Raw genomic sequence first — 72,089 nt, 5'->3', positions numbered from 1 at the left:
GATTTAAAAAATAGTCCCCAAACAGCACATGATGCAAAGAAAAAAAAAGGTGCACCAAGGTCGCTGGATGGCTAAGCTAAACGACCCAAGTGGCCGACACAAACACATGGCCCATCTAGGAGTGGCACTGCAGTGTCAGACAGGATGGCAGATTTAAAAAATAGTCCCCAAACAGCACATGATGCAAAGAAAAAAAGAGGTGCAATGAGGTAGCTGTGTGACTAAGCTAAGCGACCGACACAAACACCTGGCCCATCTAGGAGTGGCACTGCAGTTTTCTAGCGAGAGGATGAGTGCTTCTATCCTCGTGTGAATCTGAACCACTAGCCATGAACATAGACACTCCGTGTCATAAATGGCATATTGGCAAGTTTACGCTTCTCATCAGACGCTTTTGATTTTTGGGTCATTTTACTGAACTTTTGTAGTATACTTGACAACACAGAGGTAGAGCAATGGACTACTGTACCGTACTGCTATATATATACTGGTGGTCACAGCAACATTCTGCACTGTCCCCTCCTACTATATACTGCGCACAACTAAAATGCAGCACAGGTATGGATGCATAGTATACTTGACGACACAGAGGTAGAGCAGTGGACTACTGTACTGTACTGCTATATATATATACTGGTGGTCACAGCAACATTCTGCACTGTCCCCTCCTACTATATACTGCGCACAACTAAAATGCAGCACAGGTATGGATGCATAGTATACTTGACGACACAGAGGTAGAGCAGTGGACTACTGTACCGTACTGCTATATATATATACTGGTGGTCACAGCAACATTCTGCACTGTCCCCTCCTACTATATACTGCGCACAACTAAAATGCAGCACAGGTATGGATGCATAGTATACTTGACGACACAGAGGTAGAGCAGTGGACTACTGTACCGTACTGCTATATATATATATATATATATATATATATATATATATACTGGTGGTCACAGCAACATTCTGCACTGTCCCCTCCTACTATATACTGCACACAACTAAAATGCAGCACAGGTATGGATGCATAGTATACTTGACGACACAGAGGTAGAGCAGTGGACTACTGTACCGTACTGCTATATATATACTGGTGGTCACAGCAACATTCTGCACTGTCCTCCTACTATATACTACAATGCAGCACAGATATGGAGTGTTTTTCAGGCAGAGAACGTAGATATTTTCAGCACACTGAGCACAGATATTTGCAAGCACACTGAGCACAGATATTTGCAGCACACTGAGCAGATATTTGCAGCACACTGAACACAGAAACTGAGAGAACGCAGCCACATCCTCTTGCTATCATCTCCAAAGCACGAGTGAAAATGGTGGCGACGCGCGGCTCCTTATATAGAATACGAATCTTGCGAGAATCCGACAGCGGGATGATGACATTCGGGTGCGCTCGGGTTAACCGAGCAAGGCAGGAAGATTCGAGTCTGCCTCGGAACCGTGTAAAATGGGTGAAGTTCGGGGGGGTTCGGATCCCGAGGTACCGAACCCGCTCATCACTAGTTATAAGTGATAATGTCAAATATTACCTTAAAACATAAAGCTATACACTATTACCGTGGAGCCGCTATGGCCGCTAGACTTATTACACACACTACGGACTAAGTACGCTATTTGCGTACTGAGTACCGTATGGATACGCACTTAGCATAACAGACGCTGTGCCGTGGGCACGACGCACGAGCGGCATGTACGCACAAGGATTCACACTTCGTACTAAGCACGCTATTAGCGCACTGAGTATCGTATTGATACGCTATTAGCGTAACAGACGCTGTACCGTGGGCGCGACGCACGAGCGGCACGTATGCACACAGAGTGATATACAGTAAACCTTTAAGTAATGAAACAGTGTAAGGATGTGCTTATACTTTAAACCTTAGCAGCCTAGGACTGCAACGATGTAATACCTTAAAACTTTAACAATGCTTATACACCTTATAGCGATTTAGACGCTAAGAAAGCCCTTTGCAGGAAAGTGAAAACACAACTCCGGTTTGTGTAAACCACTGGTCTCTAACACCGCAGTGGATTATTCAAAGAAAAGGGGTAAACAGATACAAGTTATACACTACAGACTAACAAGGAAATCTAAACAGAATAATAGAGAATAATGGCTACAGAGAATATACATACGTGGGGAATCGTTCGCAAGCGCGTCCTGGACCAGTCCTCAGCTATCAGGGAGAAAGCCTTCAGAATCTTGTGTCCTGGCCAGGCAACAGTGGTCTTTTTATACACAACATACATTCACAATACAATGGTCACTGTAATCTCATTGTTCATTGGACACAGGGATGTGTCCTTACATTACAGCAAAGGTCATAGGTGGATTTGAATAGGTAGGCGATGTCCTTCCCCAACTGCTCTGGTGGGAGGTATCCTCTGGATTCCCGCCACATGTGTAATTTACAGCAAATACAGTTAATGTTCATATTCTACTGTTGTACATAACTATACGCAGGAGCAAGCGATCTTTTCCTAACTGACACCGGAATGTTACCCTTAAAATACCCTACATGTGGATACTAGACATCACCTACCAACCTTTGTCTGACCCTTCCTATCATGCAAAGACGAATCTCTCCGTCCAGGAACTGTTTAAACTAACAATACTCGCTGTCATGGTCTAGGGGAACTACATCTACAAAATGCACTCTTAAATATGCTATGTTCGAGTTGCACGCTACACGCTCACAAACTCCGCCGTAAATACACATATCATGCGCACGAGTCGCCGGAGCGTCTCTTACGCAACTTGCAGATATGTGTACGCACGGGGGACCGGTTGCACGAGCAGCGTGCATGTGCATGAGGGGTTAGTACAAGGGATATGTATAACAATATTTTTCGACTTTGACAGTCGACCCTTTGACAGTCAACAATAACTGCCACTATCTAAACAATTAAGCAGAAAAATATACAATACATATGAAATACCTATAAATGATTGGGTGGAGGGAGGAGAGGAGTAGGCGGGAAATGTATGGCCTAGTGGGATAGTAAAAGCATGTATGTATGAACTTCATGTCTGGGGGGCATGTATCATCGTGCCGTACATGTTCTAGATAAGCTTCGAGGTATTGCGAAGTATACATTAAATCCTTCTTATCCCGTATTAAGGGTCTGTAAGTGGGCCAACAAACACTACCGACCTCTATTCGGTTCCAACAAATGGGGTGCACATTTAGTTGATGATACATGGAGGGGGAGAAACATGTGAATGCTAGTATATGTATCTGTATCACCTGTCGACTATGTGTGTCACTACCTGAAGGTTGTAGAGATAAGGATAAGAAACATGCCACAAATACATTCATATGATAATGTGTGCAATTGTCCTTGGGTGTCTGTTGAAGTCTTGTCCGGATAGGTGTATCCTTGCTGTGGGTGATAATCAAAGTCTTTCAAGTGTCCATAAAAAGTCTTTAAAGTCTCTAAAGTGTCTATCAAAGTCTGTAGAAATGTCCATCAAAGTCTGTAGAAATGTCCATCGAAGTCTGTAGTCTTCTTCCGAATGGATGTCTTTTTGCTTGGGAGAAAAACAAAGGAGAAATGGGTGAAAGAAACGGACCGCGGAATCACGTCTTATCACAACATTGTCTCAATTGATGGGTCATAAATTAAATCAGTTTGGGTAACAATGCCCTCGCTCCTCAAACTCATCACTTTGGTACTGCGCTTGCGCTGCATTAAAATCCGAACACATCTAAATATCAAACCAATCATTATGACAACTCCCAGGATACAAAGGAGAAACTTTCCTACATTCACGATAACATTTTGAGCCCATTCTCCTAAACCTGAGAACCAATTGCGTGGGTTCAACCATGAAACCCAGCCGGTCAGTTCATTACTCACAGCAGTTAGGGTAAGGTTGTGTCTCCTTCGGAACTCCCATTTCAACTGCAGGATATCGTCCATCTTTTGATCTATGATCTCGGTTGGGTCATCAGTGCTCTTTGTAATATACGTGTAGCACTTCACACCATACTGAGTTGCTAGGGTGACACAATACCCACCTGTCACCGCTGTGATGTAATTGAGAACCATCCCGTGCTGGATCAGTTCCGTTTTGTAAGCTTGCAATTCCCTCCCAGTATACCTGAAGGTGTCATCATACATCTCGGTGATATTGTCTATCAGGTTCGCTAGCGCATTAATATACCTAAAATGTATAATTCCTCTGGCGGTATGGGTGATATCTAACGCGAGTAGGAATTGAATCCCGGTGGATTCGTGGATCAAATCAGAGGCTGCGTGCTCTGTCCTATCTATAAGGTGTCTCAACGATGTGTTCGTAGTGAGTGTGAGTGTAAGGAGCTTGAGCATTGCGGTGAACGTCTTTCATCTTATTATGGGTAATGGTCATTACTTCTGGCAACACTCTTCCAATGTAACACAATCCCTCTGAGTTTGGGGCAAGCCACTTATACGCCTTCCTCCCGCATATGAAATATGCATCATCGGGGAGAACATATGGGACAGAATATGACATCACCATATTGCAAACCTTCCAGGTGAAAAATCCTACCCCTAACTCTCTCATCTGTTCAGTACACGTATAACGTATATGCGCACAGTACCCTGGAGATACTTCTCCAACCCGCATGGTCCTACTTCCTAGAGTGTACCTGTACCGAAAATATCTCCCACCGTCGGCTATTTGGCATATAAGTTCAGGGTCTACGGGCATTCTATCGGCTCTGTATGAAAATGCCATGGTTTGGTTATTCCATGTCATTTCCCGGCTTTCGGGGATTGGAAATGTTGAAACATATTAAGGACCTATCCACATGATATTGGTGGAGCTTCAAACTAGGAGGCCTAGAAATATTACATTTCTTGTCCACCGGTCTCCCACCCCTTAATTCAAGTAACTCATCTAGTGTTAAAGGGTACGGTACTAGTCCTGATTTGCTCTGACCTTGAGGTACCTGTGAGCACACCCAGCATTCCGTTTGGTTTAAAACCTTACCCACTAATGAGTGATAGTCACTCAATGGATGACGGTCCATGTTGATATTAAGGCAGGACTGACATCTCTGGATGCACCCGTCCTCAACTATGTTTTCACAATTTCTACAGATACAATTTTCTTCAGCCAATAACCCTTCACAATCTCTCCTAGTGTCATGACTACCAGATCGTTTTCTGATACTCGCCTTTGCTCGGTGAATGTGTTGCTCTTGGAATTCTACTAATCCGTCCTTGTCATCAGAACCCATTCCAGATCCTTTCTCGACCTCTCTGGTACTCTCACCGAAATAGACTGTTCTGGTCAACAACAGGGTCAACAGGAAAACCCGGAACGCAGTCTCTTGGGGTAAGTCCATCTTGCAGGAGGAGAAAGAAAGAGTGGTAATGGGAGGTAAAGAAAATAATAGAAGGGAAAGAAAACTGGTACGATAACCGCCTCTAGTCTTGTTGTTCTTCTTGCTCAGATGCCGTCTCAACAGTGCTGCCTCTCAGTCTTCCCGAAACGGACACTCCAGTGATACGATGTTCTCTCCGAGTCAGCGACCTTTCTGTAGGGAGCATAAATCTTGCATTACCATGTGTTTAACTGTTGTATGAAATACCATCCGTAGAACATGGAAAAACAAAAAGAGAGAGAGAATAGAAAAAAATTGTCAGGTTTCCGTTCACCATCAGGCTGTCACACCAACATGTCTATCGTATCTCTGCACAGTCTTCCCCCATCAGTATTTCCACTCTCCACCCTCTGTGCATGGCCAGGCACAATGACGCTGGTGAGATATACTGGGGTTGGGCAGACCTCTGAAAAGACCGAGTAGACATGTGACGTTTGAGCTGTAGTTCTGCTGGTGAGCGTCAGAGATGAAAAAAAAAGAAACTTTAAAGATAAATTACAGAATTTACCTGGCCGCCCCTGTATCTACAAGGAATGATCTACCAACTACATCAACTGTGACCTCAGGTTTACTACCTAGGCTAACAATCAACTTCACTGGCTGCAGACTACGGGTGTGGCCCAAAATTTTCCTATGTGATCCCTGATCCCAATTCTGTGTGTTATATTGTGGGTCATGTTCTGGTCTAGGGGGTCGATATATCTTATGTGTGCTTTTATATCTGCAACTCCGTGCAAGATGTCCTTCCCTCTGGCAGTTTTTACCACATACGACTTACCATCAGGGGTCTGGGGTTTAGGCTGATGTGGCTTCGTTGTCTGGGCTTTTATACTTACTGTCATCAGCTTATCCCCCTGTGACTCCCTGTGTTTAATGATGTTCCGATCGTGCTTAATAGCGGACTCTCTTAAGGCAGCCACCGAGATACCTCTCCAGTTAGGTTGAGTGGTTTGTACCCTGGTTCTCAACGTTTCTTTTAAACCTTCCATTAATACGGACACAGCTACCTCTCTATGATATACATTTTCCTTTATGTCTTCGATCCCAGTAACTCTAGCCATTTCCTGCAGTGCTCGGTGGAAATAGTCAGAAGCAATTTCGCCTTCTTTTTGTCTAATGGAGAAGATTTTATTCCACTTGACAACAGTAGGGAAATATACTCCTAATTGCAGATTGATTTGTCATACATTCTCCTGAGTGTACTCCTCAGTGAGAGGTACTTCTGCATCTAATTTACAATCAGTAATAAATTTTGCAGGGTCAATATTGGAAGGTAGACATACTCGTAGCACTGTTCGCCAATCTTTGTTTGTGGGTTCGGTGGCATTACCTAATTCTTTAATAAACCTCTGGCATGCAACTAGATCTTTTCTGGGATCGGGAAATTCAGACATAATTGTCCTCAATTCTGCCCGGGACCAGGGACAATGCATAGCAATGTCCTTGACGGGAGTGACTCCCTGAGCGTCAGTCCTCCCATTGGGGACTGCGATCACCCTGATCTTTTGTTGAGTATTTCTGTATTTCTATTTTTAAGTGTCTGTTATTCTGGATCCCACAAATGTGTTTTTAATTGTGTTATATTTTGAACTTTTGGTGAGGTTCTTCCTGTGGTGAACTAGTTTATAGGCTGCTTTTGTGTATTGCGCCAGTTACCAGGGATTCACAAATCATTATTTATCCACCCTGACAGGATTTAGTTCAATTACACCCTCTTGTGTTGACTCTACAATGTGAGGTGCAATTGTCTGTGCATAATGTACAATACCGCACTTACCTGTGGACACAACCTCACCTGACCCTCCGCTAGGGGGCTTTACTACTGCTCTTACCGATTGGGCCGTGCCCACCTGGGTGTCCTGTATGGTGGCTGCTAGAGTGAGTGCCGACATCATGCTGGGTTCACTTTCTTGCTTGTAATCCTGAGGGAAGTTTAAAATGGGGTGCAACTTGCACGGGTTAGAATTTATACATTTATTAAGTTTATTCTTATCGTCATTAATACATTTATTAAGTTTACTCTTATCGTCATTAATACATTTATTAAGTGCACTCTTATCGTCATATATCAGTATGCCATTCTCTGTAGCCATTATCTCTCCTGTAATGTACGGTGGTGGTGCGGTTGCTATCAGTTTCCTGATAGGGTTAGAACCAGCTGTGTAAGCTAGTTCCCTCTGTATATCACTCTCTCGTTGCCATAAATGTAAACAGTTTGTGTGTCTGATCCTCTGTTTTTGGGATTTTATCAGACAGATCCTAAGCCTTAGATTATGCAATACCTCTGAGTCAAAACTACCTATCCCAGGAAATGGTGCTTTATCCCCCACAGTCATTCGTGTCCATTCATCACAAAAGGTCTCAGTGTGGGGACCATACTTCCCCCACATTACTAACCGAGCTGACCCCCTGGGTCTGAAATCTGCAGTCTGAACCCTGACTGCTGAACGTCCCTGTGTTCTGCACTTGGCTTCCATTGTGGACCTTTTTAACACGGGAAAACTCCTAAAATGCACCAAACACAGTAGTCTACGGTGGAAATCCTTAAAGCTCTTCCACTGAACTTCTTCTGCTCCGAGTACCACGGATCCGCCTTATTTAGCAGACACGCGTAGCCGTTGCAGGCCTTACCTCTAGAGATTTTCCTGAGAGACCAGCGAAAATTCCCTAAACCTTTTCTTTACACAAATCACGCTTGCATGTGCTTCCTATAACGCGTATGATGACGAGATTTACGCACAAATATGCAAAACCTCGTATCATGTTGCGTCACGTGTTGCCCATACAACCGTGCGGTCCAATCGTACCGCTTATAGACACTTGCTATCTATAAGTGGTAGGATCACTGGAGTCTCCCTACTGTGCTCCAAAACAGCCGGAGCGTAATACCACAAAAACTCTATCACACTCCGTCGCACGTGTACACCTGGACCGTGCTCACCACGTTTTCACCTAGACCGTGCTTCACCAAGTTTCACCAAGATCACCAAGACCACCAAGCGGGGTTCAATATATTCACACCCTATTCAGCCCACACTGACATTCTATAGTTTTCTGATCAGAAAAATCCTTTCCTGTTAACTGATAGCTTTCCCCAGAGGCAATACAGAAAAAAAAAGTTTTGTTTTTTTTAAACTAAATATTGGACAATGATCAATTTGTGCTATTATCGCTTGGCTACCGTCTCGCCTAAACTGAAACAATGCTATTGTGTGATTTGTATTAAGTGGGCGTACCTGTACGCACGTTGCGTAAAATACGCCACGTGTGTAGGCCTTTACGTTGCGTACTCAGTCTCGAACGTTTTTCCGAAACACGTGTACAATGGCCGTATACGTCCGCATTAATACAAATACCACACTTCTATAAATGTAAACGATATTTAACTATAATCGCTTACCAAACACCACACAGTATCTCCTGTATAAACCTTTATAACTAGGCCAGGCTGCGTGTGTGTTTTACACGTACTCCCTTAAATATTACTCTAGATTTTTTTACTAAATAGCAACAAATTTCTCAGCACGGGTCAAAATGGATCTAATAATCAATGCTAATGGCAACAAGCGAATAGATATGCAGAATACACAAATAAAATACAGGTGTGTGCGTGTGTTACGTGTGTTGCGTGCGCAGTTGGCACTAAACAGAAATTTAACAGATTTAAAAACAATAGCTTTACGTTCTTACCTTTCGGATCCCACCAGCATCCCTACAAACCATGCGGAGCAGACGCTTATCTAATCAGCACCAGTGTATCCCCGACCATGAGAAGGCTAACAGGGGATACCTTTATACCTTCCCGCCCTTTGATGATAGATAAAGTCTGCCTTGTCCTGCTAGGCTGCGGATATGAGGAGGACCGGACGATGCCCTCAATTGATAATGTCAAATATTACCTTAAAACATAAAGCTATACACTATTACCGTGGAGCTGCTATGGCCGCTAGACTTATTACACACACTACGGACTAAGTACGCTATTTGCGTACTGAGTACCGTATGGATACGCACTTAGCGTAACAGACACTGTGCCGTGGGTGCGACGCACGAGCGGCACGTACGCACATGGATTCACGCTTCGTACTAAGCATGCTATTAGCGCACTGAGTACCGTATTCATACGCTATTAGCGTAACAGACGCTGTGCCGTGGGCGCGATGCAGGAGCGGCACGTACGCACACAGAGTGATATACAGTAAACCTTTAAGTAATGAAACAGTGTAAGGATGTGCTTATACTTTAAACCTTAGCAGCCTAGTACTGCAACGATGTAATACCTTAAAACTTTAACAATGCTTATACACCTTATAGCGATTAAGACGCTAAGAAAGCCCTTTGCAGGAAAGTGAAAACACAACACTGGTTTGTGTAAACCACTGGGCTCTAACACCGCAGTGGATTATTCAAAGAAAAGGGGTAAACAGATACAAGTTATACACTACAGACTAACAAGGAAATCTAAACAGAATAATAGAGAATAATGGCTACAGAGAATATACATACGTGGGGAATCGTTCGCAAGCGCGTCCTGGACCAGTCCTCAGCTATCAGGGAGAAAGCCTTCAGAGTCTTGTGTCCTGGCCAGGCAACAGTGGTCTTTTTATACACAACATACATTCACAATACAATGGTCACTGTAATCTCTGTCACTGACCTGATTTGGGAGTGTTGTGGACTCGGGGCTTCTTCCGATGACCGGGAAGAGGAACCGCTACTGGGTCGCAGTAGAGATGGCCGGATGTAGGTCTTCCTCATGCAGGATTAAGACGGCAGGCAGGAAGCACGGAAGAATTCTTGAAGGTTTCCTGAAAGACAAGACTTGTAGAAATACTGAATACTGAGGTACTGAGGTGTTGGAGGCACTGTGGTGTTGGAGGCACTGTGATGTTGGAGGCACTGAGGTGCTGGTAGTACAGGTACTGAGACACACAGGTGCCGGGAGCACAGTGAGACTGAATGCTGAGGCACTGAAGTGCTGGAGGCACGGAGGTGCTTGGAGGCACAGAGGTGCTTGGAGGCACGGAATGCTTGGAGGCACGGAGGTGCTTGGAGGCACGTAGGTGCTTGGAGGCACAGGGTGCTTGGAGGCACTGAGGTGCTTGGAGGCACAAGGTGCTTGGAGGCACGGAGGTGCTTGGAGGCACGAGGTGCTTGGAGGCACAGAGGTGCTTGGAGGCACGGAGGTGCTTGGAGACACAGGGTGCTTGGAGGCACGGAGGTGCTTGGAGGCACAGGGTGCTTGGAGGCACGGAGGTGCTTGGAGGCACGAAGGTGCTAGGAACGTGGGAGCTCTGGAATCACAGCTTCTGCGGGAGAAACGAAGATACTCAGGCACCGGATCTCTGCCCGGCGTCTGGTTTTGAATTCCCGCCCTTGCCTGATTGGCGGAGCAGGCAGGTGATGTCAGTCCTGCTCCGCCTCCTTGAACTCACTATGATGGCAGCGCCCTCGCTCCGGGAAGCCGCCGGAGGAACGCGCCGACCCGCCGCTGGAACCGGAGATCGCCGGGAGAAGAGAGGCGCCGGGCAGACCAGGTCACCCGCAGGGACAAGCGCGGCCGCCGCTGCCCGAGGTGAGTGACAGTACCCCCTCCTCCAGGAGTGGCCCCTGGACACTTTCCGGGCTTAGTTGGATGTCTGGAGTGGAAGATCCGAACCAGTCGAGGAGCCGTTACTTCAGTAGCCTTAATCCAACTTCTCTCCTCAGGACCATAACCCTTCCAGTCCACCAAGTACTGTAATTTTTTATGAAGATAACAAGAGTCAAGAATAGCTTTGATTTCAAACTCCGCTCCAGCTTCTGTCACTACAGACGTTGGCCTAGGGGATGCTGAGTGGAACCGATTCAGAATGAGGGGACGGAGTAGAGAAACATGAAAGGCGTTAGGTATTCGAAGGTGGGAAGGCAAACCCAGTTTACAGACCACAGGATTTAAGACTTGTAGCACAGGGTAAGGACCGATGAACCTTGGAGCGAACTTCATGGTGGGCACCTTCAACCGGAGATTACGTGTGGACAGCCATACCCTGTCCCCAACTTTATATTGAGGTGCGGCTCGCCGTTTCTTATCTGCGAAGAACTTGTACCGGACTGAAACCTTCTTAAGATTGGCATGAACCTTTCTCCAAATTTGTCCGAAGTGTCGTAGAGTGGACGTTACAGCTGGAACCTCTTCTATCGGAAGGCTTGGAAATTCTGGAACACGTGGATGGAACCCGTAGTTGACGAAGAATGGTGATTCCCCAGTGGAAGAATGAAACAAATGGTTATGGGCAAACTCCGCCTAAGGCAACAACTCCACCCAGTTGTCCTGTGAAGGGGAGAGATACAAACGAAGGAAAGTCTCTAGATCTTGATTGACTCGTTCCGTTTGACCATTTGTTTGGGGATGATAAGCGGACGAAAACTTAAGTTTAATTTGTAGAGTTGAACAGAGGGCTTTCCAAAACCTGCCGGTGAACTGTACTCCACGGTCAGAAACAATTTCTTGTGGCAACCCATGCAATCGAAAATGTTCTTGGATGAACAGTAGAGCCAGTTTCGGAGCTGTCGGGAGACCAGTCAAAGGCACGAAGTGTGCCATCTTCGAAAAACGGTCAACGATTACCCAAACGGTGTTGCAACCCTTGGAACAGGGCAAGTCAGTGATGAAGTCCATGGAAATGTAAGTCCAGGGTCTCACAGGGATAGGCAAAGGACGAAGTAACCCTGCAGGAGGCAGACGAGGAGATTTATGTTGTGTACATTGTGGACAAGAATTAACGCAATCTTGTACATCCTTCCTCATGGTGTTCCACCAGTAAGACCTTTGCAGAAACTTGTACATCTTCTGGGCACCGGGATGACCGGAAAACTTGGAGTTATGGACCCACTGTAGTATTCTTGGCCGGAATCTAGCTGGTACGGACATTCTTCCAGGAGGAGGAGCTGGAGTAGTTAAAGCAGCAGAGACAGAAACTGGATTTAGAATTAAACCCCGCTCAGGAGATTCATCCTCATCTGTGGAAGCTTGTGAACGGGAAAGCGCATCTGCTTTAATATTGAGAGTCCCGGCCCGGTACTTGATAACAAACGAGAATCGAGAAAAGAAAAGTGCCCATCTCGCTTGGCGAGGATTCAAGCATTGTGCGGATTTGATGTACAGCAAATTTTTGTGATCCGTGTAGATGGTAAACACATGTTTAGCCCCTTCCAAAAGATATCTCCACTCTTCCAAGGCGGATTTTATTGCCAAGAGTTCCTGGTCTCCAATAGTGTAATTTCGTTCGGCCGGAGAGAATTTACGAGAATGGAAGCCACACGGATGTAATTTCTTATCAGAGGAGTACTGAGAGAGAACAGCCCCAACCCCGACTGAAGATGCATCAACCTCTAGGAAGAAAGGTTCATCGAAATTTGGTTGTTGGAGAACTGGAGCCGTCATGAAAGCTAACTTTAAGTGGGAAAAAGCCTCAATGGCTTCCGGAGGCCACAAACTTGGATTAGAACCCCTTCTCGTCAGGGCAGTAATGGGCGCAACAATGGTGGAGAAACCCCTAATGAATTTCCTGTAGTAGTTCGCAAAGCCCAGAAACCTTTGTATTGCTTTCAACGAAAGAGGCTGAGTCCAGTCACGAATGGCAGACAGCTTTTCCGGATCCATGCGAAGCTCCGTCCCCGAGATGATATAACCGAGGAACGGAATTGATGTTACTTCAAAGGTACATTTGGAAAGCTTGGCATAGAGATGATTCTCTCGTAAACGGTGGAGCACCTCTTTGACTTGAGTCCTGTGTTCGACAAGATTCTTGGAAAAGATCAGTATGTCGTCCAAATATACCACAACACTCTGATATAACATGTCACGAAAGATTTCATTGACAAATCCCTGGAAAACAGCGGGAGCATTACTGAGACCGAACGGCATCACCAAGTATTCGTAATGCCCATCTCGGGTATTGAAGGCAGTCTTCCATTCATCCCCTTCTCGGATGCGTATAAGATTATAAGCTCCCCTCAAGTCGAGTTTGGAAAAAATGCGGGCACCACGAACCCTATCAAATAACTCTGTGATTAGTGGCAAGGGGTATTTATTCTTGATAGTAATATCGTTTAAGCCGCGGTAGTCGATGCATGGTCTCAACCCCCCGTCCTTTTTCTTCACGAAAAAGAAGCCCGCTCCAGCAGGGGAGGAAGAGGGGCGAATAAATCCCTTGAGCAGATTGGACTTAATATACTCCGACATAGCTTGAGTCTCGGGAAGTGACAGAGGATATGTGCGACCACGGGGTGGCGTCTTCCCTGGGACAAGGTCAATAGGGCAGTCCCAAGGCCTATGAGGTGGTAACAGATCAGCTGCTTGTTCCGAAAATACGTCCTTGTACCCTTGATACGCCTCCGGAATGTGCTCTTCATCCGTCTTGGAGGAGACACGGAGCGGGCAAACAGGAGTGAGACAATTAGTGTGACAAAAGGAACTCCAGGACAGAATTTGTGAAGACTTCCAGTCGATGTGGGGATTATGACTTTTTAGCCAAGGCATTCCAAGAACCAGATCATGGTGCATTTCTGGGATTACCAAGAGTTCCAGACCTTCCTGATGTAGAGCCCCGACCTGCAGCTTAACTGGCCCCGTGCGCCACATTATAAGACCTTTGGAAATTCTAGTCCCGTTGATAGCCGTCAGTGAAATTGGCCGCTCGATAGGCCGTAACTTTAAACCCAAGCTTTGGGCACAGAAGGAAGATACGAAGTTCCCCGCAGCCCCGGAATCCAACAGGGCTTCACAAGACTTGGAGACTGAATCGGAGACTAGAGTTACAGGAAGCAAACAGTCCGAAGTTGGAGAAGCTTTTGTCGTAACTCCCAGCTTGACTCCTCCGGAACAAGCTAGGCCTGCCCGTTTCCCGGACGGGATTTACAAGATTTAAGAAAATGATCTGCGGCTCCACAGTAAAGGCAGAGTTTACCCTCACGACGACGCTGTCGTTCTTCCGGAGACAGTCGGGATCGGTTAATTTGCATGGGCTCGTCCGAGCTAGGTGAGGCCACCGGTCTAGGAGTAGGATTCCGGAACCTGGAACGATCCGAACGGCTCCGTTCTCTTCCACGCTCCTGCATCCGAAGATCCACCTTGATGCAAATCAAATCTTCTAATGGATCCGGCAGATCTCTAGTAACCAGCTCATCTTTCAGCCGGTCGGAAAGACCGTTCCAGAAGGCAGCTCTCAGAGCATCATTATTCCAGCGTAGTTCGGAGGCAATGGTCTGGAAATGAACCACGTACTGACCCACGTAACGGGCGCCCTGTCGAACACGGAGCAAGTCGGAAGAAGCAGTGGTCATTCTGCCGGGTTCGTCGAAAATTCTTCGAAAGGACGTGATGAAGTTGGTATAGTTGGAAACCATGGGATCAGATCGTTCCCATAATGGAGACACCCAATCCAAGGCAGACCCTTCCAGCAGAGAAATAATATATGCTACCTTGGACCGGTCGGTAGGAAAGTTGTGTGCAAGTAGCTCGAAATGTACCTCGCATTGGTTTAAGAAACCGCGACAATTTTTAGGATTCCCATTATAGCGGGACGGAGTAGGCAGCTGAAGGCGTGGGGTGATACCGGCCGATGGTTGAACATTGCTGGCAACGGCAACTGGTGCGACTACTGGAACAGGTGCCGGAATTACAGAGGCTAGAGACGCCTGAATCTGATCCAGACGCCCGGACAACTGCTGGAGGTACTGCATCACCTGGCCTTGCGCCGCTTCCTGACTTTGTACTCGGGAAGCCAGATTCTGGATGGCACTTGAGTCCGTGTTCCGATTCCCCGGGTCCATCTGGCCTGAGTATACTGTCACTGACCTGATTTGGGAGTGTTGTGGACTCGGGGCTTCTTCCGATGACCGGGAAGAGGAACCGCTACTGGGTCGCAGTAGAGATGGCCGGATGTAGGTCTTCCTCATGCAGGATTAAGACGGCAGGCAGGAAGCACGGAAGAATTCTTGAAGGTTTCCTGAAAGACAAGACTTGTAGAAATACTGAATACTGAGGTACTGAGGTGTTGGAGGCACTGTGGTGTTGGAGGCACTGTGGTGTTGGAGGCACTGAGGTGCTGGTAGTACAGGTACTGAGACACACAGGTGCCGAGAGCACAGTGAGACTGAATGCTGAGGCACTGGAGGCACTGAAGTGCTGGAGGCACGGAGGTGCTTGGAGGCACAGAGGTGCTTGGAGGCACGGAATGCTTGGAGGCACGGAGGTGCTTGGAGGCACGAGGTGCTTGGAGACACGGAGGTGCTTGGAGGCACAGGGTGCTTGGAGGCACGGAGGTGCTTGGAGGCACGGAGGTGCTTGGAGGCACAGGGTGCTTGGAGGCACGGAGGTGCTTGGAGGCACGGAGGTGCTTGGAGGCACGGAGGTGCTAGGAACGTGGGAGCTCTGGAATCACAGCTTCTGCGGGAGAAACGAAGATACTCAGGCACCGGATCTCTGCCCGGCGTCTGGTTTTGAATTCCCCGCCCTTGCCTGATTGGCGGAGCAGGCAGGTGACGTCAGTCCTGCTCCGCCTCCTTGAACTCACTATGATGGCGGCGCCCTCGCTCCGGGAAGCCGCCGGAGGAACGCGCCGACCCGCCGCTGGAACCGGAGATCGCCGGGAGAAGAGAGGCGCCGGGCAGACCAGGTCACCCGCAGAGACAAGCGCGGCCGCCGCTGCCCGCGGTGAGTGACAATCTCATTGTTCAATGGACACAGGGATGTGTCCTTACATTACAGCAAAGGTCATAGGTGGATTTGAATAGGTAGGCGATGTCCTTCCCCAACTGCTCTGGTGGGAGGTATCCTCTGGATTCCCGCCGCATGTGTAATTTACAGCAAATACAGTTAATGTTCATATTCTACTGTTGTACATAACTATACGCAGGAGCAAGCGATCTTTTCCTAACTGACACCGGAATGTTACCCTTAAAATACCCTACAGGTGGATACTAGACATCACCTACCAACCTTTGTCTGACCCTTCCTATCATGCAAAGACGAATCTCTCCGTCCAGGAACTGTTTAAACTAACAATACTCGCTGTCATGGTCTAGGGGAACTACATCTACAAAATGCACTCTTTGGGTTAAATATGCTATGTTCGAGTTGCATGCTACACGCTCACAAACTCCGCCGTAAATACACATATCATGCGCACGAGTCGCCGGAGCGTCTCTTACGCAACTTGCGGATATGTGTACGCACGGGGGACCGGGTGCACGAGCAGCGTGCATGTGCATGAGGGGTTAGTACAAGGGATATGTATAACAATATTTTTCGACTTTGACATAAGTGTCCAGGTTACTCAGACTGGAGGTGTTTGATGTGTAGAGGAATTGGACTCACATTTGTTTTGAAAGCAGTCCTTCAGTGGTCCATATTGTAGGTTGATTGTTTTCCTTCGGTGTAACGTCATAATTATGTTTAAATTGTAGCTATCCTTTGAATTAATGGATGGACACAAGCCTTTTGGCACAAGCCTTCCAAAGGCTCTTTAAATAATGGGCCAAGCATGTGAATACACTGATTACACCCAAACTCTAATGGTCCCTCCCTCTGGTTCCTTTTCAATGTCAGTCAACCCCCGCCCTGTCCACATATCTTACCCTCATCTGTATGGGTTGGAGGGTTGGTCTATCTCCTTTAAAGTGCAGGCGCTGTGTTCTGAGTGGCAGACGCCTGTGCAGCGCGACATCTGACCTCACGTCACGCTGCGCAGTTCGTACAGCTTGCAGCAGGGGGAGCCGGGCAGCATCTGAGCCTCCTGAGGAGGCTCAACGCTGCACGGCATTGAAAAAACAAGGAGCTTCCTAATCCTGAAATCCCCGGGATTGAATCCCGGCCACTATAGGTAAAACGCATGCCTAACTGATCTTCCCTTCTAACTTAAATCTTTTTTTTATGTTATTCTATCCATTGGACCTGGATAACTAACCAGACCGCTCATGAGGCTGTATTTCAAGTAGTCAGGGTAGAAAGCCCCCCTCACTTTCTGGCATGGTCCATGATAGTCTTTTGCTGACTCGCCAGGACTTCAAGATGACAACCAGCATGTTCCCCCCCCCCCCCCCCCAGCGTTATTTCTCCCTACTACTCTTTCCCTTGCTCCCCTGGAAGGAAGGAAGGCAGTGGTTGTTTCGCAGGGTGAGGCTGGCACACACCGGAGATGCTTTGATCCAGTAGGTGGTCTTCTAGTAGAACACTGAATTTGCTTCTCCGTCCACAATTTGTTTTCTAATAAATTTCCCCCAAATCCCAGAGGGTCATTCGCTTTGCCCAAATCTCTGGAGCCGCTCATCACATGTGGAATGGTAGTTTCAGTATCAATTCATATGTGACAAGGGGTATCATTCAAGTCTGCGTGGCCATCGAAAAGAATGTAAGAGTCCTGTTTTTGACCTGAATTTTGATGATGTCCCATGCAGTAGGGAGAAATTCCTCCACTGAAATGGAGCACACTGTCTTTCCATGTCTCCGCCTCCCTAGTGTATTACCAGTTTCTTTGTATTACAACCATCTTGGGTTGGTCAATTTGTGTAGTGCCTTGTGCTGGCACAGGAGTGCATACAGGTTGTAAGAGACCACCCTAGAAGCAGTAATGCCAGTTCCATAGTAGGGATCAACCAGTTGTCATTTTCCAGCATTCGAATAATCCTACCTCACTCTCAGTAAGCCTCTACTTCTGGTTCTAGGCCTGTGCACGCTTCTCATTTGGTTATTGACAACAATCCTCTCATTCTCCAGTGCTCCATGGTCCTTGGCTCATGGTCTTGATGAATGGTGCTTTTCTATATATGTTCTAGAACTGAGGTAGATATTTAACACCCACCTGTATTGGACTGTGACCATAGAATGATATATTTATATAGGGTGTCATGGATCTGGTTCGGAGAGATTCCAGTCTCTAACCACAGTCAATAACTTGTCACCATGAACACTCACTTGAGCTTGTGTGAAAGTTTGAACAGAGGGGGTAATTCTGAGTTGATCGCAGCAGCAAGTTTGTTAGCAATTGGGCAAAACCATGTGCACTGCAGGGGGGGGGGCAGATATAACATTTGCAGAGAGAGTTAGATTTGGGTGGGTTATTTTGTTTCTGTGCAGGGTAAATACTGGCTGCTTTAGTTTTACACCGCAATTTAGATTTCAGTTTGAACACACCCCACCCAAATCTAACTCTCTCTGCACATGTTATATCTGTCCCCCCCTGCAGTGCACATGGGTGGTCATTCCGAGTTGTTCGCTCGCAAGCTGCTTTTAGCAGCTTTGCACACGCTAAGCCGCCGCCTACTGGGAGTGAATCTTAGCTTCTCAAAATTGCGAACGAAAGATTAGCAGAATTGCGAATAGACACTTCTTAGCAGTTTCTGAGTAGCTCGAAACTTACTCTGCCAGTGCGATCAGTTCAGTGCTTGTCGTTCCTGGTTTGACGTCACAAACACACCCAGCGTTCGCCCAGACACTCCTCCGTTTCTCCAGCCAGTCCCGCGTTTTTCCCAGAAACGGTAGCATTTTTTCACACACTCCCATAAAACGGCCAGTTTCCGCCCAGAAACACCCACTTCCTGTCAATCACATTACGATCACCAGAACGAAGAAAAAACCTCGTAATGCCGTGAGTAAAAAACCTAACTGCATAGTAAATTTACTTGGCGCAGTCGCACTGCGGACATTGCGCATGCGCATTAGAGACTAATCGCTCCGTTGCGAGAAAAAAATAACGAGCGAACTCGGAATGACCCCCATGGTTTTGCCCAACTGCTAACAAATTTGCTGCTGCGATCAACTCCGAATTAGGCCCAGAGTTAATAAAAAAATACAACCACTCCCCATTATCTCACACACTTGCTGTTCCAAATTCTACCTACAAAGGTATTTTCCCGGAGCTACTCACTCCACATAGGAAGTATTCCCTTTTAAATACAAGTAGAATTTAAGTCAGTCCCAGTTAGTCTTACCGAAAATAATAACCTCTAGTACAGATATGTGGCATTGGTTTATTGATGTCCACAGGCAAATGGATCTGATAAGAATCTCAGAGACCAAGCTTATTAAGTGGCATTTAATATGAGAAAATACAATGCTTAAAAGATACACAAAAACAATGAATGCAAAAAGGACATATTATTAGGCAAATAATGTATTATAAAACAAAAGGAATAATTACCAGAAATGTCTCACATTATCATAAGTGTCTAGGTGACACTAAAAGTATGGAACAATCTTGCAAACAATTCTGCTAACCTAGGGCCTAATTCAGACCCGATCACTGCAACGGCAGCGATCGCAGCCTGAAGCCCTATGTGGAGTGCGCACTGTGCGAAAGCATTTCACTGGTGCGATCACCTCTGCCTGATAGGCAGAGGCGGTTGTGGGGTGGGAGGGGGCATGCCAGCGGCGTTTTAATGCTATAACCAAAAACATGGCGGGTAGCCGCCTGCCTCCACAGCTAAGTAAGAAAGGAGAGTAAGAATGTGTGGAAGGCGAAACATACCATATTTTATACATTTAAATTAGGTTATTTGGTGTCAAATAGTATGGTCTTGGACATCAACCTGTACTACATGTAAATAGGAGGTCCATTAACAAACTGGTGCGAAATTAATAACATCATTGTAATGATAATGAAACCATTTATATCTATCTACTCATCTATCTCTATCTGTTTGTAGGAAGTTATTCAGAGATGTACGTAGCCATATCTGCATTAATCTCTGCACATGTTGAGGGCTGCCCAGCATGTGTAAGACGTCTCCCAATGTGTCCCCAATCTAATTGCGAACGTATCGGATCTAAGGTTGACCTCTGGCAATTTTTTTCGGAGTGGCTGCGTGTGACGTCCCGCAGCCCCCCGAAAATTAACTCGGCCCACCCCTTTTTTTGTGGCCCCGCACCGCAACACCGAGCCTCCGCCCCCGCAGCGGCCTCGCCTGTTAATCACATTGCGCTCACATCCATCGGGGATGCGATCCCAATGTGTATGGCTACGCACTGTGCGGCCACTGGCAAACTGCGCTGCGGGCCGCAATTGTGGTCGGGTCTGAATACCCCCCATAGTGAAGGATGTTCTGACCATATTACATTCCTCCACTGAGTGATCATCCATTTGTATCTAGCAAATAAAAGCATGGGAATTTTGTTCATATTTTTATCAAAACATTTAGGCGTGCAGCCTGTCATCAAGGGACCCTGATCTGTGCAAGTCCTTATGAAAGCATATATGCTTAGAACACCATCAGCCATAATTATAATCAACCAGGGCAATCCAGCGTCTCTTTATACATGACTATGATGACCATGCTGCATGTCATTTGTGAATGTATGAGCCACAGAATTTAATTTCCCCAGGTATTTCCTTTTTTTTTTCATCCACCGCCTCTAAATGCGTGCTTTCTGTCTCGGGTTTCTGTCACACTTTGCCCCTTTCCAGAACTGAGAATTTGCTATCTACTCAGTTGAATGTTGATAAGCTGGTCAGTACTGTCTAGTTATCAGCTCCCTATCAGATCTCTGTGGATCATTTCAGTATCTTGGCTTCATACCTGGCTTTCTCACCTTGTACTAACCCACAGGCAATAAGGATGATTGAAGGAGATAAGATAATTTTCTTCTGTCCTTGGCTTGCCGACCCAGATGCATTTATCCAAACCAGATAAAGTCAGTGGCCAATAAACATCTAAATTATTCACAAATATATTTTATTGGTTCTTATTCAATGTCATTAAATCTTCACAATATTATCATAATGGGCAGCACAATTGGTGCAGTGGTTAGCATTACTGCCTCGTAGTTCAAAGAGTTCATGAGCTCAATTCCAGAGCAAGACACTATCTGTGTGGAGTTAGTCAATTCTCCTGTACTTGCGTGTTTTTTTTTCCAGGTGCTCCAGTTTCCATCCACAAACATACTGATAGGTTAATTGGCTTCTGACAAATTATTTAACCTAATGTGTATGTGTGTTCATGTGGCAGGGAATATAGATTGTAAACTCAGTTATATAAGCTGATTGGCTGGTACTAGGGAGGTCAATCTCAGGCTTTTTTTTTTTCAATCCTGGGTATCTGGATTGAAAAAAGGTCAATCCCTTGATTGGGTTGAAGACCCGCCTAACCTGGCCCAGCCCACACAAATACCATTGTGGGTGGGAGCCGGGCTCGAGGGCTGTGAGGTGCGGCATGGACATCTGGCGTCAGATTTACTATCATGGGAAGGCTGTGGGCGGCAAGGTGTGGTCCGGGCCACGCGTGGCTGGTGTCAGACTGTGCAGAGTGACCTCTGACATCATGTGACACTGCGCAGTACACACTGCCGGTGGCAGGGAGAGCCGGGAGGAGGGAGTCAAGCAGCCTCTGAACCTCCTGAGGATGCTCAACGCTGCCCGGCATTAAAAAAAACAATGGGACAGGTAAATCCCAAAATCCCCTTGATTGAAAGAATTTTTTGGCCTAAATCCCGGGATCCCGCCGATCCTGATCCCGGGATTGGCTTCCCTAGTTGGTACTGTAGCTCTCCACTTCATAGTACAACTGCCCCAGAGTCACTTACATTCCCCCTGGCGTGCTCCCATATTGAATGCCTTGAACTGATGGCCTAGTCCTTCATGGTCAATGGAAAAAAACATTATTATTTCGGCCAATGGGCTCTGCTCTAAGCCTGTCCCCACTTTTGCTCTTGCAACCCCAATGTATTTCTGTAGGGCCATAAGTAATCTTGGGACCCTCAGGCTCCAGCAGCAGGTTCCCACTGTATTTGGTTCTTGACTGGTGGTATCTGTTGTGTACAGCATGTGCAGAAACTCCTCCAGGTAAGGCTTTGTGGGGAGATGTACCAAACCTTCTAAAGAGGGCAGGTGGCACCCAAACAGATCCTAGTGATCATGTTATAGAATGTACATGATAAAACCAAGGTGATGTGAGGGGAGGGAGGGGGGGGGGTGTAGTCTGTGTAAAGGAGGTGAACATACAGGCATCTTATCTGTTTTCTTTGTTTATTTCTAGGAGTACTAGTAACAATTATTTTTACTTGAATTACTGATACTGCTATGTGGTTGTTGCCAAAGCATTTACTGTAACTGGTTAATACCTTTTTTTCAAGTATAAAATCTATAAATAAATTAAACTAGAATCCTGATGGCATACATCCACATGACTCCTGCCAGAGTTGGACTGGCCCACAGGGGTACAGGGGAAATTCCCAGTGGGACCTGCTACCTTAGGGATCAGGTTCCAGACTGTGCACTTGAATTATACATATGTTACATTATACTGCACAGGACTATGGTGTATTTTCTACAGTGCATTGCTGTTATTAATCTGGCACATTATCATGCATGGACTACCAGTATATACTGTGGCGTAATTACAAATTTTGCAACTCCTTGCTCTCACCAAGGTACCTGCTCGTTGTCAGGGGATTTTCTCCCCATTCCCCCACCCCCACACCACGGGTCTGTGGTCCCGGCGGGGGCTGCTGTTCGCTCCTGACCCCTTCATGCTATTGGAAATGTTCCTCCCAAAATCAAAATGTCAGCCGCCTCCTCTAGCATCCTTGGTAACTGTTTCTTCTGAGGCAGCAGCCATTTTGGGAGGGACATCCCTCCCACGTGCTGCTCCTTAGGCCGGTGGCTCCTCTCTGCTGCAGTGACAGTTGTTCGCACAGTACCCCCAGCGCCTACAAGCCACCCAGCGCATCCAAGCCACCACGGGGTCTGCAGAGAATGTTGCTACGCCACTATATATAGAAAAAAAAGAGGAGTTTAAAGAAGCGCCTATGGATGGCGCTTCTTTAAACTCCTCTTTTTTCCTGTATAATATTGAGATTTAGCAAACTCAATTTAAGCAGCTGCAGTCCGGGGATTAGGTGTAATTTACTAGCAAATACCCACAAGTAACTGTGTAGTAGTTTTTGAAGTGTCTCCAAGTAATTTTACTAGCGCCCACACTTTCTTTCATATTTTCACTATATATAGATATAACAATTATCAAGGGGCCGAGACAATGCATTCTCTATTGGTTAGGCCAGCCCCTCTGGTGTCTGGCAGTGACATGCGGTGGGGTGAGGCAGGTGAGGGAGAGCCTTTCCTGTCATACTATCTTTTGAGCAGGAGTTTTGACTGTATAAAGTATATGAAAAATACAAAGAATTTGTTTAAAATATCTTCTTTGCATTATTTTTATAGCAAAAACTCTGGAGTAAAAAGTCTATGACAGGTGAGGCTCTGCCTCCCCTCCTATCTTTTCTGCACATCTCTGATCAAAAAATCACCAAATTTCCAGGACTATATACTGCTGCACCTGTGTATAATGCCCACATGTACCCTTGGGCTCATATATTGTGTGTAAATCTTGCTCTGGTGCTAGCCAGTGCCTCCTGAGCCATTTAGTTCACTGCACATCTCTCTGGCCACACCCATATGTATGGGCCCTACCACTGCATTCCCCCAGTGGGCCACTCATCCTATGACTTGACTCATGGACTGGTAATCAAAAGAATGGTTGCCTGAACCTAACTCACCCATACAACAGAAATGTTCATAAATAAAGTGGTGCATGAAAAGGGACAGATGTTAGTTAAACGTAACTTATCACTTAGAAATGGTTTGATTTTATTAAAGGTGAACATTTTCATAATTTTTTTTTTTCTTTTTGGTATTTGTTTATCATACTGATGCCACTAAATCATCTGCACTGCGCAGCTTCTGTTCCTTAAACCCCTGTTTTCAAATCTTCCTGTTCCCATCTTATGTGATGCCTCAATCACTTACTAAAACCAGGCAGCAGAATCATTTGAAACATCAATTCTAGAAAATGGCAGCTAAAGGGGCACCTGTATAATTAATCAGCAGGATTTTTTGTGTTTTACTTTTTTTTTTAAATCTATAGTACTAAAACAAACTATTAAAAAAGTTATGTCATTTTGCTACAGCCTTTGGTCTCTACCACTGTGATGGATACTCCCAAGACTTTGTCGTCTCCTGTTTCTGCTCCATCTATAGTTTTTCCAATGTTCCTTTCCCTTTAATCGTTTCTCATGCTACTCCTTTGCACCCATATATACACGCACACACACCCGTATACTCCTGACCCAATCTACTTCTCATGTTCCCTAAAACAGCTGTATCCATGTGGCTACCATGTCCTGCACAGACCAGGCTCCTTTTACTAAAACAAAACATTTGCTAAAGCTGGACATACATTAGGACGACCAGCATCCGAATCCATTCCTCATACGATTTCCCTACAATCCCCTGTGGAACCCATCGTAAATGATTTGTTTTTGATTTTTTGCATAAGATGAATCATACGATCTATCGTATGCCTCACCTAGCACGTGAACACTAAAAATAAAAAGTCATTTAAAAGGACACTGATCGTATGCACCATTGTAATATGTTGCATTTGATGCGACATTCGACCAACGGGGACGCACATCGCAACGTAAGCCCACCGAAAACACATACGATGTGCACACAATTCATCATATGACGCGTTGAAATCTTACATTCGTATCCGATATCTAATTTATGGCCAGCCTTAAGGGAGTGTACCTAGTGTAAATCTGCACTGAGCATGCTCTGAATATTGGAGCACACATTTTAATTGCATCTAAACATACCACCGTGGCAGCACCTACACGTGTGATATGACCTGGCCAGGTGAGGCACCCTAGGGTTCGGTCGTATCACATACGTTGGTGTCAGTTAAGTGGTTAAACATCTGGTTTAGAATAAACAGCTCCATAATATTTGCCTCAGTGACTACTTCTTACTGCTCACCGAGTCATACCAAACAGCTACTAGTGATTGACCTGTAGCACAGTATAGCTACTAGAATAAAAGTGTGAGGTGGTGTAACCGGGGCGCCCTCTTTCCGTGGTCGTGTGGGAAGACCAAAGCAATGGTCACCTTATTCAATAAAAAATGAACATAATATAGATATGCTGATATAAATTCCAATGAGTTTCGGTAAAATTCATACAAATTTAATACAATAAACATTCACATACATAAACAATTACTAAAAGCATACCATAAAGGTAAGCTAGGAGCCACAGGTGTTAAATGAGGCAGGGTGGTCAAAGATATACCCTGCTCTGGCTCCTAGGCTTACTGATGGGTCACTAACCCCTGGATAGGTGATGGTAAATATTCAAAACAGCTCAAATCGCAATTCAAAAATGTTGGAAAGCATACCGGAGAGGTAGCTAAGGAGCCGCAGGTGTTATAACAAGCAGGGTGGTCCAGACTTCACCCTGCTCTGGCTCCCAAGCTGACCACAGGTCGATGTCCAATAAATGAAAGGTTCGAGTTCTTGATGGATCCAATACCAACGCGTTTCGAGATCTGTAATCTCCTCCTCAGGGCTTGATCAAGCCCTGAGGAAGAGATTACAGATCTCGAAACGCGTTGGTATTGGATCCATCAAGAACTCGAACCTTTCATTTATTGGACATCGACCTGTGGTCAGCTTGGGAGCCAGAGCAGGGTGAAGTCTGGACCACCCTGCTTGTTATAACACCTGCGGTTCCTTAGCTACCTCTCCGGTATGCTTTCCAACATTTTTGAATTGCGATTTGAGCGGTTTTGAATATTTACCATCACCTATCCAGGGGTTAGTGACCCATCAGTAAGCCTAGGAGCCAGAGCAGGGTATATCTTTGACCACCCTGCCTCATTTAACACCTGTGGCTCCTAGCTTACCTTTATGGTATGCTTTTAGTAATTGTTTATGTATGTGAATGTTTATTGTATTAAATTTGTATGAATTTTACCGAAACTCATTGGAATTTATATCAGCATATCTATATTATGTTCATTATTTATTGAATAAGGTGACCATTGCTTTGGTCTTCCCACACGACCACGGAAAGAGGGCGCCCCGGTTACACCACCTCACACTTTTATTCTTGTTCTATTTTTTGGGGGTAGAGGAAAACCCCAGAGGTGTACCCAAGGCTGCCCATTCCCTTTCCAGCGCCCAATAGGTTATCCCACACCTTTTAGCAAAACAGTATAGCTACTGATGAGATGAAATCATTGAGAACTACTTAATTTCCTAAGAAAAACACCAATCTCACCAGCTGTAAAAACAGAATTTCAACAACTGGAGTACATAAACCTAACTGCAAGAGTCATAAGCTTTATGTGCACCAACCAGATGTTTGGCCAGATCAAGTATATGATGTGGAATAAGGGAAAGTTGAGGACTGCGCTTTTCTGCCTCACTCAATGACTTCAAGCTGCTATGGAGAGTAGGGAGGATTCCACTATCCTCCCTAATTATAGGACTATACACAAAAGAAAAGATGTCTCCCAGCGCTAAAAAACTATAGAGTGAGTCTAAAATAATTTAAAATTATTTTAGACTCACTCTATAGTTTTTTAGCGCTGGGAAACATCTTTTCTTTCAAGTATATGATGTGTTTGTATGCAATGAATTTAGTATAAACTTTACCCTTAAATATGTTTAAATATTATTGATTTACCATTTTTTGTAGAGGTGGAATTAGGGTTTATAAGGTAGAGTTAGATATTAGAGGTAGAAGTTTTAGAACTAGGGACGATTGCGAAATGAAAACAATGTTATGACATTAAACATAGAAACATAGAATTTTACGGCAGCGCAGCGATCAGGCAAAAAAAACTGATAAGAACCACTTGGCCCATCTAGTCTGCCCCTTTTTTTTATCCTTTAAGTAATCTCAACCCTTTTTGAACCTTAATTCTTTGTAAGGATATTCATATGCCTGTCCCAAGCATGTTTAAATTGCTCTGCCATCTTAGCCTCTACCACCTCTGATGGGAGGCTATTCCACTTATCCACTACCCTTTCTGTGAAGTAATTTTTCCTTAAGTTTCCCCTGAACCTGCCTCCCTCCAATTTCAGTGTCCTCGAGTTCTAATACTTCTCTTACTTTGAAGACTGTTCCCTCCTGAACTTTATTAAGACCCTTGGTATGTTTGAAAGTTTTTATCATGTCACCCCTTTCCCTTATCTCCTCCAAACTATACATGTTAAGATCTTTTAGCCTTTCAAGGTAAGTTTTGTGATGTAGGCCATGCACCATTTTAGTTGCTCTTCTTTGTACACTCTCTAATGTATTTACACTGCTCAAAAAAATAAAGGGAACACTAAAATAACACATCCTAGATCTGAATGAATGAAATATTCTTATTAAATACTTTGTTCTTTACATAGTTGAATGTGCGGACAACAAAATCACACAAAAATTATCAATGGAAATCAAATTTATTAACCCATGGAGGTCTGGATTTGGAGTCACCCTCAAAATTAAAGTGGAAAAACACACTACAGGCTGATCCAACTTTGATGTAATGTCCTTAAAACAAGTCAAAATGAGGCTCAGTAGTGTCTGTGGCCTCCTCGTGCCTGTATGGGGCCGCACCAATGACCTGTACAGTGGCATTATTACTTCTTTTTTCCTGCTACTGATTCCTCTCCCTATGCAACCAAGCATTTGACTTGCCTTTCTTATTGTTTTGTTGCATTGCTTTCCTGCCTTTAAGTCACTTGAAATAGTGGCCCTCATTCCGAGTTGTTCGCTCGCTAGCTGCTTTTAGCAGCCGTGCAAAAGCTAAGCCGCCGCCCTCTGGGAGTGTATCGTAGCTTAGCAGAAGTGCGAACGAAAGGATCGCAGAGTGGCTACAAAATAATTTTGTTCAGCTTCAGAGTAGCTCTAGACCTACTCCTAGCTTGCGATCACTGCAGACTATTTAGTTCCTGTTTTGACGTCACGAACACGCCCTGCAGTCTCCCAGCCACGCCTGCGTTTCCCCAGGCACGCTTGCGTTTTTATCTGGCACGCCTGCTTTTTTTCACTCACTCCCTGAAAACGGTAAGTTGACACCCAGAAACACCCACTTCCTGTCAATCACTCTGCGGTCAGCAGTGCGACTGAAAAGCTTCGCTAGACCCTGTGTGAAACTACATCATTCGTTGTAAGAGTACGACACGCATGCGCATTGCGCCGCATACGCATGAACAGAACTGCCTTTTTTTTGCCTGATCGCTGCGCTGCGAACGAAAGCAGCTAGCGATCAACTCGGATTGACCACCCGTAACTCCTAAATCCCTTTCCTCCTCAGTAGTTCTCCGGCAGGGTCCACAGGTCATCCACAGGATAACAATGGGATATGATAAAGTGACAGCGGATTGGCACCGATCGATCAAAGTTTTCCGGCCTCCCAGCATGCAACGGGCCCGTCCATATATCCCCGCATCTTGGCTCAGGCAAATCAGTTTTTTGTTTGGTGCGGCAGGAGCCGGACCATGGTCAGAGGGCTGCTGCTTTTTTGCAGCCCTAAGCATTTTATTTTCATAGTCTTACTAGTTTTTTGAGTGATCTTTCTAAACAGCGTCCTATACGTATATTAGAAAGAGCCACTCCAACAACTCTTCGCTAGGTCGCGACAACGCTTACCCACAAGTACAGTGCTGTATCGGCAGGCGTCTGTGTCAGATATACTAGCAGGTCCAGCAGACGTTACCAGGCTGTGGCCGGAGCATGGGGAGAAGGTAAGGCATCGGTTCCGCTTAGCTAGATGGAATACGGACACAGCCGGACTGTTTTGGGAGGAGGGTGCACCAGCGCTAGGCCTTAGGGATCAGAGGCTCCAGGAATAGCATAAGGCCGTGATCCCTAGGGTTGATGTCAGCAGGGGAGGCAGACGCTCTCAGGGTTGCCCTTCCCCCCGGTTCATGACCAGTTTCCTCCGAGTCTCCCGCCATGAACTGTTTCCTCGCTTCCGTCCCAGACGTTGTGCACGAGGGGACCCGGTCGCAGCATAGGCGGCTGTGTGACGGGTGCATCTGTGTTCACTGAGCATCTGTGTTCACTATAGGTTCATGGAGCGGCAGTGTACACTAGTAGCGTTTGGATCGACTCAGCGTTCACTAACATATTGATCAATCCTGGAAGCGAGGTGGGTCTCCCTGTATCCTACTCTACTGAGTACGGTTTAAACAGCACTAAATCTCTATCTACCTTGTGAGTACAAATAGATAAGTGTCTATTGCATATGAGTCTGTATACATTTACTGTTGTTTCTTTCGCTTTGTGTCTGAATATGTTAGATCCATTCAAACATGATCAGTAATATGTTCTCCTACATACTTAAAAATGTGTTTGTAGTTGATGATGTGCTCATATTACTAATTATACTAATCAGGGCTGTTTCTAGGCAATTTGGCTCCCAGTGCGAGATGTAAAAATGCGCCCCCCCCCCCCCCTAAGATGTGGCCTCATTAAAATGGGCGTGGTCTCATTAAAATGGCCGTGGCCTCATCTGATATCACGGCCACCACAGGGAAAAAAGAAAAAAAAAGACCCCATTTTACACACTACGGCAGGCAAGAGTCCCCATTTTACACATTACGCAGGCACATGTCCCCATTTTACACAGTAGGCAGGCAAGAGTCCCCATTTTACACAGTAGGCAGGCAAGAGTCCCCATTTTACACATTACGGCAGGCAAGAGTCCCCATTTTACATATTGCGGCAGGCAAGAGTCCCCATTTTACACATTGCGGCAGGCAAGAGTCCCCATTTTACACATTGCGGCAGGCAAGAGTCCCCATTTTACACATTATGGCAGGAAAGTGTCCCCAATTACACAGTGCAGCAGGCAAGTGTCCCCAATTAGACAGTGCAGCAGGCAAGTGTCCCCAATTAGACAGTGCAGCAGGCAAGTGTCCCCAATTAGACAGTGCAGCAGGCAAGTGTCCCCAATTAGACAGTGCAGCAGGCAAGTGTCCCCAATTAGACAGTGCAGCAGGCAAGTGTCCCCAATTACACAGTGCAGCAGACAAGTGTCCCCAATTACACAGTGCAGCAGGCAAGTGTCCCCAATTACACATTCAGCAGACAAGAATGAAGGATCTTCCCGCTCTTCGGGTTGGCCGTCTCTCCTTCCTCGTCGCACCTCCTCCTTCCAGCTTCCTCGCGCCTCCTCCTTCCAGCCCTACTCTGTCTTCTCGAGTACTCCTGCTCGGGGGGCAGAGTTTCGCGGAATGACGCGGTTGCGTCGTGACGTCACAACGCAACCGCGTCATTCCGCGAAACTCCGCCCCCCGAGCAAGAGTACTCGGAAAGACGGAGAACAGGGAAACCGGGACCTGCAAAGTGCCGCGGCGGGCGCCCCGTGCGGTTGCACGGCTCGCCCGCCGCAAGAAACGGCACTGATACTAATGTATAACATGTGACTGACTGCTAGTGTGATTGCTGACTTTACTATATGTCTGTCAGTTTGTTTTTCTGATCCTCAATGCTTGTGCATGGGTAGGGTCAGATTGTATGTCACTTTAGAAACTTTAAAGTGATTACAGTCACAAATTGTGTAGTACACTGTGAAAGTGCTGATTATTTATCATGTCTAAGAGCGGCAAAGGTGAGGTACACTCACTGCAACACCAACACTCATATCATGTTTGTCTTGCAAAACTGTATTATCCTCTCAGGATCTGGTTCAGGATGGTTTATGTGCAAATTGTTTTAGTTTTCAGCAAAGTACAAGGCAGATCCCTGTACAATGTCAGGTACAGATGGATCCACCTTGGGCTATGTTTGCACAGACCTTATCCAGTATAGCTGAATGGATAATTCCTACAGCTTCTGTACCAGGAATAGGTTACACTATTAACCCATACATGCAGCCCTACCTAGGGTATATCACTTCCACCAGCAGCTTCTCAAAAGAGACAAGCTGATAAACCGATGGTAAGTAAATCTTCACCTTCACAGGCTACACATGAGACAGAGGAGGATTCATCGGAAGATGAAAGCTCAATTAATTCTACTTCGCCATACGAAGAGGAGGAAGAAGGTCTCAGCTCAGTGGATTTAGCTGAGTTAATTAACGCAATGAAAGCCATTCTATCCTTAGAGGATTCAGCAGAGCCTGTGTTAAAAACCAAGGCACCTGTGTTTAAACGTCCCAAAACAGTTAAAATCGAGTTTCCAGGGTCAGATCAGCTGACGGAAATCATGGAAGAAGTTTATAATTCCAAAAAAATGGGATTCCAGTTATCCTCTTCCAGCTGGGGATTGTTTAAAAAGGGAGGTGGCGCCTAAAGTTGATACACATGTGATTCAATCAGTGCGAAAATCTATATTATTTTTGCCTTCAACATCATTAAATTATGTCACGGATAGGAGAGTGGATTGGTTTCTAAAAAACATATTTTCCCTGTCTGGACAGTCATGAGGCCAGCCATGGCTTAGCTTGGATGGCAAAGGCAGTTAATGTCTGGGCTGATACATTGGAGGGGGATTTTTCTGTAGCTTCTAGAGAGCAAAAATCCCATATAGCTCATATAAAACAGGCTGCAATATTCTTGGAAGAATCAGCATTAGATATGGGCACTATTATCTCCAGGGCATCAGCTTCAACAATAGCTGATGCCCTGGAGAGCAGTTCGGTTACGTACGTGTAAAGCTGATTCAGAATCTAAGAAGGTTTTGGAATCTTTGCCTTTTTCTGGAAATATTCTTTTTGGCAAAGAATTGACAGATATTCTGGAGTCAGAAGCAGACTCCAAAAAGGTCAAGTTTCCTTTCACATACAACTTCAAACCTAAAGTTCCGGCTTTACAGCCCTTTCGGTCTCAAGGAAAAGATAGGGGGGAAAAGGGATCGCAAGCAGCCCTAATACAACAAGTCTGGTAAGTCAAAAAAGCATTGGGCTACTAGAGGGCCAGCTTCCAAATCATGAGACAAGCCATAAGCCTGATGGTGCGGGCATCCTCCTGGGGGACCCCAGGGTAGGGGGCTGGCTTCTTCAGTTTGCACAGATCTGGCAGCAGTCTACAACAGATGCCTGGGTGCAGGAAGCAGTATCTCTAGGTTATGCTTTCCCCTTCAAGAAGCATCCTCCTCGAAGGTTTTTTTGTACCAGCCCGTCTCAGGTAGAGACGAAGGCCGGGGCTTAGCAAGAAGCAGTTCAGAAATTGCTTCAGTCAGGAGTAGTAATTCCAGTTCCCCCTGCACAACGAGGACAGGGTTTTTACTCCAACCTGTTTTTGGTTCAGAAGCAAAATGGGTCATTTCGGCCCATTCTCAATCTCAAAATGCTAAACAAATACATTTGGGTACCTCGGTTTCACATGGAGACGTTACATTCCATAGTCTTGGCCATTGAGCTAGGGGATTAAATTGTATCCCTGGATATAAAGGATTTACAGGATGCTTACCTACATGTTCCTATAGTACTGTCTCATCGGTGTTATCTCAGGTTTGCTATCCTCCAACAGCATTTTCAGTTCCAGGCTCTATCTTTTGGGTTAGCCACAGCCCCCAGAGTATTTACCAAGATTATGGAGGTTAAGGCAGCTTATCTCCGCCAGCAGGGGATAAGAATTTTTCCATACCTCGACGATCTTTTAATCCTGACACAGTCACAGGAATTGCTCCTATGTCATCTCCAACAGACAATAACATGTCTGCAGAGACACGGGTGGCTCATAAATTGGGCAAAACCGTCTCTAGTTCCGTCCCAACTGATGATTCACTCGGGGGCTGTACTGTATTCAGGTCTGCAGTGAGTATTTTTACCTCGGAACAAGATATCCAAGGTTCAGTCAAGGATTCAAGACTTGCTACACAGTCAAACAATATCCATTCATGCAGCAATGCGAGTGATGGGTTTGATGGTGTCAACATTCGACATGGAGGAGTATGCACAATTCCACTCAAGGCTTCTGCAGCCTCTGATTCTTGCCAAATGGAATGGATTACATCAGACGATATAAACACAGACTATGGTACTTTCGATAAAAGTAAGAAGGTCATTAGCCTGGTGGCTGCAGACGTCCCATCTGGACAAGGGGAGACCCTTTTGGATATCAGATTGGGAAATTCTGACAACAGATTCCAGTCTCCAGGGCTGGGGAGCAGTGTCCGGAAGGTTGTGTTTCTAGGGGCGATGGACCAAAGAAGAAAGTTGCCTGCCAATAAATGTGTTGGAACTTCGGGCCATATACATGGCACTGAAAGGACATTCTTCAAGGAAAACCAGTCCAGAACCGCTCGGACAATGCAACGGCAGTAGTGTACCTCAACCATCAGGGAGGAACTCGCAGCCAAAAAGCAATGAAGGAGGCAAGTCACATACTAAAGTGGGCAGAACTTCATAATCCAGCCTTGTCCGCAGTGTTCGTTCTGGGAGTCCTAAACTGGGAAGCGGACTTTCTCAGTCGACACACCATTCAAGCAAGCGAATGGGCTCTACACCCGGAGGTCTTCCAGACTCTAGTAGACAAATGGGGGTTGCCAGAAATAGATCTCATGGCGTCCCGTCTGAACAACAAAGTGCTCGCATACAGGTCAAGAACAAAGGATCCCAGAATGATCTTTGTGGACACCTTGTCGGTGAAATGGGACTTTCATCTGGCTTATGTGTTCCCTCCAACCACTCTAATACCCAGGGTGTGAGAAAGATAAAGCAAGGAAAGGGTGCCGTGATACTAATAGCTCCGGCTTGGCCCAGAAGGCATTGGTATATGGATCTGCAGAGAATGTCGATGGATGTTCCATTTCTGCTCCCTCAACGTCCAGACCTACTGACGCAGGGTCCATGTTATCACAGACATCTGGATCGACTGTCTTTGACGGCGTGGCTCTTGAAACCTCTATCCTGAAGTCAAGAGGATTCTCACAACAGGTAATTCAAACAATGCTCAGAGCAAGGGAACCTTCCTCAGCTCATATTTATCACCGAATATGGCAAACCTATATTCATTGGTGCAGTGAAAGAAAGGTGAACCCTAAATCTTTCAGAGTTTCCAGGGTCTTAGCATTCCTTCAGGCAGGAATGGATAAAGGTTTGAAGGTGGCTTCCTTGAGAGTGCAAGTGTCAGCATTGGCTGTATGGTTCCAAAAGAAAATTGCCAATTTACAGGATGTCCGTACTTTTTTCCAGGGAATGCTGCGCATTCAACCTCCGTTTGTTCCGCCTACAGTGCCGTGGGACTTATGTTTAGTCCTGAAAGCCCTTCAAGTTGCCCCATTTGAACCACTTAATAAAGTGGATCTTAAGTGGTTGACAGCTAAAGCACTCTTTCTACTGACTATGGCATCAGCTAGTCGAGTATCAGATTTAGGGGCATTGTCATGTCTTTCCCCATTTCTGATTTTTTATCCAGATAGAGCAGTTCTCGGAACTAGATGTGGGTATCTTCCTAAGGTGGTGTCTAAATTCCACCTTAATGAAGAAATTGTAGTCCCGGCTTTTCAGGTACCGGACTTTCTGCGGGAGATGCATCGCTGGACGTGGTCCGTGCATTAAGGATCTATGTGGATCATACCAGTACCATCAGAAAGACAGATTCTTTCTTCATTCTCTACAGATTTCACAAGAGAGGATGGCCGGCTAGTAAACAAACGCTGGCAAGATGGCTTCAGATGACGATTTCAGAAGCATATTCGCAAGCTGATCTCCCTGTTCCGGCTAATATCTCTGCTCACTCTACTCATAAGGTAGGTCCCTCATGGGCAGCACAGCGTGGTGCTTCAGGGGATCAGATATGTAAGGCAGCCACATGGTCTTCCATTAACACATTCATTAGACATTATGCCTTGGATACCTTTGCCTCTCATGACACTGAATTCGGGCGAAGGGTTCTCCTGTCCAATCAGGAGCGTCCCCACCACTAAATTGCTTTGGGAAATCCCATTGTTATCCTGTGGATAACCTGTGGACCCTGCCGGAGAAAATAAGAATTTACTTACCGATAATTCTATTTCTCATAGTCCGTAGTGGATGCTGGGGACTCCGTCAGGACCATGGGGAATAGCGGCTCCGCAGGAGACAGGGCACATCTAAAGAAAGCTTTTAGGATCACATGGTGTGTACTGGCTCCTCCCCCTATGACCCTCCTCCAAGCCTCAGTTAGGTACTGTGCCCGGACGAGCGTACACAATAAGGAAGGATCTTGAATCCCGGGTAAGACTCATACCAGCCACACCAATCACACCGTACAACTTGTGATCTGAACCCAGTTAACAGTATGATAACAAACTAAGTAGCCTCTGAAAAGATGGCTCACAACAATAATAATAACCCGATTTTTTGTAACAATAACTATGTACAAGTATTGCAGACAATCCGCACTTGGGATGGGCGCCCAGCATCCACTACGGACTATGAGAAATAGAATTATCGGTAAGTAAATTCTTATTTTCTCTAACGTCCTAGTGGATGCTGGGGACTCCGTCAGGACCATGGGGATTATACCAAAGCTCCCAAACGGGCGGGAGAGTGCGGATGACTCTGCAGCACCGAATGAGAGAACTCCAGGTCCTCCTTAGCCAGAGTATCAAATTTGTAAAATTTTACAAACGTGTTCTCCCCTGACCACGTAGCTGCTCGGCAAAGTTGTAATGCCGAGACCCCTCGGGCAGCCGCCCAAGATGAGCCCACCTTCCTTGTGGAGTGGGCCTTTACAGATTTAGGCTGTGGCAGGCCTGCCACAGAATGTGCAAGTTGGATTGTGCTACAGATCCAACGCGCAATCGTCTGCTTCGACGCAGGAGCACCCATCTTGTTGGGTGCATACAATATAAACAACGAGTCAGATTTTCTGACTCCAGCTGTCCTTGAAATATATATTTTTAATGCTCTGACAACGTCCAGTAACTTGGAGTCCTCCAAGTCGCTAGTAGCCGCAGGCACCACAATAGGCTGGTTCAAGTGAAAAGCCGAAACCACCTTAGGGAGAAAATGAGGACGTGTCCGCAGTTCTGCCCTGTCCGAACGGAAAATCAGATATGGGCTTTTGTACGATAAAGCCGCCAACTCTGAAACTCTCCTGGCTGAAGCCAGGGCCAGTAGCATGGTTACTTTCCATGTAAGATACTTCAAATCTACAGATTTGAGAGGCTCAAACCAATGAGATTTGAGAAAAATCCAAAACTACGTTTAGATCCCACGGTGCCACTGGGGGCACAAGCGGGGGCTGTATATGTAGTACACCCTTGACAAAAGTTTGTACTTCAGGCACTGAAGCCAATTCCTTCTGGAAGAAGATTGATAAGGCCGAAATTTGAACTTTAATAGACCCCAATTTGAGGCCCATAGACAATCCTGCCTGCAGGAAATGTAAGAATCGACCCAATTGAAATTCTTCCGTTGGGGCCTTCTTGGCTTCACACCACGCAACATATTTTCTCCAAATGCGGTGATAATGTTGTGCGGTCACTTCCTTCCTAGCCCTAATCAAGGTAGGAATAACTTCCTCTGGAATGCCCTTTTCTTTTAGAATCCGGCGTTCAACCGCCATGCCGTCAAACGCAGTCGCGGTAAGTCTTGGAACATACAAGGTCCCTGCTGAAGCAGATCCCTTCTTAGAGGTAGAGGCCACGGATCCTCCGTGAGCATCTCTTGAAGTTCCGGATACCAAGTTCTTCTTGGCCAATCCGGAGCCACTAATATTGTTCTTACTCCCCTTTTCCGAATAATTCTCAGTACCTTTGGTATGAGAGGCAGAGGAGGAAACACATACACTGACTGGTACACCCATGGTGTTACCAGAGCGTCCACAGCTATTGCCTGAGGGTCTCTTGACCTGGCGCAATATCTGTCCAGTTTTTTGTTGAGGCGAGACGCCATCATATCCACCTTTGGTTTTTCCCAACGGTTCACAATCATGTGGAAAACTTCCGGATGAAGTCCCCACTCTCCCGGGTGAAGGTCGTGTCTGCTGAGGAAGTCTGCTTCCCAGTTGTCCACTCCCGGGATGAACACTGCTGACAGTGCTATGACATGATTTTCCGCCCAGCGAAGAATCCTTGCAGCTTCTGTCATTGCTCTTCTGCTTCTCGTGCCGCCTTGTCTGTTTACGTGGGCGACTGCCGTGATGTTGTCCGACTGGATCAACACCGGCTGACCCTGAAGCAGCGGTTTTGCCAAGCTTAGAGCATTGTATATCGCTCTTAGCTCCAGTATATTTATGTGAAGAGACGTCTCCAGGTCTGACCACACACCCTGGAAGTTTCTTCCCTGCGTGACTGCTCCCCAGCCCCGTAGGCTGGCATCCGTAGTCACCAGGACCCAGTCCTGTATGCCGAACCTGCGGCCCTCTAACAGATGGGCACTCTGCAACCACCACAGGAGAGACAACCTTGTTCTTGGTGACAGTGTTATCCGCTGATGCATGTGCAGATGCGATCCGGACCATTTGTCCAGCAGATCCCACTGAAATGTTCGTGCATGGAATCTGCCGAATGGAATTGCTTCGTAAGAAGCCACCATCTTTCCCAGGACTCTTGTGCATTGATGTACTGACACAGTTCCTGGTTTTAGGAGGTTCCTGACAAGTTCGGATAACTCCCTTGCTTTCTCCTCCGGGAGAAACACCTTTTTCTGAACCGTGTCCAGAATCATTCCCAGGAACAGCAGACGTGTTGTCGGGGTCAATTGAGATTTTGGAAGATTCAGAATCCACCCGTGTTGCTGAAGCACTACTTGGGTTAGTGCTACACCGACTTCCAGCTGTTCTCTGGACTTTGCCCTTATCAGGAGATCGTCCAAGTAAGGGATAATTAATACGCCTTTTCTTCGTAGAAGAACCATCATTTCGGTCATTACCTTGGTAAAGACCCGAGGGGCCGTGGACAAACCAAACGGCAGCGTTTGAAACTGATAATGACAGTCTTGTATCACGAACCTGAGATACCCTTGGTGTGAGGGGTAAATTGGGACATGCAGATAAGCATCTTTTATGTCCAGGGACACCCTGAAGTCCCCTTCTTCCAGATTCGCTATCACTGCTCTGAGTGACTCCATCTTGAACTTGAATTTCTGTATGTACAGGTTCAAGGATTTCAGATTTAGAATAGGTCTTACCGAACCGTCCGGCTTCGGTACCACAAATAGTGTGGAATAATACCCCTTTCCCTGTTGTAGGAGGGGTACCTTGACTATCACCTGCTGAGAATACAGCTTGTGAATGGCTTCCAATACCGTCGTCCTTTCTGAGGGAGACGTTGGTAAAGCAGACTTTAGGAACCGGCGAGGGGGAGACCTTTCGAACTCCAACATGTAACCCTGAGATACTATCTGCAGGATCCACGGGTCCACCTGTGAGCGAGCCCACTGATTGCTGAAAATCTTTAGTCGACCCCCCACCGCTCCTGAGTCCGCTTGTAAAGCCCCAGCGTCATGCTGATGGCTTTGTAGAACCCGGGGCGGGCTTCTGGTCCTGGGCAGGGGCTGCTTGCTGCCCTCTCTTACCCTTTCCTCTGCCTCGCGGCAGATAAGACTGTCCTTTTGCCCGCTTGTTTTTATAGGAGCGAAAGGACTGCGGCTGAAAAGACGATGTCTTTTTCTGTTGGGAGGGGGTCTGAGGTAAAAAAGTGGATTTGCCGGCAGTTGCCGTGGCCACCAGATCCGATAGACCGACCCCAAATAATTCCTCTCCTTTATATGGCAATACTTCCATATGCCTTTTGGAATCCGCATCACCTGACCACTGTCGCGTCCATAAACTTCTTCTGGCAGATATGGACATCGCACTTACTCTTGATGCTAGAGTACAAATATCCCTCTGAGCATCTCGCATATAAAGAAACGCATCCTTTAATTGCTCTAGAGTCAATAAAATACTGTCCCTATCCAGGGTATCAATATTTTCAGTCAGGGAATCCAACCACACTACCCCAGCACTGCACATCCAGGCTGAGGCTATTGCCGGTCGCAGTATAACACCAGTATGAGTGTATATACTTTTCAGGGTAGTTTCCAGCCTCCTATCCGCTGGATCCTTGAGGGCGGCCGTATCAGGAGACGGCAACGCCACTTGCTTTGATAAACGTGTGAGCGCCTTATCCACCCTAGGGGGTGTTTCCCAGCGCGTCCTAACCTCTGGTGGGAAAGGGTATAATGCCAATAACTTCTTAGAAATTAGCAGTTTTCTATCTGGGTTAACCCACGCTTCATCACACACGTCATTCAATTCCTCTGATTCTGGAAAAGCTACAGGTAGTTTTTTCACCCCCCACATAATACCCCTTTTTGAGGTACCAGCAGTATCAGAGATCTGCAAAGCCTCCTTCATTGCCGTGATCATATAACGTGTGGCCCTGTTGGAAAATACGTTTGTTTCTTCACCGTCGACACTAGATTCATCTGTGTCGGTACCTTTGTCGACTGACTGAGGTAAGGGACGTTTTACAGCCCCTGACGGTGTCTGAGACGCCTGAGCCGGTACTAACTGGTTTTCCGGCCGTCTCATTTCGTCTACTGACTTTTGTAATGTACTAACATTATCACGTAATTCCATAACTAAAGCCATCCATTCCGGTGTCGACTCCCTAGGGGGTGACATCACCATTACCGGCAATTGCTCTGCCTCCACACCAACATCGTCCTCATACATGTCGACACACACGTACCGACACACAGCAGCCACACAGGGAATGCTCTAGTCGAAGACAGGACCCCCTTAGCCCTTTGGGGAGACAGAGGGAGAGTTTGCCAGCACACACCAAAAGCGCTATAAATGTATATAAACAACCCTAAAAGGTGTTGTTTTTGTTATAAACGCTTTTAATATATAAATATCGCCAAATTATGCCCCCCTTCTCTTTGTTACCCTGTTTCTGTAGTGCAGTGCAGGGGAGAGTCCTGGGAGCCTTCCTCACAGCGGAGCTGAGCAGGAAAATGGCGCTGAGTGCTGAGGAGAATAAGCTCCGCCCCCTTTTCGGCTGGCTTTTCTCCCGGGTTTTGAGAAATCTGGCTTGGGTTAAATACATCCATATAGCCTTAATGGCTATATGTGATGTATTCTTTGCCACTAAAGGTATTTAATATTGCTGCCCAGGGCGCCCCCAGCAGCGCCCTGCACCCTCCGTGACTGGTCAGTGAGAAGTGTGTAGCAACAATGGCGCACAGCTGCCGTGCTGTGCGCTACCTTCATGAAGACTGAAGAGTCTTCTGCCGCCTGTTTCCGGACCTCCGATCTTCAGCATCTGTAAGGGGGATCGGCGGCGCGGCTCCGGGACGAACCCCAGGATGACCTGTGTTCCGACTCCCTCTGAAGCTATGTCCAGTAGCCTAAGACTCCAATCCATCCTGCACGCAGGTGAGTTGAAAATCTCTCCCCTAAGTCCCTCGATGCAGTGATCCTGTTGCCAGCAGGACTCACTGAGATTTAAAACCTAAAAAAACTTTTTCTAAGCAGCTCTTTAGGAGAGCCACCTAGATTGCACCCTGCTCGGACGGGCACAAAAACCTAACTGAGGCTTGGAGGAGGGTCATAGGGGGAGGAGCCAGTACACACCATGTGATCCTAAAAGCTTTCTTTAGATGTGCCCTGTCTCCTGCGGAGCCGCTATTCCCCATGGTCCTGACGGAGTCCCCAGCATCCACTAGGACGTTAGAGAAATATACGTTATGGTAAGATCTTACCGTTGACAACGGTATTTCTCCTAAGTCCACAGGATCGACAGGGATCCCACCCTGACGCACCTGATTTGAGGATCCTTTTACTCACTAACCTCTTCATTCTTGTACGGCCGGGTGTGCATGTGTGTTCTTCTCGCCTGATTAGGGCTCTACATGATGCTCCTGCCTTGTCCTTTGGAATACAGCTGATTTGCCGGAGACCATATGGACGGGCCTGTTGCATGCCGGGAGGCCGGAAAGCTTTGATCGATTGGTGCCAATCCGCTGTCGCTTCATCATATCCCATTGTTATCCTGTGGATCCTGTGGACTTAGGATAAATACCGTTATATTTTCCATTATAGTACCTTTGATACTATATTTAGCCTTTGGGTTTTTGAGACCCAAGTGCATGATTTTGCATTTTTTAGCATTAAACTGTAGTTGACACGTTCTTGACCATATCTCAAGCCTACCTAGGTCATCAATCATTTGTTTTACCCCTCACAGTGTGTCTACCCTGTTGCATATCTTTGTATCATCTGCAAAAAGGCATACTTTCCCTTCAATACCATTTGCAATGTCACCAACAAAGATATTAAAGAGAACTGGTCCAAGTACAGATCCCTGGGGTACTCCACTGGTAACATTTCCCTCCATAGATTGCACTCCATTTACTACAACTGTCTGTTTCCTATCCTGCAACCAGGTTCTTATCCATTTAACTGTTTTATAATCTACCCCTATGCTTTCAAGTTTATTTAGCAGTCTGCAATGTGGGACAGTGTCAAATGCCTTACTAAAGTCTAGATACAGTATGCTACATCTACAGCTCTCCCTTGATCTATTATTTTCGTCACAAAAGTCAATAAGATTTGTTTGGCATGATCTCCCACCAGTAAATCCATGCTGTTTTGGATCCTGTAAGTTGCTTGATTAAAGATATTCCACAACTCTTTCTTTTAATAGTTTTTCCATTACTTTCGCTACTACTGATGTAAGGCTTTCTGGTCTGTAGTTTCTTGCTTCTTCCTTGCTTTCACTTTTGTGCAGTGGAACTACATTTGCTCTTACATTCATATGTATATTGCTGTTTATGTCTATGTCTATGTGATAAGCTGACATGATTAGGAAAATTGTTATAAGAAAAATTGTTTGAGTATACGAATTGCACAAACGACAACTTCCAGATAAATAATACAAGTTTTGTGCAACTGGTGTGATTATTGTGCCTGGGGTCAGGTTGCCTTCACCTCTCTGCCAAGGAGGACACATGAAGCTCACCTGTTGCGATTGAGCTATTGTGATTATTGAACCGCCAAACACCAAAGGATGGTGTTACACTTCACATTAAATCTCCCTCATTATCAATAACATCCATTGTGTCCCAGGCCGCTGCCCTCTGATTTTATTCCTCACATCCAGTCTCTCCCAGTCCCATTGTTTCCACATTACCAGAATCCACCCTTTTATCCTCCAATATGCTACTAAACTGCCTTGTCTGCTACAGCATCCTACGATCTGTCATTTCCATCGCCCATCTATCCTTGCTCCAATCCATCTTAAGTGCCGCTGCAAAACCTACCTTTCTCTCTCACCACTCCACATCTGCTGCATCACTTTGCAAGTTCCTACACTGGTTCTTAGTGTCCTCCAAAATCCAATTCAATTCACTTATCCTAACCTAGTCAGCAACGCTACCCTTTCATATATCTCAAATCTCATATCAAAATACTCTTCATCTTGCCCTCTCGAATCTACCTCTGACTGTGCATCACCAAGTCTCTGTTAACCACCTTTCTCTTCTGCCTACAAGACTTCTGTTGTGGCAAATAGCAAGAAGGTTGGATAGGATTGCAAGACTAGGTGTTGGGCCAAACTTGGCTACTGGAGGAGGGAGCAGTCAGGTTGCACAAGAGGGGGAGGTGTGGAGGAAGCGGTCCGGGGGTGCAGAGACGTGATTGCATCATCGTGGTCCTGCCCCCCACTTTACAATGCCCACATTACAAGCATCGCAAAGAGCGGGCCGGGCTACAATTACGTGATTCAATGCGCATCGTGTCATCACCCTGTCCACTTTTCCTGTGTGAGGGGATGGAGGTGGGGGTGAGCGGATGCAGAGGGAGGTGGGGTGTGCAGGTGGGGGTGAGCGGGATGCGGGAGGTGCACACTTTCCCGGGTGGCTGGAAGTTCCCTCAATTTTCGGGAGCCTGTTGGGCTATTGAATTGGACACAAACAGGCACTATTTTCCTTTGTATATTACTACAATGGTTCTGTATCTGTCTTCCTCATGTTGAATATTAAATTCCTGAAAGAGAAACCTTAGATAACCTAAAAAGTAAAAAAAAAAATGCTTTAAATTAGATGCAAACTTAAATAGTTGTCATTTTTAAAAAAAAATATCTGCTCATGTTGACTGATTAATTGCACATAACACCATGGGCTAGATACATCATCACTTGGAAAGTGATAAAATGGAGAGCAAAAAAGTACCGGCCAATCAGCTCCTAACTGCCATTTTTCAAACACAGCCTCTGACATGGCAGTTGGGAGCTGATTGGCTGGCACTTTTTCACTCCATTTTATTACTTTCCAAGCGATGATGCATCTAGCTCCATGTCTATTAGCTCTGGCCAGGGACATTTTAACAGAGGAGGTGGCCCGTGTGCAGACTCAGAATGGGCCCCTTCCTCTCCACGATGCAGTAAGCATGCGCAGGTCTCCGTAAACATGGCGCCCGCCATGTTCTGAAGACTAATTTTACTACTGCACATGCGCAACGGTCAATTTGGCTGTTATTTTTGCCGCAGGTGCAGCTCCCGACTTGGGACTCCTGACAGTTAAGTAAGAAAACGGGTACAGTATGTGCCCGCACACATTGTACCCATTAAAAAAACGCCAATGGCTTTGTCTTTAGGGGCCGCTCAGTTCTAATTAATATGGTCACAAGGAAACTTCTAGCCCCAAACTAACCTTTCACTAGAAAGGTTATATAATAATTAAGCAGTAAGGATGACTGTATCAAGACTGCATAGCTCCAGCTTCCTGTAATTCACCACAATAAGAAGAGACACGCTATTTTTCTTTTAATGTCAATCTGACCTTAAGTTTGTGTCTGTTGGACCTTGACTTCTGTTATGCTCATTAATGTGTTTGCAAATTCTAATAGCTGCACATTACATAGAATCACACCATGTTTATGGTCTAATAAAGAAGTGATTGCATTGGCCACCGGTTATTCTTTCCAGCTTTTATTGACTTTATCGCAGAGCTCTGTTTTTTTGTTTGTTTGATTAAAGGGATACTATACAGGGCCAGATTCAGAAATGGATGGTATAGCACAGCTGCTGCATCTTTGGGGGTCATTCAGATCTGAACGCTGGGCTGCTAATTTTGCTGTCCCGCGTTCAGATAGTCGCCGCCTCCAGGAGGAGAGTATATTCGCCGTGCAATTGTGCAATCCTATGCGTACGCTGAGCTGCTAAAATCTAGTGTGTGCAGTCTCTGCGCAGCCCAGGACTTACTCCTACAGTGTGATAGAATCAGGCTGATCGGGGCCTGAGCTGACGTCAGACACCCTCCCTGAGACCGCTTGGGCACGCCTGTGTTTTTCCGGATACTCCTAATAAATGGTCAGTTACCACCCACAAATGGCCTCCTCCTGTCAATCACCTTGCGAGCGCCCGTGCTGACCAATTATGCCCGTTGTTGATGGCCAACGTGAAAACTAGTGATGTGCACCGGAAATTTTTCGGGTTTTGTGTTCTGGTTTTGGTTTCGGTTCCACGGCCGTGTTTTGGATTCGGACGCGTTTTGGCAAAACCTCCCTGAAATTTTTTTGTCGGATTCGGGTGTGTTTTGGATTCGTGTTTTTTTTTACAAAAACCCCTCAAAAACAGCTTAAATCATAGAATTGGGGGTCATTTTGATCCCATAGTATTATTAACCTCAATAACCATAATTTCCACTCATTTGCAGTCTATTCTGAACACCTCACACCTCACAATATTATTTTTAGTCCTAAAATTTGCACCGAGGTCGCTGGATGGCTAAGCTAAGCGACCCAAGTGGCCGACACAAACACCTGGCCCATCTAGGAGTGGCACTGCAGTGTCATACAGGATGGCAGATTTAAAAAATAGTCCCCAAACAGCACATGATGCAAAGAAAAAAAGAGGTGCAATGAGGTAGCTGTGTGACTAAGCTAAGCGACCCAAGTGGCCGACACAAACACTTGGCCCATCTAGGAGTGGCACTGCAGTGTCAGACAGGATGGCAGATTTAAAAAATAGTCCCCAAACAGCACATGATGCAAAGAAAAAAGAGGTGCACCGAGGTCGCTGGATGGCTAAGATAAGCGACCCAAGTGGCCGACACAAACACCTGGCCCATCTAGGAGTGGCACTGCAGTGTCAGACAGGATGGCAGATTTAAAAAATAGTCCCCAAACTGCACATGATGCAAAGAAAAAAAGAGGTGCAATGAGGTAGCTGTGTGACTAAGCTAAGCGACCCAAGTGGCCGACACAAACACCTGGCCCATCTAGGAGTGGCACTGCAGTGTCAGACAGGATGGCAGATTTAAAAAATACTCCCCAAACAGCACATGATGCAAAGAAAAAAAGAGGTGCACCAAGGTCGCTGGATGGCTAAACTAAGTGACCCAAGTGGCCGACACAAACACCTGGCCCATCTAGGAGTGGCACTGCAGTGTCAGACAGGATGGCAGATTTAAAAAATAGTCTCCAAACAGCACATGATGCAAAGAAAAATAGAGGTGCAATGAGGTAGCTGTGTGACTAAGCTAAGCGACCCAAGTGGCCGACACAAACACTTGGCCCATCTAGGAGTGGCACTGCAGTGTCAGACAGGATGGCAGATTTAAAAAATAGTCCCCAAACAGCACATGATGCAAAGAAAAAAGAGGTGCACCGAGGTCGCTGGATGGCTAAGCTAAGCGACCCAAGTGGCCGACACAAACACCTGGCCCATCTAGGAGTGGCACAGTGCTTCCATCCTCATGTGAATCTGAACCACGAGCCATGAACATAGGCCAGGGTCTCAGCCGTTCCTTGCCAGTCCGTGTTGTAAATGGCATATTGGCAAGTTTACGCTTCTCATCAGACGCTTTTAATTTTGATTCTTGGGTTATTTTACTGAACTTTTGTAGTATACTTGACGACACAGAGGTAGAGCAGTGGACTACTGTACCGTACTGCTATATATATACTGGTGGTCACTGCAACATTCTGCACTGTCCCCTCCTACTATATACTGCGCACAACTAAAATGCAGCACAGGTATGGATGCATAGTATACTTGACGACACAGAGGTAGAGCAGTGGACTACTGTACCGTACTGCTATATATATACTGGTGGTCACAGCAACATTCTGCACTGTCCCCTCCTACTATATACTGCGCACAACTAAAATGCAGCACAGGTATGGATGCATAGTATACTTGACGACACAGAGGTAGAGCAGTGGACTACTGTACCATACTGCTATATATATATATATATATATATACTGGTGGTCACAGCAACATTCTGCACTGTCCCCTCCTACTATATACTGCGCACAACTAAAATGCAGCACAGGTATGGATGCATAGTATACTTAACACAGAAGTAGAGCAGTGGACTACTGTACCGTACTGCTATATATATACTGGTGGTCACAGCAACATTCTGCACTGTCCTCCTACTATATACTACAATGCAGCACAGATATGGAGCGTTTTTCAGGCAGAGAACGTAGATATTTTCAGCACACTGAGCACAGATATTTGCAAGCACACTGAGCCAGATATTTGCAGCACACTGAGCAGATATTTGCAGCACACTGAACACAGAAACTGAGAGAACGCAGCCACGTCCTCTCGCTATCATCTCCAAAGCACGAGTGAAAATGGCGGCGATGCGCGGCTCCTTATATAGAATACGAATCTCGCGAGAATCCAACAGCGGGATGATGAGGTTCGGGCGCGCTCGGGTTAACCGAGCAAGGCGGGAAGATTCGAGTCTGCCTCGGAACCGTGTAAAATGGGTGAAGTTCGGGGGGTTCGGATCCCGAGGAACCGAACCCGCTCATCACTAGTGAAAGCGTACAGCAGCGATCAGATCTGAGTGACCCACATTATACATGGTGGCTGTGCTAAAATATGTAAAAGCATCAGGAGGCGTAGGTAATAATAATAATAATAATAATAATAATAATAGCTATTGATGAGATGAATTCATAATAATAATTTTATTTATATAATGCTTTTCTCCCATAGAATTCAAAGTCGCTTTACAGACATCCGAAACCTGGTACATAGTACAAGGAATTGGTATGATAGAATATAGAAAACAGAAATACTGTAGTTAAAAACAACAGAAACCTAGAGAGCACAATACTCATACTGCAGGTTTGGTGCAGACATTTTGAGTAAAAACATATACAGGTTATATATTTCACACACAGAAGGTACCAGATGAGGCAGCCATCTTGGGCACACTACATAGGATTACCCTGGCTGGAATAGGTTACTACTAGAAGAGATGACAAAAAATGGGTGGTTGCAGCGTACTAATGCTCAGAGTGGGCTCCCACCGTTAGGTCCATGCATTTTTTAACCCATCCACAAGCACACCAGATGAGTCAGCCATGTTGGGGGCATTACGGAGGTTACACTGTGTGAGGTTAACCATACCCACGGCATACATGGGAAAACTCACACGTGTATGGCAGTATGATACACCCTGTATGAACAGATCCATGTGAAGTACATCCTGTCTACGGAGGATGCACAGCAGTGGAGGTAAAGCAAACAGGCACAGCATACAGTGGGGCGACAGTACACGGTAAAAGCATGGAAGAACAAATACAGAAAACAGTGAAGCGTATCAGGCACAATCTGTGGTGGGACCACGTGCTGATGGATGGAAGTGCCAGATCAGCACAGGACAGGGTTACAACTTACAACAGTCCAAAATTAATCGGTGGCGACCAAAAGTTTTTGGTAAGATAGCCTCTGTAGGGTACTGAGAATGTTGCTGCAGTAGCCCCAAATAAAAGACTGTTGGAGTGTTAATAGGAGCCTCTGTGGCCAATACCTATTACCAGATGCTGCCGCAGCCAGAGCCAGCCCTAACCAATATGATGCCCTAGGCAAGATTTTGGCTGGTGCCTCCTAACACCACCACTAATTCTGCATCTGACACTGTACCACTTTCCCAGCACCATCACCCCTCACCCATAGCAGTCCTCATTTTTGGTGCTCCTACCCTCTATATGTTAAATAGGAAAAGTGCACACATTCGGCGCACAGCCCAAAAGGGGCATGTTCTTGCTGGGAAGGGGCATGGTCACACAATAGTACCCCCAATTTAAATTATGCCACACAGTAGTGCAACATTATTCACATTTTATCATGCGATAGTGTCCCTTATTCACGTTACATCACAAAGTAGTACAACTTTATCTTATATACATTACTCTTCACAGTAGTGACCCTTATTCACATTAGTAGATAAAGTCAACCTTTCTGTCAAACTTGACAGTTGTTAACGCCCCCTTGCACTAGGACCCGCCCCCTTTTAATATTAAATGATAGTGTTTTATATCGCTTAATATAAAATTAATATAAATTTATAGTGTTCGATATTAAAACGTATTAAAAATTGTCGCGTAACACCAGTCGCAGAGTGTCAAGCAGCACCAGTCGCAGAATGTCACATATGACACACACTTTAAAATACATCTTTTTTTTTTTTTTTTTTTTGTAACACAAAATGTTCTTACATTCCAGCAGCTGAAACTTCATGAGTCACACATGTTACAGTTTTAAAAAGGATAATCACTAATGACCGTGTCACAAAGGTCATTTTAAATGCTCAGAAACCCCTCAGAAGCCACGATGTACAATTTAACCATGAACATTCTTAGAAGCAAGGGTTCATCACACATGGCACTAATTTAAAAGGTCATTTTAAAATGTCACAAAGGTCATTTTAAATGCTCAGAAACCCTCAGAAGCCACGATGTACAATTTAACCATGAACATTCTTAGAAGCAAGGGTTCATCACACATGGTACTAATTTAAAAGGTCATTTTAAATGTCACAGAAACCCCTCAGAAGCACGATGTGCAAATTTGACCATGACCATTGCTTATAATTTGACCATGACCATTTTCGATTGTTATCTCTGTAGAGGAACATTAGCACCACCTACAGGTTTATGTGTTGACTCAAATCGGATTTTTCCATCTTTTGGATTAATTACATACCATAATGAGATATCATGGTGATGGTTCCTAATCAAAACCATTTTCGATTGTTATCTCTGTAGAGGAACATTAGCACCACCTACAGGTTTATGTGTTGACTCAAATCGGATTTTTCCATCTTTTGGATTAATTACATACCATAATGAGATATCATGGTGATGGGTCCTAATCAAATCAGTAAGCCCGTGTATATTTATGGAATCATAAAATAATTTTGTATTCATGTACAAAGACAATATTTTTTGTAATTTTAGCTACAAATCAGTAAGCCAGTGTATATTTATGGAAAGATCCGCAGAATAGCTCTGATGAAGTATTATCAGCCGTTGCAGGAATACCTGGTAATACTACAACGGTTGATTGTGTAACATCAATGCCCAATATTTTTACAACGACAGCCCTGGTACACGCATCGGCTGATGCTTGTGTACCGGCGCGAGGGCTAGCGCCCGACATAGTTGATGAATGTCAAAATTCAGAACAATTAGGCCAAGACGCTGAAATACAATTTTACGCGTTGTTGGGTAAGATACGGGAAGATGTTGAGAACATGGGCGTAAAAGCCGGATATTTGTTAAAACACATTAAAGGTGTGTGCCACGGTAGTAAATGTAAACAAGACATTGTTAAAGAAGTTGTTGAGACGTATATGAATGTCATGTCAAAATACATAGATCGGTCGGTTAAGACAACTGAATTTATTAAAGCCAACATACATCATTTTGCAGAAATAAATGAAACTGATCCGTGACTAGGCATGCTAGGCAATGGTTTGAAACGTGTTTTAAATTTAAATGACTGTAAAAAAAAACCACGAATTAAACCTTGTTTAACATACAAGATCTCACAGTTATTCCGACGCGCAAAGGTGAAACAGGCTGTAACAACATTAATCAGATCGAGAAAGCGCAAGCGGCACAGGGAACATGCGGTAGGTGGTCAATTGAGAAAACGCAAGCGTCACAGGGTACATGTGGTAGGAGGTCAGCACAGTGCGAGGCATGTAGATTTAGATCAATCTCCACCCCATGCATTACCGAATGACGAATCACAGGCTGACAATATTGAGCGCGATGCAAGCCCCATATATGATGATGCAGGCCGTGTTGAGTCACCCGGTAATGACGAAGGTCGGCAACATGTATACTTAGAAGCAATTAACCGCTATGAACGACAACGACCGAATTTCAGAGCCGTTGAGTACCACAATCACTATCGGTTTGTTAATTTGGATAGGGTTACATCATTTGTAGAGGGAGTTCGAGCCATTCATACGGCTATACAGGCCATGCTCGATGATGTCCTTGCGGGCGTGGATCCTGCCGACCGCGTTCAGCTTAGATTGGAGGGGGGTGGGTTACACAATGCCATCTATTCGCATCGTAAGCCGCAAGAAACATTAGACGCTGCCAGTTTTTTGAATCAGATTACAAACACGCTTCAAAGTAACGCTGAATTCTTATTATCCACAGGCTTAAGATTTGTGATCAGTATTTTTATGAACAGATCAGGGTCTGGTTTGACTGGGCGTAGTTTACAACGCCTGCCCCAAAGTTTAATAATAGATAAAAGAAAGAGATATCTCTATGACTTCAGACGCGTAGGTAATAACCTGTGTTTGGCCGCTAGCGTCTGTAAACTTCTGGATAAAGGTAACAATGCCAATGATCATGTAATACAGGAGAGAGCGATACAACTACATAAAGCTTTGAATCTGCCGCTTGATAAAGCGGTCAGCTTTAGCGATGTTGCAATTTTTGAAAATTATTTAAAAGTATCCATCAATCTCCTCTATTACAGTCAAGGGTCTTGGAAATACTACAGTGCAGACAGTCGTTACAAAGACACGATCTTTGTGCTATATCACGATTGTCACTTTTATGGGATACTCGATATCAAAGCGTTTCTTGGTGCCCGATATTACTGCGTCCGTTGTCATAGCGCTTACCATCATAGAAATAATCACGATTGTCTTTTCTTTTGTAAGGCTTGTCACAGGCCGGCTTGTATTGACGACGGTGTGACGGCTTTAAGGTGTTCGGTGTGTAGGGTATTTTGTCGATCAAACGAGTGTTTAGAGCTACACAAAGCTTTAGCTCTTGATCACAAAATATCCTGTCTTGAACATGTATATTGTGACAAGTGTTGTCTCTACAGGCGAACAGATCATAACTGCAGAGGCCTAAAGTGCCCCATTTGTAAGGTGTTCGTTGATGGGTTTTCGAACCATTTGTGCTATATACAAACCATCAAGCCGGAAGAGCCCACAAAGAAATACATCTTTTATGATTTTGAGTGTATGCAGGAGACGGGTGTGCACATACCAAACTACTGTTACGCTTTAACATTAACGGGTGAGAAAGACTGGGAGTTTAAGGGTGTTGCGTGTATCGAAGACTTTGTAAAGACGTTCATGAAACCAAAATTTGAGCATTACACATTCATAGCCCATAATGCAGGTCGCTATGATGCATATTTTGTGCTGCGCCAGCTGATTAAGGAGAAATTAAAGATTGAATTATTATCTAGAGGCGGCAACATAATGTGCATCACGGTAAAAGATTTGAAGATAAGATTTATCGACTCTTTAAATTTTTTACCCATGCGGCTTAGCAAGTTACCAAAGGCGATGGGGTTTGACGGTACCAAAGGTTATTTCCCACATTTTTTTAACACAGCTGATAACCAAAATTACATAGGAACTATGCCGTCAATAGAGTATTTTGGTCCACAATACATGATGCCTGATGAATTATCTGAGTTTACAGCTTGGTATAAACAGTGTGTACACAAACCGTTTAACTTTCAAAAAGAGCTCGTGCGATATTGTAAAGACGATGTGAAAATATTACAAAAAGCTTGTGATGCTTTCAGATCTGCTGTTATAGCCATGACAGAACAGGAGTTTCTAATAACAAAGAAAAAAAAAAAGGTTGTGGTTAAACGTCACATCGAGGCTTTTCAATTAGTCACGTTGGCGAGCGTATGCATGGCCATGTACCGGTGTAAATTTTTACAGGAAAAGACACTGGCGCTTGTACCGGGTGATAACTATCACAAGACGCAGAAGCGTTACTCAACGCCCGCCATACAGTGGTTAATGTACATAGAACACAAAGAAGGGGTGAGTATAAGACACGCTTTACAAGGGGGTGAGAAGAAAGTTGGTAAATACAGCCTGGATGGTTATGCCGTGATTAACGGCACACCAACTGCATTTGAATTCCAAGGTTGTTTTTACCACGGCTGTGGTGCTTGTTACAACGCCGATGATAAAAACAAACTGACTAAAACGACCTACGGTCAATTACACCACAAGACGCAGGTAAAGTTGCACTACCTTAAACGTTGTGGATTTCAGATACGTGAAATCTGGGGTTGTGAATGGAAGTCTATGCTAGATTCTGATGCGGATCTACAGGCTTTTCTGAAGGGTAAAGATTTACCCGAACCCTTGGAGCCACGTGATGCTCTTTATGGCGGGCGCACAAACGCCATAAAGCTGTATCACAAAACAGGCTGTGATGAAAAAATACACTATTTTGATTTCACCAGTCTCTATCCGTATGTTAATAAAACCAAAACGTATCCTATACAGCACCCACGCATTATTTATAAGGACTTTGGTGATGTCACAAAGTATTTCGGTTTTGCCAGGGTTAAAGTTTATCCACCTCGTGGCCTATTCTTTCCGGTTCTGCCAGTTAAAATGGGCGGCAAGTTAATGTTTCCATTATGTCGCACATGCGCTGAGTCTGGACAGACTGAGCCGTGCGTTCATGATTCAGAAAAACGTGCGCTCATCGGTACATGGTGTACCGTGGAACTAAACTTGGCTGTAGAAATGGGGTACAAGGTATGTAAAATCTATGAGGTGTGGCATTTTGATGAGAGATCTGACAAATTGTTTTCAGGCTACATTAAAACGCACCTCAGGGATAAACAAGAGGCCTCTGGTTATCCCGAATGGTGTACAGACGCCGAGAAACGCCAAGAGTATATAGACGCCTATCAAAAGAATGAAGGCTTGTCTTTACGACCCGAACACATAGAAATCAACCCCGCTAAAAGACAAATTTCAAAATTGTTTTTAAATTCCTTATGGGGTAAATTTGGTCAACGTAGCAACATGCCCAATACGTGTCTAGTGACCGACCCCGACAAACTTTTTGAATACGCGTTCTTACCGTACTATGACGTGTCCGCTTTGGATTTTATTGACGATGATACAGTTATGGTAAATTGGAAGTATGCCAAAGACCATTACACCAGGGGTGCAATTTCAAATGTAACTATAGCCATCTTTACAACGGCTTATGCCCGTGTTGAACTGTACAAACTACTGTATAGATTACAAGATAGATGTCTTTATCACGACACCGATTCTGTAATTTTTGTCAGTAGACCCGGTGACTGGAGCCCGCCATTGGGTGATTATTTAGGTGAGTTGACCAGCGAACTGCCCACAGGCACCCATATAACAGAATTTGTCTCAGCCGGTCCCAAGTCATACGGCTATCGACTAAACAACGGAAAGACCTGTTTAAAAGTTAAAGGTATAACGCTCAATGTTGATAATGCGCAGCACGTTAACTTTGACAGCCTGAAAGAACTGGTCTTAGATTATCCTTTAAACCCCGAAGGCGATGACCAGAAAAAGGTTGTGATCCGTCAACCCGGTATAGTACGTGTGAAAAAGTACTGGCAGATAGAGACGCGTACTTTGCAGAAGACGCAAAGGTGTGTTTATACTAAACGGTCTCTTACGGACAACTTCACAACACTGCCGTTCGGCTATTAAGATGGACACCAGATTTCAACACCCTTTCTCATGTATTTTAGCGGGGCCGTCCAATTCGGGTAAAAGTTATTTTGTCAAAACGCTGTTGCAACACGCTGCAACACATATGACTCATGTACCTGATAATGTTGTTTGGTTTTACACCTGTTGGCAACCTATATACGACCAACTTCTGCGTGATTACCCCTGTACGCGCTTTATAGAGGGGTTACCAGAGTCTTTTAGCGATGATCAACTTTTTCCCCCTGATAAGGTTAATTTAACAGTGATTGATGATTTGATGGACGCGGCAAGTAATAATTCTGAGGTTGAGAAGGCTTTCACAAAGTATGTACATCATCGTAATCTCAGTATCCTGTACCTTGTCCAAAACATATTTTGTCAAGGTAAAAAGAGCAGAACTATACATTTAAACACAAAATATATGGTCCTGTTCAAAAACCCCAGGGATAAAATGCAGGTGGGCATTCTGGCTAGACAAATGTACCCATCGAAACATCGTTTTTTTCTCGAATCCTATGAATCCGCGACGGCTGCCCCTTATGGGTATTTGCTGGTTGATTTAAGAAACAACGCTCTTGACGATTATCGTTTACGAAGCGGCTTATTCCCACCAGACAAGCCTGTCGCTTTTGTCATTAAGAAGCGTGGTTCTATAAAGCTATAACAGTACAACCTTTAGTCATTTGTTGCCATTCTAACAACGGTGAACATGTCGGGGCGGATAAGACGTAATTGGGTGCTTTTAAAAACGTTAATTAAAGCCACACCAATCCAAAGAAATGCTATTTTATCCAACGCTTCAAACGATTTAGTCACGGCCATTTGTGAGATAGCGCTCAACACGCTTAAAGGCAAAATACCGCTGTCTCAACGGCAGCTGAACTACCTTAAAAAGAAGCGTGCGCTTATAAAATCACTTTGTAATAAGAAATGTGCCATTGGAAAAAAGAAGATTCTGGTTAAACAGTCGGGTGGTTTTATCGGCTCGCTGCTTGGTTTTGCTATACCGCTAATTACAGGACTATTGTCTAATCGCTGATGGAGTACGCTGAGAAAATGTATCTGGTGCCTCAGAATCAGATAGAACGTTTACATAATAAAACGAACAGCGACGACATACGTAAAACAGCAACGCACGGTCTAGATGTAGAGATCGTGAAAATACTACAGAATAATGATTTATCAGAATATGAAAAAGCAAAGCGATATACAATGTTGTTGCAGAGATACCTGGTGTTGAGTAAGCAGGCTGATAGTGAAATGTCAACTTTAGCTCTTTTATCACCCGTTGCAAAATCTGTTGATGAATCAAATAATACGACACAGCCTATTGCCCCCGATGCTGTTTATCATGAGCTTTTGAGCGGTGTTAATGACCGGTATAAGAAAAACTGTGAAATACTATTGAGTAAAATGACACGCTCTAAACACATCACAGACTGGAACAGTAAAGGGGAGTTTCTGTACAAAGGCGTCACTGTGCCTGGTTCCAACATGTTAGATTTAATAAGAAGCATCACGCAAAGTAACGGTGTGTCGATCCGTAATATACCGAATGGTTGGCCTGAATTTATGCGGGCTATGTCTGAATTGAATATTCCCTCAACCGTCATAGCCAATGCGGGGAATAGAATGTGTTTAGAACGATTAAAAGCTGAGATGCAGGATGACTCTGATGGCGCTGTGACATCGCCCATGTCGTTACAAACCCTTAACAAAGGGCGAATAAATGTTTTAAGTCCCCCAGGTTTAACAACACCGCATGGTTACTTACTGCCTAGGAAAAGATCCGTAAATCTATTTCAGGATTCACAGTGGCTGAAACTATAACATATAACTAATTTATATTATTTTTATACACTGTATTTTGTGTTGGTATTTTGCGCCACAATGTTTAACTTATGTCAATAATATTTTATGTAATGTTTTAAACTCATCTTTACCGTGTTATATATATATATATATATACATATATCAATAAAATATGCTTATGCTTTATAAAACAACGTTTTGTTCTTTGTTTCTATTGCTGTAAACGGAAGAAATTTCAAGCACACGATATAAAGTTTAATAAACAACGTTGTTTATTAGAAAAACATCATAGGTATGATGCGTTGTACATAAAACGTATCAAACAGAATGTTGATTACAAGTTACACAAACAATACAACGTTGTGCGTAACACGCTTCACACACAGCGTTGTGCGTGAAACGTTTTATGTACAACGTGTCATTGACACGTTGTACATAAAACGTTTCACGCACAACGCTGTGTGTGAAGCGTGTTTCACGCACAACGCTGGTTACAAGTTACGCAATTCTGTATATATCTATATGCATAATGATTCAGACAATGGCTTCTTGGTAGTCGTCTTACAAAATTTGAAACAAAACAATCATTACGTTTTGTGTCATCACTAAAACGGGCCAGTACATCCACATATTTGTATTTTTTACACATGTAAAATATAAAGTATATGCAATATTGACCGCAAACGGTACTGTTAAAATTTTGCAACTGCATATTTTGGTGATAAACACTTTTTGAATTCAAGTTTAAAAAATGTATTATTGCCTTTGGGAATAGGGGGCTGTCAGGGGCTAACCCGTAAGAATCAAAAAAGTAACATTCACGTTGTTCGTTAAAATAAGCGGCCAACCAGTGCTCACCCGGCTGCCCGCTGCTATGCGTATTGATTACAAACGCGCAGGGATATTGCAACAGTTTACTGACCGGTAACATATCGCACGGATACGTTCCTTTAAAAACATGCCTTGTGCTTTGCACGGCGTACAGAATACAGTTTATCTGTAATGTGTTCATTTTTTCAGCAGCGTAGTGTTAGTTTATTTCATTTATAGATAATCGTACAGCACATCGCGCCTTTGATTAATCTCGATGATGTTATCAAATAGTGCGTATATTATCACATTGACTGTCCGGTCCAACGCTTCTGCAAAGCGGAATTCGGCACGTAGATTGCCTGTTCTTATCAGGGAAAGGTGTTCTCCACACTCCTGTTCTGGTGAAAGGTCAAAAGCGAATAGCGTGTAGCCCCTGAGGTACTCTTCGCGGTCAATCAGTATACCATTGTCAGATTTCTGCTTATTTGTGATTTGTATGAGTGACATATACTCTCTTACAGCATTACCGCTTTCAAAGTCGGGTTGAAATGGCTTGGCGGGGTGCGGCGTTCCATCCAGATAAAGGGACGCAAAACTTACATTTTTATGTTCAAAGCACAGGGGGTTCCGGTTATGGATTCCTGAAAATGATTCGTTATCCACGAAACCTGCTATAACTGTTTTCGGTACTTGTCCTAAAAATAAATTTTCTAGATTAAATACTCTACTGCCTGTTGGTACGCTGTAGATTTTCATCCCAACGCGGTCAATCGCGTATTTCGCGTTACCGTTTAACAGAGCCTGCGCGTGCCCAATCCGCACGGCCGGTGAGACCTGAACTCTTTTCACGAACAGGGATGCAGCTGTGATCTGTATTTTAAAGGCATCCGCCTCAGACGTCATTAAGCAGAATGCATCTTTGTTTCTGGTTAGTTTAATCTTCAGATCAACGGCGTTTAAAATTAGTTTATGTTGATGGAAGAGGTCGCAGTGAAGCGGGCCTAGCAGTTCAACAGTGCGACTCTGCGCTGTTGCGCCTGCTCGTTTTTTGAATCCCGTATTCGGGCCGTCCAGCGCCGTGTTGTTAAATTCACCATCCACATCTTTGTAAAATAGTCCTGTTGTGTGTTTTGTTGACAATGCGTCCGAGCTGTAATTTAATATAGTCTCAATGTACGCGCGGTATGCGTAAAGATTGTTGGATTGTGATATGAGCCTGTCGCCCAGAGTTACATCCACTTGGTTGAATAAGGTCGCTATTGGGTAATTAATAAGCGCGACCCGCGCACCTTGCGGTATCGGCGTGTTATCGGTTCGTACGATCTTGCATGTCACGTACAACAGCGTATTGTTCAGATCGTAGTAGTGTTCACCGCTGGCTGCTATATAAAATTCAAGCGGAGCTGTGTCGGATAACGCCGCTAAAGGTTGAACTTCGACGTATAGACTTTTCTCTATGCTAGTTTGTGTCGGGGGCACGTCAAAAAGATCCAGCTCTGTTTTTGCACATTCAACGGATTCGTGGTGTATGAAAGACATGTTTAAAAAATATCACCAACGGCACTCTTCGGCTTTCTCTTCTTCTTTGAGTTGCGTCGTCTCTGTTTTTTATTTAAAAAGGGTATGTCCCAAGGCGGAAGCGCTATCATACGCTTCCGTTTTCTTTTAGACACGCCTTTTCTTGTATATATTAGTCCTGAACCGTCTTGCTTTGCTTGGTTCGCCTCGTGTATCTTATTCACAACGGCCGTTGTGGCTTGCCCGATAACATCTTTCGCTATATTACGAACCGCTGTCTTCATATGCGGTTTAGCCAACTCTAAACCTCTCCGGAAAAGAGGAACAGCTTTTCTGAAAAGACTTCGAAAAATACCGCCTAAACCGCAGCCGTACATGTATGCGCTGCCGTGAAAACCTGGTAATCCATTACCGGCTTGAGATTTATAATATTGCGCATAGAGCCCCGGATCGCCATAATTTTTAACAGCGACCATTCTGCTTAGTTAATAAAATTCAGTTTTGCGGCGTCTGAAGTGTAGCTTCACGATCGCTTTCCCAAACTTAAATGCCATGTTCTCGTTTTGGTCGTTCTTTATCTCTATGGCTATCGTGTCAAAATGTGTTTTGCACAATGGTACGTAATCGGGTTTCTCGTATCGTATTGTGACAACCTCATTGTTATAACCCTTCATTTCAACAGTGCGAAGTAGCGGTACATAACTATCCCCGACCCGTTGGTGTTCGATAATGTCTGTGTACACGTACATCGTATATTGGCCGCCTTTGATGTCGGCGCATGGTTTAGAAATATTAGTTTTAGGCTGTAAACCCAGTATCCATGTCAGCTTAGAACCGGCGTGGATTTGATACAACAGTTTGCTGTCACATGTTACAACGCGTGCAAATGGATCATACGTTAGTCTTAATCCAACGTCCAGTTTCAGTTGTACAATTTCAGCGTTGATTACGTTCAGTAACGCCTCGATTGTTTCATAAAAACCGGGTTTAATGCACAAACTCGCGACTCTCGCCACCGGCTGGTCCGCCGTTCCATCCCATGATAATTGCAGTCTACAATCTTGTAAATCCAATGTATTCCACGTATGCGGGTATTGTATCTCAGTAAGTGCCACTTCCCATTCGCCATTTAAGTCTATCGGTTTAGCCAACTTTGTCGTATAGTTAGAAATCTTATTTTGCGGGAAGGTAACAGCCGATGCGTTGCTGGGTAAGGTTATGTAGAACGATTTGTCATCCATCGCTCGTCTTGTTAGATACTGATGATCTTTATATGTCTTTTATCACCGATGCTGCGACCCAACTGTTAAATTTTGCGGGGTAACCGCGCCACTTGACTAACGCGTATTTACGGCCTCTGACCGTCTTATTTTTTAAAATCTTTTCCACTTTGTAAACTCTGTTATAGTTTTTTGGTATGCTTTGAAGCTCTTCGGGGTAAAAACTACCTGTTATAACTTCACCGTACAGATCTGCCAACTTATAAAGCGGTTTAATCCCTTTAGTGTTCACACTATGTACAACAAAAATCTCCTCAGAAAAGCTCTGTTCGTAACCTTTCTGAAATATGTCCTTATATTTAGAAATACGGACGTGGTCACCGATTCCTAAACAAACTGGGGCTTTCTTACTTCTAAAGTAATCACCGTAGGTCGTTTTGAAGACACTCAACGCGTTAGAGTCATTCACATCGTTTGGAGCGCACTTAATCGTTCTATGGTATGTGTTATTATAGCTGCGTATGAAGTCTTGTAAAACGTCTATATATCTGTAGGTATTCTTTGCCGTGAAATAGCGCCACATGCGTGTTTTTAAAGTCCTATTGAAGCGCTCTATAACAGCCGCTTTCACATCGTTATTGGTCGTGAAATGTTTTATACCGTATTTTTCTAACACCTTTTTTAGGCTTCTGTTTAGAAACTCTTTACCATTATCGGTTTGTAGCTTCATCGGCACATCACCGCGCTGGAATATTTTTTCAAAAGCATTAGCGACTGTTGCTGCATTCTTAGCGGTCAGACTTTCACCCCACACCCTCTTACTGAATATATCGATGATTGTTAATATGTATTTAACGCCATCGTTGTATTTTGACAAATCTATCAGCGAGACCAAATCGCATTGCCACTGTTGGTTTATACCCGATACACAAATCATGTTCCTTTTATAGTTTTTTCTTGCTGGCTTGTGCAGCGTGTAGGCGTCTTGTTCTTGTAACCACTTTCTTACGTCGGATCTTTTAAATTTATTTTTAACCGACTCATAATATTTATCAATACCGCTAAAACTACCTGGTTTTAACACTGTGTAATATGCATCTTTCATCCGCCTGATTTGACGCGCCGCGTTGCGTGACATACTGCGACGGGGTGTTGCGCGACACTCTGCGACTGGTGTTACGCGACAATTTTTAATACGTTTTAATATCGAACACTATAAATTTATATTAATTTTATATTAAGCGATATAAAACACTATCATTTAATATTAAAAGGGGGCGGGTCCTAGGGCAAGGGGGCGTTAACAACTGTCAAGTTTGACAGAAAGGTTGACTTTATCTACTCACATTACATCACACTGAATTGCTCCTTATTCACATTACACCACACCATATTGCTCTTTATTCACATTAGACCACACAATATTGTCATTTCTATACGTTACGCCACACAGTACAGCGTCTTATACACATAATGCCACACGTTAGTAATGCATTTATACACATAATTGCACACAGTAATGCCCCTTGCACATGACACACATTATTAATGCCCTTATAAACAAAATGTGCCTTACACATTATGCCAACATTTATTAATGCACTTATACACATAATGTCCCTTACACATATGCCACACATTATTAGTGCCCTTATACACATAATGACACACATAGTGCCCCTTACAGATATGTTGCACATTATTAATGCATTTATACACATGACACACATAATGGGGGTCATTCCGACCCGATTGCTTGCTGCAGTTTGTCGCAGCACAGCGATCAGGTCGGAACCGCGCATGCGCTGGCGCCACAGTGCTCCTGCACATGGCAGTCGTCACTGCCTAGCGATCGCCTCTGAGACAGAGGCGGTCGCTGGGCGGGAGGGGACTGAATGGTGGCGTTAAGCTGCCGTCTAGAAGGCGCGGTCCGGCCAACGCAGGCATGGCCGGACCGTTGGGGGGGGGCCGCGGTGGCTGCGTGACGTCTCACGCAGCCGCTACGGCCAGCGGCAGCGGCAAACATCTCCCGGCCTGCCGCAGGAGCTGCGCTGGCCGGGAGTTACTCCTGAAATACAAAAGCATTGCCGCTGTGCGATGCTTTTGTATTTGTGCGGGGGGGTCGGACTGACATGCGGGGCGGACTAGCCCTGTGCTGGGCGTCCCCCCGCATGTCAGGGAAGATGATCGTAGCTGTGCTAAATTTAGCACAGCTACGATCAACTCGGAATGACCCCCTATGCCCCTTACACATATGCCAAACACTATTGCACAACCAACCCACCTGCACACAACACTCACATGGCCGCTAACACTGTGGCCTATGCTTGGATACAGATGTGTCCTCATACATCCTGCCTCAATGCACCATGCAGCAGGAGATGCCCCTGGTGTGAGTCAGCTGGCAGCTCTAGGCGAGCTCTGCTAACGTTGTGAACCTTTTTTAGAGGGCGCAGCAAGCAGAGTTTTTTGGAGGGCGCAGCAAGCAGAGTCTGAGCTTGGATGGGGAGTCCATGATGTTGCTGCCGTCAGAGGTCAGCACTGCGGCCATCCCTGGGGAGGCACAATCATGATGTTGTGGTCGGTCACTGCAATTTAGATTTCAGTTTGAACACCCCCCACCCAAATCTAACTCTCTCTGCACATGTTATATCTGCCTCCCCTGCAGTGCACATGGTTTTGGCCAACTGCTAAAAAATTTCCTGCTGCGAACAACTTGGAATTACCCCCAAGGTTTTGCCGATTAGAGAACAAATTTGCTGCTGCGATCAGGTATAGATCTGGCCCTGTGTATTTAAGGACAGCGTGTAGCCCAACATCTGGCAGGTTTGTGCTTGTTGTAATCTCACAGGTAATTTGTGTAGCATGTAACATTATGGGGTTAATTTTAGGAAGCGTCAGTTGTAAAACCTGGTGCTTCTAATCGTGCTTATGCATAAAATTTAAAAAGGGCAATGCTTTTACTAGCAAAACATGGGTAGCAAAATGATTGCCCTTTTAAATTTAGGCATAAACACGATCTGAAGCCCCATTTTTACAAGCTAATGCTTCATAAATAATATATGTCTGTATGTATCACATACAATGTAATAAATGTAAGAGGATTTTTCTTTTGCGTGGGAGTGGGGCCCAGAGCATATCTTTGCGCCTGGGCCGCCTCTTGCTAATTCTGCCACAACTTACAGTGGATACTTATACATAGATAGATAGATAGATAGATAGATAGATAGATAGATAGATAGATAGATAGATGAGAATAAGGAAATACACTGTTCCGTGATTTAAGGTACTAAGATTTTAAATGCGTATATCGTATTCATTCTAGATTAGATTTCAGGGCTGCAGCAGATAAGGTGTAAGATAAGATAAAATGTTCCTGATTATAGTTCATACAAATGTATACATGCCAGCCTCTTAGCTAGTATTCCCCTAAAGTGCTGCATCATTGTTTACATAATGTTTATTCAATATTCAAGGGTTGCAAATAGAGATGAGCGGGTTCGGTTCCCTGAGAACCGAACCCCCCCGAACTTCACTACCCAAGCCTGGTTCCGAGTCAGGCTTGGGTTTTCCCACCTGACTTGGAAACCAGAACGAGGCAAAACATCATCATCCTGCTGTCGGATTCTTGCGGGTTTGGATTCTATATAAGGAGCCGCGCGTCACCGCCATTTTCACTCCGGCATTGGTGAGTGTTGCATGAGGGCGTGTCTCCGTCCTCAGTGTTCTTCAGTGTCCTGCATCAGTACAGTGGTAGTGTCTTGTACTGCATCAGTCCAGTCACAGTGGTGGTGTCCTCTGCTGCCATATGTCCAGTGCTGCTGTATTAGTCCAGTCCAGTGGTGCTGTGTTGTGCTGCATCAGTTCAGTGGTGGTGTATTGTGCTGCATCAGTCCAGTCATAGTGGTGGTGGCCTCTGCTGCCATGTGTCCAGTGCTGCTGTATAAGTCCAGTCCATTGCAGTGGTGCTGTGTTGTCCTGGATCAGTACAGTGGTAGTGTCTTGTGCTGCATCAGTCCAGTCACAGTGGTGGTGTCCTCTGCTGCCATATGTCCAGTGCTGCTGTATAAGTCCAGTCCATTGCAGTGGTGCTGTGTTGTCCTGAATCAGTCCAGTGGTCGTGTCCCTGTGCTGCTGTATTTGTCCAGTGGTACTGCCCTATATGTCCAGTGATACTGCCGTATATGTCCAGTGATACTGCCGTATATGTCCAGCGGTACTGCCATATAAATCCAGTGATACTGCCATATATGTCCAGTGGTACTGCCATATAATTCCAGTGATACAGCCGTATATGTCCAGTGGTACTGCCATATAATTCCAGTGATACTGCCATATATGTCCAGTAGTACTGCCGTATAAATCCAGTGATATTGCCGTATATGTCCAGTGATACTGCCGTATATGTCCAGCGGTACTGCCATATAAATCCAGTGATACTGCCATATATGTCCATTGGTACTGCCATATAATTCCAGTGATACAGCCGTATATGTCCAGTGGTACTGCCATATAATTCCAGTATTACTGCCATATATGTCCAGTGGTACTGCCGTATAAATCCAGTGATACTGCCGTATATGTCCAGTGGTACTGGCGTATAAATCCAGTGATACTGCCGTATAATTCCAGTGATACTGCCATATAACTCCACTGGTACTGGCATATAAATCCAGTGATACTGCCGTATGAATGCAGTACAGTGGTACTGCCTATATAAGTCCAGTGGTACTGCCGTATAATTCCAGTGATACTGCCATATAATTCCAATGATACTGCTGTATAATTCCAGTGATACTGCTGTATAATTCCAGTGATACTGCTGTATAATTCCAGTGGTACTGGCGTATAAATCCAGTGATAATGTCGTATAAATCCAGTCCAGTGGTACTGCCGTATAAGTCCAGTGGTACTGCTGTATAATTCCAGTTATACTGCTGTATAATTCCAGTGATACTGCCGTATAATTCCAGTGGTACTGGCGTATAAATCCAGTGATACTGCCATATAAATCCAGTCCAGTGGTACTGCCGTATAAATCCAGTGGTATTGGCGTATAATTCCAGTGACACTGCCGTATAATTCCAGTGACACTACCGTATAATTCCAGTGATACTGCCATATAATTCCAGTGGTACTGGCGTATAAGTCTAGTGATACTTCCGTATAAATCCAGTCCAGTGGTACTGCCATATAATTCCAGTGATACTGCTGTATAATTCCAGTGGTACTGGCATATAAATCCAGCGATCCTGCCATATAAATCCAGTCCAGTGGTACTGCCGTATAAGTCCAGTGATACTGCCGTATAATTCCAGTGGTACTGGCGTATAAATACAGTCTAGTGGTACTGCTGTATAATTCGAGTGATACTGCCATATAATTCCAGTGGTACTGGCGTATAAGTCTAGTGATACTTCCGTATAAATCCAATCCAGTGGTACTGCCGTATAAGTCCAGTGGTACTGCTGAAAAATTCCAGTGATATTGCCATATAATTCCAGTTGTACTGGCGTATAAATCCAGTGATACTGCCATATAAATCCAGTCCAGTGGTACTGCCGTATAAGTCCAGTGGTACTGCCGTATAATTTCAGTGATACTGCCGTATAAGTCCAGTCCAGTGGTGCTGCCATATAAGTTCAGTGGTGCTGTCCTGTGCTGTATATTATTTACTCCATATAAAGGGGTTATTAATATTTAATCCAAATAATTTTTACAGGGTTTGCCCTGTGTGGTGTAGAGGTATGCTCTCCTGTACCGCATATTGTTATATAACTCCAGAAAAATAATGGAGAACAAAAATTTGGAGGATAAAATAGGGAAAGATCAAGAACCACTTCCTCCTAGTGCTGAAGCTGCTGCCGCTAGTCATGACATAGACGATGAAAAGCCATCAACGTCGTCTGCCAAGGCAGATTCCCAATGTGATAGTAGAGGGCATTTAAATCCAAAAAATAAGATTTTACTCACCGGTAAATCTATTTCTCGTAGTCCGTAGTGGATGCTGGGACTCCGTAAGGACCATGGGGAATAGCGGCTCAGCAGGAGACAGGGCACAACTAAAGAAAGCTTTAGGACTACCTAGTGTGCACTGGCTCCTCCCACCATGACCCCCCTCCAGACCTCAGCTAGGACACTGTGCCCGGAAGAGCTGACACAATAAGGAAGGATTTTGAATCCCGGGTAAGACTCATACCAGCCACACCAATCACACCGTATAACTCGTGATACTATACCCAGTTAACAGTATGAAATATAACTGAGCCTCTCAACAGATGGCTCAACAATAACCCTTTAGTTAGGCAATAACTATAAACAAGTATTGCAGACAATCCGCACTTGGGATGGGCGCCCAGCATCCACTGCGGACTACGAGAAATAGATTTACCGGTGAGTAAAATCTTATTTTCTCTGACGTCCTTAGTGGATGCTGGGACTCCGTAAGGACCATGCGGATTATACCAAAGCTCGGCAAATTTGTAAAGCCGAGACCCCTCGGGCAGCCGCCCAAAAAGAGCCCACTTTCCTCGTGGAATGGGCTTTTACAGATTTAGGGTGCGGCAGTCCAGCCGCAGAATGTGCAAGTTGAATCGTGCTACAGATCCAGCGAGCAATAGTCTGCTTAGAAGCAGGATCACCCAGCTTGTTGGGTGCATACAGGATAAATAGCGAGTCAGTTTTCCCGACTCCAGCCGTCCTGGAAACATATACTTTTCAGGGCCCTGACTACGTCCAGTAACTTGGAATCCTCCAAGTCCCAAGTAGCCGCAGGCACCACAATAGGTCGGTTCACATGAAAAACTGATACCACCTTAGGAAGGAATTGGGAACGAGTCCTCAATTCCGCCTTATCCATATCAAAAATCAGATAAGGGCTTTTGCATGACAAAGCCGCCAATTCTGATACACGCCTGGCCGACGCCAAGGCCCACAGCATGACCACTTTTCACGTGAGGTATTGTAGCTCCACGGATTTAAGTGGCTTAACCCAATGCGACTTCAGGAAATCCAACACCACGTTGAGATCCCACGGTGCCACTGGAGGCACAAACGGGGGCTGACTATGCAGCACTCCCTTAACAAAAGTCTGAACTTCAGGCAGTGAAGCCAGTTCTATTTTGGAAGAAAATCGATAGAGCCGAAATCTGGACCTTAATGGAACCCAATTTTAGGCCCATAGTCACCTCTGACTGTAGGAAGTGCAGAAATCGACCTAGCTGAAATTCCTCCTTTGGGGCCTTCCTGGCCTCACAGCACGCAACATATTTCCGCCATATGCGGTGATAATGGTTTGCGTTCACTTCTTTCCTACAGTAGCTTTAATTAGCGTAGGGATAACTTCCTCCGGAATGCCCTTTTCCTTCAGGATCCGGCGTTCAACCGCCATGCCGTCAAACGCAGCCGCGGTACGTCTTGGAACAGACAGGCCCCCTGCTGCAGCAGGTCCTGTCTGAGCGGCAGAGGCCATGGGTCCTCTGAGATAATTTCTTGGAGTTCTGGGTACCAAGCTCTTCTTGGCCAATCCGGAACAATGAGTATAGTTCTTACTCCTCTCCTTCTTATTATTCTCATTACCCTGGGTAAGAGAGGCAGAGAAGGGAACACATACACCGACTGGTACACCCACGGTGTTACCAGAGCGTCCACAGCTATCGCCTGAGGGTCACTTGACCTGGCGCAATATCTTTGTAGCTTTTTGTTGAGGCGGGACGCCATCATGTCCACCTGTGGCCTTTCCCAACGGTGTAAAATCATTTGGAAGACTTCTGGATGAAATCCCCACTCTCCCGGGTGGAGGTCGTGTCTGCTGAGAAAGTCTGCTTCTCAGTTGTCCACTCCGGGAATGAACACTGCTGACAGTGCTAACACATGATTTTCCGCCCATCGGAGAATCCTTGTGGCTTCTGCCATCGCCATCCTGCTTCTTGTGCCGCCCTGTCGGTTTACATGAGCGACTGCCGTGATGTTGTCTGACTGGATCAGCACCGGCCGGTGTTGAAGCAGGGGTCTAGCCTGACTTAGGGCATTGTAAATGGCCCTTAGTTCCAGAATATTTATGTGTAGGGAAGTCTCCTGACTTTTCCATAGGCCTTGGAAGTTTCTTCCCTGTGTGACTGCCCCCCCAGCCTCGAAGGCTGGCATCCGTGGTCACCAGGACCCAGTCCTGTATGCCGAATCTGCGGCCCCCTAGAAGATGAACACTCTGCAGCCACCACAACAGCGACACCCTGGCCCTTGGAGACAGAGTTATCCGCTGATGCATCTGAAGATGCGACCTGGACCACTTGTCCAACAGATCCCACTGGAAGATCCTTGCATGGGACCTGGCGAATGGAATTTCTTCGTAAGAAGCTACCATCTTTCCCAGGGCTCGCGTGCATTGATGCACCGACACCTGTATTTGTATTAGGAGGTCTCTGTCTAGAGACGACAACTCCTTGGACCTCTCCTCCGGGAGAAACCCTTTTTATCCTGTTCTGTGTCCAGAACCATACCCAGGAACAGTAGACGCGTCGTAGGAACCAGCTGCGACTTTGGAATATTCAGAATCCAGCCGTGCTGTTGTAGCACTTCCCGAGACAGTGCTACTCCGACGAACAACTGCTCCCTGGACCTCGCCTTTATAAGGAGATCGTCCAAGTACGGGATAATTATTTCGGCCATTACCTTGGTAAATACCATCGGTGCCGGGGACAGACCAATGGCAACGTCTGGAATTGGTAATGACAATCCTGTACCACAATTTTGAGGTACTCCCGGTGAAGAGGGTAAATAGGGACATGCAGGTAAGCATCCTTGATGTCCAGTGATACCATGAAATTCTCCAGGCTTGCAATAATCGCCCTGAGCGATTCCATTTTGAACTTGAACCTTCGTATATAAGTGTTCAAGGATTTCAATTTTAGAATGGGTCTCACCGAACCGTCTGGTTTCGGAACCACAACATTTTGGAATAGTAACCCCGGCCTTGTTGAAGGAGGGGTACCTTGATTTCACCTGCTGGAAGTACAGCTTGTGAATTGCCGCCAGTACTACCTTTCTCCGAGGGCAGCAGGCAAGGCTGATGTGAGGTAACGGCGAGGGGGAGTTGCCTCGAACTCCAGCTTGTATCCCTGTAATACTACTTGCAGAACCTAGGGATCCACCTGTGGGCAAGCCCACTGGTCCCTGAAGTTCCCGAGACGCGCCCCCACCGCACCTGTCTCCACCTGTGGAGCCCCAGCGTCATGCGGTGGACTCAGAGGAAGCGGGGGAAGATTTTTGATCCTGGGAACTGGCTGTCTGGTGCAGCTTTTTCCTACTTCCCTTGTCTCTGTGCAGAAAGGAAGCGCCTTTGACCCGCTTGCTTTTCTGAAGCCGAAAGGACTGTACCTGAAAATACGGTGCTTTCTTAGGCTGTGAGGAAACCTGAGGTAAAAAAATTTCTTCCCAGCTGTTGCTGTGGATACGAGGTCCCAGAGACCATCCCCAAACAATTCCTCATCCTTATAAGGCAGAATCTCCATGTGCCTTTTAAAGGCAGCATCACCTGTCCACTGCCGGGTCTCTAATACCCTCCTGGCAGAATGGACATTGCATTAATTCTGGATGCCAGCCGGCAAATATCCCTCTGTGCATCCTTCATATATAGTGGAAGAAAGAGAAAAGATACTACTTCACCAGCGCCTGCCCCGTTTAGAACGGGGTCGTCCACCTCTTACTTCCCGGTAACTTCTCTTATTGAGGAATATTCGTATGAATTGTATACCGGAAGGAGAGAGAGAAAAGCAAATGATAGTGTATTACCGTTAAAAAACAAAGGTTTTTATTTTAACACATCATTCTAAAACATTTAAAATTCCAATATGGAAATGACTGGTCAATGACACGGCATGTGTCATAAATATACAAAGACATTCACATGTAATCCACCCTCATGAGAGGAACTGATGAAATGGCTGATTACCGGTTCCTGGTGAACTGATGTGCGTCAGTTCTAAAGCGCATTTAGACCTTGGTGGTCTCACCCAGCTGCAGCAAGGGGATCTCCCGGTCTCAGTCTCGTCCAGGCGTCGGTTGGGACTGACGCACATCAGTTCACCAGGAACCTCAATAAGAGAAGTTACCGGGAAGTAAGAGGTGGACGACCCCGTTCTAAACGGGGCAGGCGCTGGTGAAGTAGTATCTTTTCTCTTTCTTCCACTATTATGCTTTTGGGGTTGGAAAAGCCCCTTTAAGATACTGCACTGACTAGCTGCCTATGCGCACCGTTGGGTACTATTTCAATCTTTTTTTCTATCCTTCATATATAATACGACGTCTTTAATATGCTCTATGTTAGCAAAATATTATCCCTGTCTAGGGTATTAATATTATCTGACAGGGTATCAGACCACGCTGCAGCAGCACTATTTATGCTGAGGCAATTGCAGGTCTCAGTATAGAACCTGAGTGTGTATATACAGACTTCAGGATAGCCTCCTGCTTTTTATCAGCAGGCTCCTTCAAGGTGGCCGTATCTTAAGACGGCAGTGCCACCTTTTTTGACAAACGTGTGAGCGCCTTATCCACCCTAGGGGATATCTCCCAACGTGACCTATCCTCTGGCGGGAAAGGGTACGCCATCAGTAACTTTTTAGAAATTACCAGTTTCTTATCGGGGGAACCCACGCTTCTTCACACACTTCATTCACTCATCTGATGGGGGAACAAAACACTGGCTGCTTTTTCTCCCCAAAAATAAAACCCCTTTTATGTGGTACTTGGGTTCATGTCAGAAATGTGTAACACATTTTTCATTGCCGAGATCATGTAACGGATGTTCCTAGTAGATTGTGTATATATCTCAACCTCGTCGACACTGAAGTCAGACTCCGTGTCGACATCTGTGTCTGCCATCTGAGGTAACGAGCGTTTTTTGAGCCCCTGATGGCCTTTGAGACTCCTGGGCAGGCGCGGGCTGAGAAGCCGGCTGTCCCACAGCTGTTACGTCATCCAGCCTTTTATGTAAGGAGTTGACATTGTCGGTTAATACCTTCCACCTATCCATCCACTCTGGTGTCGGCCCCACAGGGGGCGACATCCCATTTATCGGCCTCTGCTCCGCCTCCACGTAACCTTCCTCATCCAACATGTCGACACAGCCGTACCGACACACCGCACACACACAGGGAATGCTCTGACTGAGGACAGGACCCCACAAAGTCCTTTGGGGAGACAGAGAGAGAGTATGCCAGCACACACCAGAGCGCTATATAATGCAGGGATTAACACTATAACTGAGTGATTTTTCCCCCAATAGCTGCTTGTATACACATATTGCGCCTAAATTTAGTGCCCCCCCTCTCTTTTTAACCCTTTGAGCCTGAAAACTACAGGGGAGAGCCTGGGGAGCTGTCTTCCAGCTGCACTGTGAAGAAAAAATGGCGCCAGTGTGCTGAGGGAGATAGCCCCGCCCCTTTTTCGGCTGACTTTTCTCCCGCTTTTTTCATGGATTCTGGCAGGGGTAATTTATCACATATATAGCCCTGGGACTATATATTGTGATGATTTGCCAGCCAAGGTGTCTTATATTGCCCTCAGGGCGCCCCCCCCCCAGCGCCCTGCACCCATCAGTGACCGGAGTGTGAGGTGTGCATGAGGAGCAATGGCGCACAGCTGCAGTGCTGTGCGCTACCTTGTTGAAGTCAGAAGTCTTCTGCCGCCGATTTTCCGGAACACTTCTTGCTTCTGGCTCTGTAAGGGGGCCGGCGGCGCGGCTCCGGGACCGAACACCAAGGTCGGGTCCTGCGGTCGATCCCTCTGGAGCTAATGGTGTCCAGTAGCCTAAGAAGCCCAAACTACCACCAGTTAGGTAGGTTCGCTTCTTCTCCCCTTAGTCCCTCGCTGCAGTGAGTCTGTTGCCAGCAGATCTCACTGTAAAATAAAAAACCTAAAATATACTTTCTTTCTAGGAGCTCAGGAGAGCCCCTAGTGTGCATCCAGCTCAGCCGGGCACAAGATTCTAAATGAGGTCTGGAGGGGGGTCATGGTGGGAGGAGCCAGTGCACACCAGGTAGTCCTAAAGCTTTCTTTAGTTGTGCCCAGTCTCCTGCGGAGCCGCTATTCCCCATGGTCCTTACGGAGTCCCAGCATCCACTTAGGACGTCAGAGAAAGCCAAAGTTCAGTAAAAAGACCCCAAAAATCTATTTACGACACGGAGTAGCAAGAAATGGCTATGGCCCTGGCATATGTTCATGACTAGTTGTTCAGCTTCACATGACGATGGAAGCCTTCATCCTCCCGCTAGAAAAATGATAAGAGTTAAGCTGGCAAAAGCATAGCAAAGAACTGTGCATTCTAAATCCCCAAGGAGAGTCCAAGTGTGTCGGCGGTTGCGATGCCTGACCTTCCAAACACTAGATGGGAAGAGGTGGCTCCTTCCACCATTTGCACGCCCTCTGCAAGTGCTGGAAGTACCACCCACAGTCCAGTTTCTGATATTCAAATTGAAGATGTAACTGTTGAAGTACACCAGGATGAGGATATGGGTGTTGCTGGTGACGAGGAGGAAGTTGACGATGAGTATTCTGATGGTGATGTGGTTTGTTTAAATCAGGCACCGGGGGAGACACCTGTTGTCCGTGGGATGAATAAGCCCATTGTTATGCCTGGGCAAAATACAAAAAAAGCCACCTCTTTGGTGTGGAATTATTTCTCAACAAATGCGGACAACAGGTGTCAAGCCGTGTGTTGCCTCTGTCAGTCTGTAATAAGTAGGGGTAGGGACGTTAACCACCTAGGAACATCCTCCCTTATACATCACCTGCTGCGCATTCATCAGAAGTCAGTGTCAAGTTGTGAAACTTTGGGTA

Source organism: Pseudophryne corroboree, chromosome 6, assembly GCF_028390025.1.
Source record: "Pseudophryne corroboree isolate aPseCor3 chromosome 6, aPseCor3.hap2, whole genome shotgun sequence".
In the NCBI taxonomy this organism is placed as follows: domain Eukaryota; kingdom Metazoa; phylum Chordata; class Amphibia; order Anura; family Myobatrachidae; genus Pseudophryne; species Pseudophryne corroboree.
Note: the sequence above shows the minus strand (reverse complement) of the source record.